At 35.5% G+C, this 72,089-nt stretch overlaps 1 protein-coding gene and 1 long non-coding RNA gene across 2 annotated transcripts in view; both read right to left on the bottom strand.

The window, feature by feature from the left end:
• Nucleotides 1-13,206: 13,206 nt before the first annotated feature.
• LOC142606737 (protein FLX-like 3) lies at nt 13,207-69,058 on the bottom strand. Its single transcript, XM_075778073.1, has 5 exons — nt 69,055-69,058; nt 16,170-16,235; nt 14,079-14,615; nt 13,740-13,885; nt 13,207-13,632 (listed from the first exon to the last, which is right to left on the bottom strand). The coding sequence occupies exons 3-5, from the start codon at nt 14,603-14,605 to the stop codon at nt 13,505-13,507; spliced, it is 801 nt and encodes a 266-aa protein (XP_075634188.1). The 5' UTR covers nt 14,606-14,615; nt 16,170-16,235; nt 69,055-69,058; the 3' UTR covers nt 13,207-13,504.
• A 2,235-nt stretch (nt 69,059-71,293) lies between these two features.
• LOC142606976 (uncharacterized) overlaps nt 71,294-72,089 on the bottom strand; it is a 7,942-nt gene continuing 7,146 nt past the window's right edge. Inside the window, exon 4 of the long non-coding RNA XR_012839213.1 lies at nt 71,294-71,323. This is a non-coding gene — a long non-coding RNA (uncharacterized LOC142606976). The remainder of the gene's footprint in view (nt 71,324-72,089) is intronic.

The raw sequence follows: 72,089 nt of genomic DNA, 5'->3' as shown, positions 1-72,089 counted from the left end.
CGTTTCCTTAAAAGAAATTTGGACATATTTGCATGGAGTCACGAAGATATGCTGGGTATACCATGCCAGGTAATCCAGCACGAGTTAAAGACAGATCCCAAGAAAAAACCCGTCCAGCAGAAACGACGGGTCTTTGCCCCCGAACGAAACCAAGCAATCACGGAAGAAGTTAACAGATTGTTGCAGGTAGACTTCATCCGAGAAGTTTACTATCCCGAATGGCTGGCCAACGTCGTGCTAGTGAAGAAAGCAAATGGAAAGTGGAGAATGTGTGTGGACTTCACGGACCTGAACAAGGCCTGCCCGAAGGATAGTTTTCCCCTGCCGAGGATAGATCAGTTGGTAGACTCTACGGCTGGACATAAATTACTAACATTCATGGATGCATTTTCAGGTTACAACCAGATAAAGATGGCTGAGGAAGATCAGGAAAAAACTGCTTTCATCACAAGCCAGGGACTCTACTGCTATAAGGTAATGCCCTTCGGACTAAGAATGCAGGAGCAACGTACCAAAGACTGGTAAACAAGATGTTCAGCAAGCAAATTGGGAGAAATATGGAGGTATATGTGGACGATATGCTCGTCAAGAGCAAAGAAGAGTTGACTCACCTGGACGACCTGGGAGAGACATTTAACACCCTCCGAAGATACCAAATGAAGCTCAATCCTAGTAAGTGTGTGTTTGGAGTAGCTTCAGGAAAGTTCTTAGGGTTTATGGTATCCCAGAGAGGAATAGAAGCAAACCTAGAGAAGGTGCAAGCAATACTCAACATGGCATCACCCAAGACCATCAAGGAAGTCCAAAAGCTCACAGGAAGGATAGCTGCACTCAATAGGTTCGTCTCTAAAGCGACGGACAAATGTCTCCCATTTTTCAAAACATTGAAGCAAGCCTTCGCCTGGACTGACGAATGTGAGGCAGCTTTTCAAGAGCTCAAGCGTTACCTCGGTAGCCACTCATCTTGAGTCCCTCAAAAGCAGGGGAAAGCCTTTATCTATACCGGCAAGACATCGCTTACGCGCCGCGTGCGGCCTTAATTCGAGAGGAAGATAAGAAGCAGCTCCCAGTTTACTATGTCAGCCAAGCCTTCCAAGGAGCAGAGGCCAGGTATCCCAGGATTGAGAAGATTGTTTTCGCCCTAATAGTGGCTTCACGAAAGCTATGACCATACTTCGAAGCACACCCTATCCTTGTAATGACGGATCAACCCATCAGGAAATCCATGAACAAGCCTGAAGCAGCTGGGAGAATGGTCCAATGGGCAATCGAACTCAGCCAGTTCGACATCGAATACCATCCTAGAACGGCCATCAAGGCGCAAGCTCTAGCAGACTTCATAGCGGAGTTCACCCTTCCAGACGATGACGACGACAAAAATGAGGTGGAACGGTGGATGATTCAGACTGACGGATCGTCAACCCAAAAGAGGGGAGGAGTAGGGGTCATTATAAACACCCCCGATGGAGAAAAACTCCAATATGGAGTCCAATTAAAATTCCCGGCAACCAACAACGAGGCTGAGTACGAAGGCATACTGATAGGACTGAGACTTGGCAAAGCCCTCGAGATTAAGAACCTGCTTATTCAGAGCGACTCGAAACTGGTAATAGGGCAGATCAGGGAAGAGTATGAGGCGAAGGAAGAGAGGATGCAGAAGTACCTCAAGCTGATTAAACATTTAGCTCGTGGGTTCGACAAGTTGAATTTCGTCTGGATCCCAAGAAACCAGAATGCAGCGACGGACGAGGTCGCAAAAATGGCCTCGTCCGAAGAAGAACCAACGAACAATGAGATTCTCATGGAGATTCAGAAATACCCTAGCATCGAGGAAGTCCCAGTATTCCCCATCCAGAACATAGGTGGTTGGATGGCACCGATCGTCTCATACCTTCAAGACGGGCATCTCCCTCATGACTCAATGGAGGCCAGGAAGATTAAAGCAAGGGTGGCCAGATTTACAATTTTGAATGATACCTTATACAAAAGAGGGTTCTCCTTGCCTTATTTGAAGTGTATCGACGAGGAAGAAGCTAAGTACGTCCTCCACGAAATCCACGAAGGGATTTGCGGAGACCACGCCGGGCCCAGATCCTTGGTAAGCAAAGTTATTAGAGCAGGATATTTCTAGCCAACTATGAGTGCAGGTTGCGCTATGGAGCTCGTCAAGAGGTGCGATAAGTGCCGAGGTTCGGAACGTCCAGGCCGCCAAGAAAAGATGACAACGATTACCTCCCCCTGGCCATTCGCACAATAGGGGATCGATATCGTCGGCCCATTACCCCTTGGAAAAGGACAGGTACGATTCTTGCTCGTCGCTATCGACTACTTCACTAAATGGGTCGAAGCAGAAGCAATAGCAACGATCACAGAGGCGAGAACCCGTAGCTTCGTGTGGAGAAATATAATTTTGGAGGTGTTCGGATTCCGCAAACGATCATTTCGTATAATGGTCGACAGTTCAGACAACAGGATTTAGAGACTTTTGCTCAGGGCTAGGTATCAAGAATAAGTTCTCGTCACACGGGCACCCAGAACGGCAAACGGAAGTAACTAATCGAACGCCTGCTCAATCATCAAAGCACGTACTCAGACGAAGCTGGGTGGCGCGTGGCCGAAGAATTGCCCAATGTCTTGTGGGCCCATGCACGCAAGAACCCCACGGGAGAGACGCCTTTCAGGCTCACTTATGGCACTGAAGCAGTAATCCCAGTCGAGGTGGGTATGGCAAGCACCAGGTGAGAAGTATTCCGCGAGGAGAACAACAACGACCAGCTTCGAATCAATCTGGATTGCTTAGACGAGGTAAGGGACAAAGCCTCGAACATGACGATGAAGTACCAGCAGAAGATGATTGAATACTATAACAAAAGGGTCAGGCTCAAAAGACTAGAAATTGGCGACCTCGTCTTACGTAAGGTGACGACTGCAACTAGAAACTCCGCCCACAGGAAACTCAGTCCCACATGGGAAGGACCTTACAAAGTCGTGCACTACTCCCGACGAGGTAGCTATCATTTGGAGACCCTAGACGGACAGAAACTCCCGCGACCTTGGAACATAGAACACTTGAAGAAGTACCACCCACAGATGTAAATCGAGAATGTACCAATTCGTCAAAATTAATGAAATGATGGTTCAAATAATGTGTTCATACAGGTACCAAGTCCCGGAGACCCAAAAAACAAAAAAATGCCTCAGTAATAAGATTCCGCATTGACGGATGTACATTACTGACGAAGGCAAAAAAAAAATGCCTAAGTAATAAGATTCCGCATCGACGGATGTACATTACTGACGAAGGCAAAAACAAAAAAAATAATGCCTAAGTAATAAGATTCCGCATCGACGGATGTACATTACTGACGAAGGCAAAAACAAAAAAAATGCCTGAGTAATAAGATTCCCCATTGACGGATGTACATTACTGACGAAGGCAAAAACAAAAAAAAATGCCTAAGTAATAAGATTCCGCATCGACGGATGTACATTACTGATGAAGGCAAAAACAAAAAAATGCCTAAGTAATAAGATTCCGCATCGACGGATGTACATTACTGACGAAGGCAAAAACAAAAAATGCCTAAGTAATAAGATTCCGCATCGACGGATGCACATTACTGACGAATGCAAAAAATTGACATACAGGAGAACATGTCCAAGTAGATACGATATTATAAAAGCCTAAAAACCAAAGGCCATTGTTCATAGAAAACAACCCATAAACACTGGGCTAAAAATACACATGAAAATTTTTTAGTTGTCCTGGAAATTGAACCTTAAAAACATGTCAGGCACCTCAAAAAAAAAAAAAAGAAAGAAAGAAACTTCTTAATAACAGGTTCAAACATCCAGATCGGCATCGTCTTCAGCTGGGGCATCGAGGGCAGGGGCATCGATGACGCGAGCATCAGGAACGTCCCTAGGAGCTTCGGTGGCGGCGGCTTGGGCGGCCTCGTCAGCAGAGATCTCCTTGTCGACCTCCTCCATATCCAGCACCTCCAAATCTACCCCGGAAGGATGCTTGATGCAATACCTCCTCAAGAGCTCAAACCCCTTAAAATACCAGCTGAAGAGCACGAAGTTGTACTCCTCGGTCTGCTGGAAGCCCCCGATGGCCCTAGAGGCGACGACCTTAATTTTCTCCTTCGCGGTTGCGAGCTACTCGTCCTTTTCCAGAACCAGCTGCTGCTCAACCTTAAGATCGTCACCTAGCTTTTTGACCTCGTCCTTGTATTGGTGAACGTCCTCCATCGCGGCTATCAAGTCCCTCTTCAGCTTCGAGTTCTCCATCTCCAGGACTTTGATCCGAGAAAGCGAGGACTCGACCTTGGCTTCCTGAGCTAGATACTCCGCTGAAAAATGGATGGCTTCCCCCAACACCTAAAAAAAAAAAGAGACATGCGAAGGAATAAATAAGAAGGGGGGCATATATGTAGATGCGTCATGTAAAACAAACAGGTTACCTGGACGAGCTTATGGATGTGACGACCCATCAACTCACTTGGGGTCGAACCTGGGAGCACCTTTAGGTCCTCAGCATTCACGACCCCGTGAGCCCGATCCGTCGCCAACCTCTCGTCGTCCCAAATAGTGGACGAGCAGGCGACCTCCTTTCCTCTGTCCGATGTACGAGGCCTCTTGGAAGCAGGTGTCGGGATTTCCTCTACCGAGGTGGCTGGAGAAGCCGTCCTCGTCGTCTCGGCACCCGAAACCACGGGTGTGGTCGAGGTCGTCGGAGTAATGGAAGAGACTTTGCCTTTCACACGAACCACCTTCTTCGCGAGGTTCGACAAGGGTTCGTCTTTCTTAGACCTCATTTTCTCATACATACCCTTGTTGAATTTCGTCATCATCTCTGCGAAAGGGAAAAATTTTATAAGAAAAAGAGCAAGTCAAACAAGTACAGCCACAGGGTCGAGTCTGACGAACTCAGAAGCTTACTCTTCTTTCCCTCGATATCAAGGCTCCGCAAGACGTAGGGAGACGAATCGGGGCCGAGGTTGTAGAAAGCGAGTGTCCTCGGGTCTACCAAGTCGTCCCAGTTTTCAATGGACTGGGAATACGTGATGGCCGCCTCGACGCGCTCCTTGTACCTACTTTTCAACTTTGGTCTTCGTTTAACTGCACAAGAACGAAGAAAATTAGTAACAATAACCTCAAAAAAAAAAAAAAAAAAAACCGAGAAAGGAGACTGACGCACCTAAGGTCGGGGTTCCCCACCGACGAAGCAACCTGGGGATCTCACCCCAGTCCTGGCTAGAGGGAGTCTCAAAATCGTCCCCAGACACAAACACAAATCTGGACTTCCAGTACCTGAAGGACGAAGGTAATCCCTTGACGATCCTGGTTCTTCTCTCCCAAGGTACTAGTTCGTAATACCCGTACTCTTTGGACTCTTTTAGACGGTATAAATAGACGAGCTCGTTTACCTTAATCATATCCCCGTTAGCGGCTAACCATATTTCCATACAGTTGACCACTATTCTCCACGAATTGGGCATAAGCTGCCCAGGGGCAATCCCCAGATATGCCAGGAGCTCCATCACAAACGGGTGGACAGGAAGCCTAAGTCCACAAGTGAAAGCGGCCTCATAGAAGCACACTTCACCGGGGAAAAACTGGCAAGCCCTATCATCGTCAGTGGGGCGACGAACACGGACCCGCTCTGGAAACTGAAACCTATCCCTAAACCAACTGACGGCGTCGGAATCTAACCCGCACGGCTCCACGAAGGCATGAAAAGCCCTAACCTCTCTAAAAGTCGAGACGGCTGTATCTCCCTCCATAAGGTCGTCGCTAGACGACAACCCAGTATCGAGGTCACTAGACCTAACCTCAGACATCAACTGCAACTCCTTCACCAAGCCTTCGAACCAATCGACCGACTCTCGGAGCAATGGAAACAAGTCACCTAAAACAACACCTAAGCTGCTACCCTAAAAAACAAAACCCCTCAAATTGGGAAAAGCACCTAAAGACCCCCCCTAAGCGAGCAAAGAGAAAAGAAATTGAAGGACAAGCTTCCCTAACCTCTAAATTACTGACCATGAACTCCCAGTCTAAAAAGAAAAATACTAAAATTCCCACAAAAAAGAGGGGGAGAAACAAACAAAAACACAGAAAGAACCAAGAAAAAAAAAAAAAAACCAAAAATCAGATACTTGCGAAGAAGGAAAAAAGAAGAAGGGAGAGGAAGAAAAAGCTTACCTCGAAAAAGCGAGAAGCCCAACAGCCAAGCAAACAACCAAACTCGGAAAGAAGCAAAGAAATATACGAAGAGGGTGCTTAGAGGAGAAGAACTGAAGTTTGAAAGAAAATGAAAAGTAAAGTACAAAGAAAGGAGTTTAAAAACCAAATAGAGGTGAAAACCGAAAATCGGCGGGAAACCCAAGGGTCAGTCCCTTTCCAACCACATCATGCCACGTGGCCACAACCCACGTAACGCCGCCATAACGCATTCAATGCGGCACAAAATCCCAAAGGGCAAAAAAAAAAAAAAAACTGTTCGGCTTCCACGATCGTCACCGACGACCATGAAGCCCGGGGGGCATCTAATGGGACTGACGAAGATAAGCATAGACGAAGCTGCCTTCACGGACGAACATGACCAGTATCCGTGTCATCAAAAAGAGTTAATGCCATTCAATGCTGCCAATAAAGCCCCAACCGTTACAAGACCAGCTGGACGAACCGATGGGAACGCATTAAAGTCCATAACTCCACCAGAGACGTTATCAGGGAGTCATTAACACTCCAACGGCTATAATCCCTAAGGGTATATAAAACCCTTACAACACCAATACAAGGTACAAAAAAACGACATCACAACCTGAACTAATTTTATTCTTGATATTTCGGCTATTGCCTTCTTTCGTACTGACTTTTCCATCGGAGGCGTTGTGGCAAACACCACACCGGTGACCACTCAAATAAGTTCTTGCTCCCTAAAGGTTGTCAGAGTACTGTCAGGAACCATCTGGACGAATCCCAGAGGAACTGACGAGATACTACTTCATCAATAAACAAGTTACACAACAAGTTGTGAGAAAACTTATGAAAAGCTACCTTGAACAAGTTGTGTACAGTAGATCTCTCAAATTCCTCAACAGATAGCTGAAAGAAATTCTCAATATCAGAGTCGTCAACCACCTCCTTGGCCATGCGCCAAGCCAAATCAAAACCCGATAGTAAAGAGGGAGGTTTAACAACATTAGCCTTGTCTAATTGACAAGTAAACGAGGGCCCAGGAGACGTGAATCGGGCTAGAGAAGTAGTACAAGTCTTAGAAGCCTTGGGCTCAACAATTGGAGGGTTAACAAGGATAGTAAAATCACTTGGAACCTCATCAAGAGTAGACGACTTTGGGGCTGATGATCAACCTTCTACTTCTTGAAGCCTTAGACGACTGGGAAGATTCCCCATGTCAACTATCTTGCTCAAAACCTTCCTATTCCTTGGAACGATAGGGGGGACAAGGTTCAATGTCTTCTGGACGATAAGACGAGCCTCAATTTGAGTAACCTCCTCGGGCTGGACGACATCGTCGCTACTCAATAACTTCTTGTGTCTATTCATGGTCACCATCCCTGACAAGTTAAATGACATATTAGACGAACAAGAGAACAAGACAAAGCAAAGTTGAAAGAAATTATGAAGTACTCCTCTGAGTGGTAACTTTGTAACCAAGTGCAACTTCACTAGGTTCAGGTCCTAAGCCCCAATGAGCTAGACGATGAAGGGTCACCAAAGAACGAAAATCTCTTTTCATGAAAAGGGATGCCCTATGAACTCTAGCCTCAAAGAAGTCATCCAAGACAGGACGAACTAAAGCTGGAAAGGAACAGAACAACATGTCAGACGAGAATATAATATGTATACATATACATGAAAAGAAGAAATGCATACCCTTAGGATGAGGATAACCCCACACACCATCAAAAGAAGGGAATGTGTCTCTTCCTACCACAATGGGATCACCAATCCAAAAACCATATACAAAGAAAAACTCTGACTTCCATTCTCTATCAGAAAAGGACACTGACATGATTAGCTTAAAAGTTTTACACCGGGAGAAAATTGGAAGACATCAAGCGACTTGGAGATTTCAGCAGGCTTGTAACAGAAGAGAAATTTGTCCACAGTCAGTAGACAATTACCTTCACTAAACTCCCTCCATAGGAGTTCCATCGCAACTATAATCCTCCAACCATTGGGATTAAGTTGGCCAGGGGCAATGCCCAGTCTATGGAAGAGCTCTCTGGTAAAGGCATCCCAAGGAAATTTAAGGCTAGCTAAAAGATATGATTCATATATGTCTATGCCAAGAGACCTTGGGGAACAACACCACTCATCTGGAGTAGCAAGACGAGTTCCTACATCATCGAAAAATTGTTACCTATCCCTGAGGATAGACAACCTATCAGCATCTATGGAACTTGAGACCCCTACAGCAAACACACCATTTCATCATCTACCCTTTGAGAAGTAGACAAAACAATAGGAGGAACAGCTGAAGCTGTGGACAGACCAGTAGACGATCCAAACACCACTTTTGCCCTCAATTCCTCATAGATGATGTCCATATCAACTCTTGGAACGTCCAAAGGAGGACTATCATCTCTACTACTGCTAACACCATCATAACCACTACTCCTATCACTAGACAAAGAAAGTAATTTCTTGATCATAGTGCAAAGTTCTTCGAAAACTTAAAAAATACCAAAGGAGGAGATTGTACCTGGAGCTAGATGAAGAAGACTAAGGACGAGTAACGGAGCCTAGATGAAGTGCGATGGAATAGCTCAAAAGCAGAGTGTCAAGAAGGAGAACATGAGGAATGGAGAGGTCAAGTAAGGAATTGGCCTATTTATAGGCAACCAGGTGGGGAACTAAAGCGACACCAACAAATTAGAGAGTACCACATGTTAGCCGGTCCAAGCAACAAAGTGACATGACCTCTAGACCACGTTGATCAAGCCATGTGGCAACACCTACGCCAGACAACTCCAAAGAATCCCAGGAAGCCATATGTATGGTCCACATGTCATCCCAACATGAATCACAACATGCCCTATGTTAAAACAAAGGGAGAAGAAACACACTTCAACACAAACCCAATGAGAAATGGCACAAGGTATCTTCGATGAAGACATGGACGACCCCTGGACCAGGGGCCAATAGATGGGTAATTAAAAAGTGTGTTATTTTTCATATGAGTCGTCCACAAGAACAAGGTTCGTCTAAGATGATGGTCTGGAAGGAAGAGGTAAAAATAGTAACACCAAGGAGAAATTTTTTCTAAAGAAAGAAAGATCATCTACACCAACATTAGTCATATACACCAACATCACTCGTCTACAAATAAATAGTTTGTCCGTACCATAAAAAGATATAGACGATCAATAAACACTTAATAAATTTTTAAGTGTTCTCCACTGATCACAAATGGTTAGACCACGATCCCTCATCTTAGAACATGGGATGAATCTCCTGAAATTCGCTACCTCCCCACTAAGTCCACACATCTCCCATGATGTTAGTGGCACCTAACAAGTAGACCCACTCCAAACTCTCCATAAAAATGACTGAATCTCACAAACCTAAGGTATGTTTTACTATTCACCCACTTACTATACTTTAGTCCTAGAGAGAAAACTGACTTAACCGTCAGAAAGTCTATAGCCGATTCACCCCGGTCACCTGTGATAACCCCTTTCTTATTTTCCAAGTCATTCAACCATCATTAGAGTTTGGAGTATTCAACCTATTGATTTTCGAGCATCATCAGTATTTATTGACATAAGTTTATACATAAGTTATGTTAGAAAATTGACAAATTTTCTTAATACCCAAACTTTCTCTATCTAATATCAAAAGCATTGAAAACGTATATAAAAAATGGAAAAGCCAAAGAAAAAAAATGAAACAACTACTTTCAGGACCTAAATTACAATAAATCCATATTTTTGGAGGAAAAAAAAAGGTTATTTTTAATACCTAAAATATATAAAAACGTATCTCAAAATTTTATAATTAAGAAAACACAAAAATGTGAAAAAGTTTCCCAAACCAAACCCCTGCAAAACTATGATTCAAAACCTAAAAGAAATATATATATATATATATATATATATATATATATATATCCAAATTTTATCACCCTTATATCAGACAGAAAAAAATGTATACAAACACTTTTAGGACCCAAACCCAAAGCCCATCAAAACCATGATTCAAAAGTTTAAAAATCAATAAATAACATCTCATAAAAATACAAGTTTTCTCTCCTTAATATTGAAAACACAAAAATCTTATCTCAAAATTTTATAAATCAAATATATATATATATATATATATATCCAAATTTTATCACCCTTATATCAGACAGAAAAAAATGTATACAAACACTTTTAGGACCCAAACCCAAAGCCCATCAAAACCATGATTCAAAAGTTTAAAAATCAATAAATAACATCTCATAAAAATACAAGTTTTCTCTCCTTAATATTGAAAACACAAAAATCTTATCTCAAAATTTTATAAATCAAAGAGAAAAAAAATGAAAGAAATAAATTATCTACAAATTTAGCAAACTTCAGCTTCACAATCACATGCTACCTCGGATAGGCCATACCTAACTAGAAAAAAAGAAAGGAATAAATTAGGTACCAAATAAACTAAAATATCACAAATCCTAATATGTAAGGTGATTCTCTACTTCTATTCCATGAGGAACAAATTTTTTCTACAATACCTATAGTGCAACAATTCTCGAAGTGTCAATGCTCATCATATTTGCCATAAAAAGAATTCAATTTGATCAATAGTGATAAAATTGAAAGAGAAATGAACGTTGGTATTGGATATCCAAGTGTATAACACTTATTGGGCATGTCATAGATTACCGATTGAACCTTTTTGCCTTCTCCTAAATTTATTTTCTTCTTCTATCACCCACCTTATTATCTTGTGATAAGTAGCATACATAGATTTAGTATAAAATGAACCACTTCTTGTTAGAGATTTTTAATGGTCATTGGATATTGACATATGCCAAAACCTTTAAATTTCTTAGTGATAATGATTTAGGGAAAACTATCACTTCAGCGAAAATTCTAGCAAGAAGATTCTTAAAAAATTACCAACAATGACATTTCAATGTAACACATAAGGAAAAGTACATTTCTTTGGTGGAATTAAAGTAGCATTGTAAGAAAAATTTGTAGCAGTGGAAACAACAACTGCAATGAAGCTTACTCAGACGTAACTCATAAGTATCAATGTCAACTCTGTTATTGCTTCTGCAACTGCATTTTGTTTCCAATCATGAGCTCCAAAAGAGTGAAACTTATATAAACTATAATAGCCAGATCCCACTGCAAATCTTTTATTGTATTCTTCACCACGGCTTTGAGAGTATTTTTGTTGGTTTATGGGAATCAATTTTGTTGCTACCTGAGATCTTCGATGGTACATCACCAACAAAATTAACTGAGAAACCCGAAAGAATATTGGGGATAAAAAAAGAAAAGAAAAAAAGAACTCACTTAAGAGGGACTTTCCAAATTTGCATAAGTGGGGAAGAACAATTGCATAAGCAACAAATAAGTAGATTTTAAAAAATTATAATAGGGTGGCAATTGAACAGTCTTCCTAATTGCTTGAGAGAGAGAGAGAGAGAGAGAGAGAGTTGAAGGAAGTTTGAATTAAAGGTCAATTGAATTTATGTTAAAAAAAGTTATAATAGGGTGGCAGTTGAAGGGTTTTCATAACTGCTTGATCGGGGAGAAGGAGAATCATACTGTTGAAAAACGTTTGAATTAAAGGTCACTTGAATTTATGGGACAAAAATTAGGGAAACATAAATAAGAGAGAGAGAGAGAGAGAGTAATATATATATATATATATCTAAAAATTGAAACATAACATTTATTGTTGTTACGTTCAAGTTAAGCCGCATTAGCGGCCACGTCACTGGTCCCACTAGCTTTTTTTCTCCCCTCTCTTTTGCAATTAACAAATTGATTAACGTATTCATGCTTATTTTTCATGCATATACAAAGAACTTTTCTTATGTTCTCTTTGGTCATTTCATTTATCTACAATCTTTTATCAATTTGAAACCAAACAAAAGTAAAGACTTCATGTTTTTTGGAAAGCAAACAGAAGTAAAGAATTAAAAATACTTTATCAGTGTAATATGTCAAATTCTCTAATTGTTTGTTTGGATTGGGTATTTCTAGCTAGGATTTGCGTCAAAGGTTAAACTCTATACGGAGTTAATTCTGAATTTAACAATGACAGAGAGTAGAAATCCAAAATTCTTTAGAATTCTTAGAAGGAATTTGTACAACAAAAATTATCCATCAACAAGTTTCACCAAAATATGTGTTATTTTTACAAATTCCCATAGAACTTGATTTAAAAAAAAAAAAAAAAAAAAATCAAGTTTTAGGTAAGTTTTTGCCACGCTGGAGCACCCATCAGATGATTGAAACTTACTTAGAACTTGGTTTTCTAAATATCGAGTTTCAAGACAAGGACACAGTGCATAATGGTTTCAAAACAAGGACATTGTGCTAAATATTATAAATAAATAAAAAAAGAAAAAAAAGAAAAAAAGAAAAAGAGAAAAAGCCCATTTTCTCCAGTTATGCAGGGGTATGATCCACACATTTAAGCCTAAAATCCCAGCCGCTAGAGTTTAGAACTTATTGACTCTCATTGAAAATCATTGAAGATAATTAGAGCACAAAGCTCTCACTTTTACGGAGTTTGAGAGAGGTTATGGTAGACAATCTTAACCCCCCCTCCTCTCCCCACTTTTTTTTGGGAGAGGCTAACTCCTGGACTTTAACCACCCATGCAGCTCTTTTTTTTTTTTTTCCTCTGCAAATTGTTGAGCAGCACAGATGCTAGAAGACTAGGCAGTAATGCCACAAGGTGGTAACTTTAACAAGGGGCAAAGGGCAGGAATGAACAAGACATGTAGTGATAAATCCAACAAATACATGGCTAAAACCCCATGGATGTGTTTTGGACATTCACATAAACCTAAATCGATCTACACAGAATAAGGTATACATCTGCCACTAACTAGAAAAAAAATTAACATGCTTCTAAAAAATGACTTTCACCTTTCTCATTTTTGGAAGAAAATTGATGTTAGAGGTATAAGATAACACAATATTCATCCAGGCTATATAATCCGAATTTAAGCTTTTTTGGACCAATATCTAAAAATAAATTTGTGTACAAATCTGCAATCATAATAATAAGTATCATGTCAACTCAATTCCAGTGGGTAAAGAAAAATGTTGCTTGAGACCAAAAAGGCTGCAGTGACCATCTAAACTAGTGAGTGGAAAGATATCATTCTACTTGAGCCTAATATTGTTTTCTTCCTCTCACGTAGAAGACCTCTATATGTCCAATCACCAAGAAGCTAAGACCATTACATGCAAACCCAAAATAAGCATCTCAAGATGTCTTTGGGAAAAAATCATCGACGAGGAGGGTCACGCTTATCGTAATGTCCCCAACCACTGCCATAGCCATAGCCATAGCCAAACGCATCACTTTGGTATCTCATTTCAGGGCTTCCATTCAACATTCCATAACCCCCGCCACCTATACAAAATTATGAGAGCTTAAAACCAATTTTCTTTCTAGAGTTTAGCACATTAAATACTCTCACAAGCTAATGACAATATAAGAGAGAGAGAGAGAGAGTTCACCTAGTTCTCGTGCTCTCCTCTCTGTATTTAGCTGCTCTATTTTTAGCTTCTCTATTTCACGAGCCATAGAAATGAGGTTTTTTTCCATTGATTGCTTCATTTCAAGTTGTTCCTCTTTGGCTTTTTTCTCATACTCATAAGCCCTCCTAAAAATATGTCGCATGATAAATTCAACCATGTTGAAAAGCAAAGCATTTGGCATCGTATATGATAATACATCTTTTAATGGTCCTAGCATCTGTTATCAGTCCCCTTCATAAGAATGAATAACAAGGGAGCTGAAACAGAGGGTAAGGACTAGACAGGAAAAGTATTAATATCAGAAATTCTATTTCAAACCTGGCCTCAATAAGTTCCTTGCGCATCCCATCCATATCAGCTGACATGGCAATTAGTTGCTGATTCTCAGCTTGTGCGCGATTAACATCTTGTGTGAGTCTTTGGACTTGGGTAGACAAATCCTGTCTTAATGCATTCAAGTTCTGAACTTCAGCTCTTAACTGCATAACCTCTGATCTCAAAGGCTCAGAAGCACGGAGATCAGCTTCCAGCTTTAATCCTCTCTCGATTAACTCCCTGGTTTGTACCTCTTTCTCAGCCCGGAGTTTGGGAATGACCTGCCCCAATATGTGAATCTCATCTTTTGCAGCTGTTAATTCCCTTTGAAGATGTGTATTGTCATCAATAACAAGCCGGTTCTCTGCAATTATCCTCTGCATTTCCCTATGTTGCATTTCAAGTTCCTCTTCCCAAGCAGCAGGGTGAATGGGAAGCGGTCCTGGTCCACGGTTCATAACAGACCGAGGGACATCACGTAAACCACGGAAATTTTCAGGATGACGAGGCATACGGTTTCTCCCTGACATACTCAAGCTCCTGCAGAAATGACATAAGCGTCATCTACAGGGCAAGGAATATTTTCCACAAGGTCCAAGCTATTATCAAATAAAGGCAAAAGATGAAATCTGGTCCCATGCACAAGGAACAAAGCTGTTCAAATACAATTTTACATAGAAGGTTTCACAACATCCATTCTTGTCACTTTATTCCATGCTTACTTGACTATGCCCATAATGTAATTCAATCTTCAACAAACATAAGAATGACTTCCAATTTTCATAGAACACCATATTCATAAGATTATCACATTAATGGATCACTATCGTTTTATCCCCAAAGAAAACATCAATCTGTAGTCTGTTCAAATATAAGGTTCACAAAAGAGGATAATATATGACCAACCGAATTAACCTTCCAACTAACATCGAAGAAATACAATCTTTCATCATTTTGAATATTCCACCACTGAGTACCTGAAGGATTAATTTATCATTCAACACCTCACTAAAGATGACACATACTTTCTAGTATCCAAGGATGATACAACAATTCGAACAAACCTGCATCAACTTACATAAAAAGAAAGGACTGTAAATTCCACCAAATGGTCGTGGTGTACAATAAAAGGCAAGAACAAAAAGGGAAATTACAAACTACTCTTGCTTGGGAACCATTGAAACAGTCCTGGTTAGATATACCAGTAGAGTCTCTTATTGTTGAATAAGGGACCTGAGTCCAAATCCCACCTTCATAAAAAAAGAATTGGCATATTGGCCAAATGATAAAGAGCAATCATTATGGATTACATGATCCCACCCACAAGAACTGGTACTGGGTATATGCACATATCTAAACCTAGCAACCTGATTAGACTCTTTAGCAAATGAACAAAATGAGCTTTATTGCTATACAACTCTAAGCAATGATCTTAGCTCTCCACACGCCTCAAATTTATGTGAAACAACAAATTGCTAATCCTTGTCTCAACAATTTCAATATGACCAAAATGAATTGCATTTCCATGAACACGTTCATCTCTCCTCAAATCCATCAATATTCATATCTATAAATTCCAATTTACAATATTGATCACACAATTATCGAATCAATTTCATTCCCTAAGCTTATCACAATTATAGCATGATTCCAATCCACATTCCACGCTTCCTTCCTCTAATTTGTTTCCCAAAAACATAACTAATGCGTTATACAAAGACATCATAAAACTTGCATAATAATAATAATAATAATAATAATAATAATACAAATCATACCCCTTCATATAGATTTAATTAATAATAATAAATAAAAAAGAATATGCAAAAATAAAAAAATAAAAAAGAAAAAAGAAAAAAAAGGAGGCCATAAAGAGCAAACTTATTTAATTGAGGAAGACCAAAATATATATATTTATTTTTAAGGATAGTATAAGAGTTGAAAGGAGAACAAAAATGAAGCTAAAAATTGATAGAAAGAAAAAAGATAGATGGGTTTATTTCAACAAAGGAATTTTTGAAAACAGCGAGGAACGAACGAATCTGTTTTATGGTGCTTGTGTGTCTTGAATTTGATTGAAGGAATAGAACTTACAAGGAAGGAGGAATCAGAGTTGAGAGTTCTTGGACGGGAGCAGTGTCTGTGTCTGTGTCTGTGTCTCACTTCGCCCTACACCCTACTCGCCGATTTGCACAATCACCAATTTACTCCTTTCCGTTTTTTTTTTTTTTTTTTTTTTTTGCATATATTAATGCTAAGTTCACAACAATTTCATAGTAATTTTTTTTAAAGAAAAATTTTCTAACAAAGTTTAGATAGCAAGTTGTTACTAAAATGTTGTGAAAATATTGTAGACTTAGCACATCTCTTTTAATTTAAGCCTACTATTAAAATTACTTATTTACCTACTAGTAATAATTAGTAACATCTTGTCATTTATAATCAAATTAACTTCTGCATAACCTTTGATTTATTACATGACATGGCCAAATTGAGAATTGTTCCCCAAAATTTAGGTAGTGATTTTTTTCTTTCTAAAATTTAAAATGATTAATTTTAAATTTAAATTACTTTCTGATGGTTAAATAAGATATTTGAAATTTAATCTCTACCTATACCAAAACCAATTGGTGTTTTGAATTAATAATAAAGAGCATCATCAAAAGTGGATGTCATAAGTTGAAACTCTCTAAAAAAGTTGAAAAAATATTTAATAATTTTATTCCGAAAGAGAACTGTTATACTCACAATTTTTTCACAATTTTTTTAAAACAAATTATAAGTGGTAAATCATTATTGGTTCTAATTTAAATCTACAACTTAAATAACTTTGTTGTTCATCCATAATAGTCCATAACAACTTGTCATTTAGAATTTGCTGGAAAAATATTGAAAGAAAATTTAAAATGATTGCTTTTAAATTTAAATTACTTTCTGATGATTAAATAAGAGATTTGAAATTTAACTTCTTCCTACATCAAAAATCAATTGGTGTTTTGAACTAATAATAAAGAGCATCATCAAAAGTGGATGTCAAAAGTTGAAACACTCTACAAAAAAGTTGGGAAAATATTTAATAATTTTATTCCGAAAGAGAACTGTTATACTCACAACATTTTCACAATTTTTTTAAAACAAATTATAAGTGGTAAATCATTATTGGTTCTAATTTAAATCTACAACTTAAATTACTTTTTTATTCATCCATAACAGTCCATAGCGACTTGTCACTTAGAATTTGTTGGAAAAATATTGTAACAATAGTTTACTCATTCTGAAAATACTCAATGTTGATATCTTTAACGATGGAGTTGGGAAAGGTTTTTATAGAATTTAAGTTGAATGGGAAATCTCAAAGCATTTATTAAGGAGAAAATGTTCAAGCGGGGTAGGTCCAAATCCATCAGAATTTATTTTCAATTTTTGTGGTCAACTATAACATAGTGATAGGCATAATTTTCTAAACATGAACTGTGAATCGATTTTAAATTTTTCTGTATAGTATATTATAATAACACTTAATAAAATCTATTTTTAAAAAAATATATAAATATACATATATAAGGGTATATATATTATAAATTCACAATATATTTTACTAATAACTAATTTAATTATTAATTATGTAATTATAATTAACAAACAAACAAACAAAATAAATCAAATTAACATGTGATTACAACAGACACATTCAAATTTATTAAAATTAAAAAGATAATATATGAAAAATGAAAAAAATTTATTTTCACCACATTCATCATCTTGTCTAATCAACTTTATCTAAGTCAATTATCATTATATTCATCATTTTGAAAATTTATTTCTTCATTAAAATTTTCTTTATTGTCATCAACATTTACTATCTCTTATTGTTCTTTTATTTTAATAATTTTTTTCTCCTTTTTTTCTCAACATTCTAGCTCATTTGACTTATAACAATAATGATAAAAATAAAAAATAATTATATTTTCAATTAATTGTTATGGTTTGTGCCATAAAATCTAATTTATTGTCATGTTATGAATAATTAAAATTTTCAATTCTATGAGACTATTTGTAAATGAACTAACTGGACATGATCATAATCCTTGAGATGCATTGTATGTGATTTTTGTGATTTAATTACACAAGATATAAATCACAAGTTCATTGTAAACTCAAAATGTAGTTCGTAGTCGGTGATGAAATGGAGCGTTTCATTTGCGAAGACTATACATATCAACTAAGATGGTTTGTCTTGATTATGAAAGTGGGGACTTCTAGTTGATGTGTTTGAAGTGTGTAAGACATATTGAATTAGACTGCTGTGAGATTAATTATTCAATTAACAATTGTCACTTGAATAATAAATCTCACGACTTCTAATTTCATAGACTCTCAATCTTGAGAGGATAGTGACTCCGATCATGAAATGTAGGTTACTTTGATATAGCAGGAGTGAGATCTAATTTAATGGTCAAATCCTCAATATGTTGAGTAACCACACGTAGTATTGAGGGAACGCATATTCTCAAGATGGAATTCATAATCTCTTTCATAGAGACTCGAAATATCCACTTGAGATAAATTTAGTGGTAACTGATTATTCAAGGTTAGCCACTTTAGTAAAGAGTTACTAAAGTTTATATTTATTGAAATTATATTTCATAAATATGAATAACTAAAAGATTAAACCAGGGACTAAAGGAATAAAATAGTTGTTACAAAGTGACAGTTTATTATGACTTTATTCACTATGGATATTTCATGGAAGAGTCAAATGATCTCATATTAGAGTCATGAGATATAATTTATTAATAAGAGCTAGAGTCCAATTATATTTCCATGGTGATATTTATTATATAATTAATGGTAATTTTGAGCTTGTCAAGAGTTGACATATAAGTCTAAAGCACATTGGAGCTAGAGCCTTGTTAGTCCCCTTGGTCCCATCCCAACCTACACACTTAAGCCCAAAAGGATAACCCAATTAGATAATTAGTTATTCTATTTAATAAGAGTTATTAAATAAAGTTTTTGTCAAGGCAGTTAAGATGTACATATGATTAAAAGAAGAGAAAACAATTTTTCTATGCAGTATCTTTTGAATACACTTTTCTTTTGGAAAATCAACATTCTTAAGAACTGGTTGAGAGAGCACTCATCTTGGGCACCGTGTGCAATTGTGATGAAGATTGAAGGTACTCAAGTCTTGTTTTTGAATTTCACTGCATCAAGGTACGCTTTCTGTTCTTTGTTCTAGATTTCAAGGTTACATGTTATCTCTTATGAATAAAGTAGATCCTTGTGTTATTTCCACTGCGTGTTTTGTATGAGATGCAAAACCAGTTTTTCCAACAATTGATATCAGAGTAAACTTCAATATCATGCTTGTATAACATGTGATTGAGTTTTAGAATTAAAGAAAACTTTTTTCTTGGTGTTTCGAAATTTTGCAGTGTTTTTTCTGCATAATGTTTTTTTTTCAATAAACTTTAAATCCATGTGCCGTGATTAATATATGAGATATATTAATTGTTGCTTGAGGCCATGGTTGTAGCTTTTGTCTTGTACTTTGTGTTTTTTGGTGTTTTTATTAGAGTTGGACACCATCTACAAATCTTGCAAGCGGATTTATTGAAATAGTGTATAAACAATATCTGATGGGTATTACTTTTTAAGGATGACATCTACGTGCAATGTACTAATACTTCCCATGATATCATACAAACAGTTTATGTTAATGCTAGAATTAAAGTATTTTGTTTACTAGTTAAAATCTTGAAATTAATTTATTCCTAATGAGATTAGGATTTTATTTTCAAGGGTTTCTAGCATATTAGGGTTCTTGATCTGGATCTTGAAAACCTTAATGTTTGATCTAGAAATCTTCATTTATAAAATCAAAAGGTGTTTTTGATGGAAAATAATAAAAACGTAAAAAACGGTTACCATAAAATTCTAAAAAAAAAATCAAATTTTACGAGTCTTGATCGATTTCATTTTGATCAATCGAATGATATTTTCGATTGATCGAACAAGAATCGAGAATTGATCGAATGAGGTAGTGACTTTGAGATCAATTTCTTCACTTCTTCGATCGATCGAGAAAAAGCTTCGACTGATCAAAGGTACTGAATTTTGAATTTTCACTTACTTTTGACTAAGTGTTAAAACTTTGATAAAAAGCAAGGCTGTGTGTGATTAGATTACACATAATTCTATATAAAGTGATTAATTTTATAGTCCTTAAAAGTTAAGGACATTTATTAATCATTATCTAACTAAGAGGGCTAATGAGATTAAGGGATATTAGTTAAATAGAACTCTTAGTCCTAAATTGTTTAGGACTTATCTTTTAAGAAACATTCTAATGAGATTGGAATTGTTGTATGATTAAAAATCCTTGATTTATTTTAATTAGAAGTTTTTAATGAGATTAAAGTTCTAATTAAAGGGAATATAGTTTTTGAAAGCTCAATTAGTGTGTAAAACACTAGTGAATGTTTAGACCCTCATTTTCAAAATAACCAAAGCAAGCTTATATTCAAACAATATATGTGCGGAATATGAACTATAGGCAATACTCAAATTGACAAACTACTTTAACACATAATTAATCACAAACACAGCAGCAATTAAAGGTTAATGAGTAAGGGAAGAGAGATGTAAACACAAGGATAACACCACCACGTGTTATCAAAGAGGAAACCAAAGAACTCGGCGAAAAACCTCTCCGCCGCCCTCCAAGAGGTAAAATGATCCATTAGAGAATAAAGTTGGAGTACACGAATAACAAAAGACCCTCTAAGCCTAGTCTACCCAATGTACTTGAGCCCTCCAAGCTCCTGCTACCAATGGACTTCTCAGAGTCAAGTCTTCTCTAGCTTTCCGAATCTCGCAATACACCCAATTGCATCTACTAAGCCTCACCAGCTTCTTTTGGCGAATCCCCAAAGCTTCTTAAGCTCCAAAACACTCTCTACACTCTCAATAGGTATAACAATGGAAGAGGGAAGGAGAAGAGACTACATAGATTTTTCCTCTAAGAATGAGTAGCACTCTCTCTAATGAGGTGGGTGTATTGTAGAAACCTCTCTTAAAGTTTTTCTCTCAATAACCACACCTACATTTTGTGAGTTTAAGGATATTTATAGTAGGATATAAGATGGAATGTGAAAAGTCATTTTTCTGCAAAATAGGGTGTTCTGGCGACTTGACTCTCAACTAAGACTAGTCGGGAGTTTTAGTCGCGAAATAACTGCCTGGCCAAACTGCACATTTTGTCTTGTAGTGCTCCAACTATCATGACCCTTTAGCTTCCTGCATGCTTCACACATGTGGCATTTCTGGCGAGTCACCACTCGCGAGCCACTCAAGAGATCTAGTCGCAAGAAACTTCTTGATTGCACACACACTTGAATTCTTCACACTCTCTCACACATAACTCTTACATGATTCCCACCTTAAAACAGGGTTTCTAAATGCTGAATTACCAGAAAATTTGGCACAGAATAAAGCCAATACATGGTTGAATAAATTCAACCTTACAATCTTCCCCTTTGGCTATTTTGTGACAAAACCTTAAAACAAACTCTAGACTTAAATGTGAATTTGGGAACAATGGTGAAACTCACTCACACCTAAATCTAGAAGTTGTGATGAAAGAACCAAACACTTGCACAGAACACATTAAACTCTCAAGGCAAAGCAAGTAATGAAAGGACAAGTATAATGTAACAAGTAAATTGCGATCAAGTAAACATGATGTGAAACATAAGAGCAACTTGATCATACACCAAAATATTCATATAGAAATGACTACAATGATCACAAAGTTAAGCAAATGATCATCCGAATATACATTCAAAGAAGCACAATAGCATAAGGATGTATGCATGTCCAACACACAACCGATGTAAAAACACTAAGGAAATTGCATCAAGGATACAAGATCCAACAATGGCACAAGTGTACTAAAGAAAATGCAAAAAAAAAACTAAAAGTACTATAAAGCAACAAGAAAATAGACATAAAGAAAAGCAAACAAAAAAAAGTTTTCTTATTTACATAATGTCTTCTCCCCCTTGGTATATGTATCTGCCCTATGGGAAAAAACTCTCCCCCTACAAATGTGCACAAGAAATATAATTTCTCCCCTAAGAATATGCACAAGAGTCATATAGAAATGATAAAACTCTTCGGTATACTACTCTAGAGTATACTCTCCCCCCTTTTTGACACGAATAGACAAAGGGTTAAAGAGTAAAAAGGGAAAGAGATGAAGGTATGAAGAAGGATAATGATTCATGAAGGGTACAACATGAATGAGAAAATGTAGCTCAAACAAAAGAAAAAACAAAATGCTACAAAATATAGGGTAAACATGACATGCTAAGATGAGGCAACAAGGTATAGACCAATGCATGACAAGGGTAGCAAAGGTATGTGCAAGAGGTGGCTATGTGCAATGCATGACCAAAGCATGGAAAATGCACATGTGGGCAAGGTGTGTTAAATACACAACCAATGAACCAAACATGTTCCTAATGAGGAAACATGAGAAACCTCAAAGTTTGTGCACTTTATGTGTTTGATAAAATGCCCAAATGGCATTTTCTCGTTGTTTTGGACTCCGATGAGTGCCAAATTTTGGGGATCACCATAATTATTCATGTTTATCATGTTTCGATCATTGTTGGTGTGTTTTATACACTTTGCCCCATGAGTGCTTTTTCATGCTTTGGTCATGCATCTCACATGCACACTAGATGCACCTTTGCTGCACACACTCCAACACTTAACATGTTTTACATTCACTCATGCTATTTAAGTCTTTTTAGACATTTTAGCACATATAACATGTTCCTGTGTCTATGTCATGCTTAGGTTTGTATCAAGTTCCATCATCCTTAGCATGTCATGTTTACTTTATGCTTTGTAGCATTATCTTCTTAAGATGTTTTATCTTTTGTTTGAGCTTCATTTTCTCATTCATCTTGCACCCTTCATGCATCTTATCCTTGTTCATATCTTCTTTTCTTTCCCTCCTTCCTCTTGATTCACTTGTCTATTTGTGACAAAAAGGGGGAGAGTATACTAAAGAGTATACCAATGTGTTTTGTCATTTTTATATGACTCATATGCACATTCTTAGGGGGAGAAATTTTACCTCATGCACATTCGTAGGAGGAGAAAGCCATAGGAGAGATGCATATACCAAGGGGGAGAAGACACAACTTTTATGAAAAAACCTTGTTTTTGCTTTGTTTTATATTATGCTTGTTTTCTCGTTACTTTATAGTACTTTGAGTTACTTTTAGTATCTATGCTTTGTTGCTCTCATTGCATCGTGTTTGTGTTGGAACACACTTGTACCCTTGTTGGATCTTGTATCCTCAATGCAAATACCTTTTGTGTTTTGCATTGGTTGTGTGTTCTTGTAACCTTGTTGATCTTGTATCCTTGATGCAATTCCTTTTGCGTTTTGCATTGGTTGTGTTGGACATGCATATATCCTTATGTCTTTGTGCTTTAATGATTGCATGTTCAGATGATCATTTACTTTGCTATATGATCATTGTAGTCATTTCCATATGACTATTTTGGTGTATGATCAAGTTGCTCACATGTTTCACATCTTGTTTACTTGATCGCAATTTACTTGTTACATTATACTTGTCCTTTTATTACTTGCTTTACCTTGAGGGTCTAATGTGTTTTGTGCAAGTGTTTCAGGTTATAGGTATATATGTTCCAAGTTCATCATAGCTCCTATAATTCATGATAGAGGGAGTGATATGATAGGGGGAGAAAGAGAGAAAGAGCTTTGTGTTATATTAACTATGTTTTTGCTTTGCTTATAGTTCATGATTATGTTTAGCTATTTAAACTATATTTTATTTGTACCTTTGCTTTGTAGCTTAGTACTTTTAGTTAATGTTATACATTTTCTTTAGTACTTCACTCTTGTGCCCTTGTTGGATTGTATATCCTTGATGCAACTTCCTTGTGTTTTTGTATTGGTTGAGTGTTGGACATGCAAATGATACTTTACATTGAGCTTATTAGCTTACATGTCCGGATGTTCATTCCTTGTGTGAATGTTCATTGTGATCTCCGTTTATAGTGATTGTTCATGTTTGGTCAAGTCATGCTTTATTGCTTTAATCTTTACTACTTGATCACATTGTGTTTGCTCCATATGCACTTAAAGAATTCTGCTTACAATGATCTTCTTGTGTTATTGTTTTCAGGAAAAACTTGTTTGTATGGTTCAAGAGCTTCACAGTTTCTAGAGTTAGGTGTGAGTGAGTTTTGGCAACTGTTCCCAACGCACATGTTAAGTCTAGAGTTTGTTTTAGGGTTTTTTTAAGGAATAGCTAAAGGGGGAGATTGTAAGATTGAATTTATTCAATCAAGTGTTGGCTTTATTCCGTCCTAAATTTGCTTGTAATTTAGCAATTAGTTACTCTGTGTTTAGGTGAGAATTATGTGAGGGTAGTGTGTGAGAGAGTGTGAAGAAACCTCATATGTGTGCACTCAAGAAGAGCCTCGCGATTGGATCTCGCGATTGGCAAGTCGCCAAAGGTGACACATGTGTGGAGCATACAGGGGAGTTGAAGGGTCATGACAGCTGGAGCACTACAAGACAAAAATTCTAGTCTGGCCAAGTAGTTAGCTCGCGACTCAAACTCAAACTCGTGACTCGTTCCAATCGCGAGGTCGGGTTGCCAGAATGCCCTGTTTGGATGAAAACTGACGTTTCACATTCCCCATACACCCTACTATAAATACCCTTATACCCATGAAATGTAGAGAGGTTCTGGCGAGAATTTAGAGAGAGAAACCTTAGAGAAAAACAAGATTGACTCATTAACAATCTTCATCCTTTGATTCTCCAAATTTCTCTACTCTTACCCTCTCCATTGTCATATCCTTGAGAGGTACATTTAGCCAAATCCTTATCTCACCATACCTATATTAGTGAAGAGGTATTTTGGTACTTAGAAAGCAATTTAGAAGGGACTGATTCATTTTGGTTGATGCAATGGGTGATTGCGGGATCCGGTAAGCTAGAGAAGACAAGGTTTGGCGTAGCCCTGTTGGAGCAAGAAGCTTGGAGGTCTTAGGTGCACTAGTTAGATTAGGCTTGGAGGGTCTTCTGCTATTCATGTATCCCAACTTCATTCTCTAGTGGATTATTGACCGCTTGGAGGGCGGCAGAAAGGTTTTTTGCCGAGTTCTTCGGTTTCCTCTTCGATAACACATTGCCGTGTTATTTTTGTGTTTGCATCTCTCTTCCCTTACTCTTTACCTTTTAATTATTGCTGTGTTTGTGATTAATTTTGGTTTAGAGTGTTTTACCAATTTGGGTTTAGCTTATATTCATCATTCCACACATATATTGTTTGTGTATAAGCTTGAGTTAGTAATTTTGTATTTGGAGGTCTAAACGTTCATTGGTGTTTTACACACTAATTGAACTTTCAGAAAGAATTAGATCAAGGACCAAAAGAGCAAAAGCTTAACCATAGGAACCCTTCCTCATCCAAATGGAACAATTGTTTCGAATGAGTGTCTCATGAGAAGAGTGACGAGGGTTGGAAGAATGAGAACTAGAGATGCACATAGACAATGAGTTAAGAGCATTAAACACTTTCTTTAACAACATGCTATTTTCACTCAATTCTAGTTGACCCTTTTTAGCATAACTTCCAAGAAGCTCAAGTTTTTTTTTTTTTTTTTTAAATTCTTGTAAGAGCATGAAACTTAGAGCAACTAGTCACTAACTCATGTGATGCATGGAAAGCTATTGTGTATAAAGATATAAACTATTCCTTTTCCTTTTTTCATTGATTGTACATTCGGATTCCAGTTCCATAGTTTCCTATCTTTGATATGAAACAATAAATTATATAATGAAAAATAGAAATCAAACTTAAGTTTAAATTGATGATGCCAAGAAAATCAGTAGGTTGGATGCTTCGGACTTGAAAGGACTACTGGTTCTTTCTACGGCCTGAAAAAGAAAGAAAAGCGTATCCAAGGCGACCGGGGCTGCCAGCCAAAAATCCTCCTATGGTAAAGTTAGTTTTTCCCTCTAAGTAATCTGAGTTCCAACTTTTCTTGAGTAAAAACTGAACATACCTTTGCCTTGTCTGAATCAGTCTTTATATAGTGCCTTCATAGACGGTTATCGAAATGGGAACCTCTCCTAGATTCGAGGCTCAAACGTAACTGCCATAACCGTCCAGGAGTTACATTTCTATTTCACAACGGATACATGACCGTTATGCGTGGGATAAGGGATTGTCACATTATATTCGGAGATTCTCCCAAGTGTGGTACCCTCATCCTGAATTTCCTTCGTCGAGTGCACCTGCTGATTCCAAGTGTAAAATCCTAGTCCATGGATCTTCATGTGGACGAGTCCTCTTCAGGGTAAGCTGTGCGCACCCCACGGACGAGGGATGTAGCTTCGCTATCACCCTCTGGACGTCCTTGTTCGTTACCCTCGTCCTGAGGATAACTTCTGGACGGCTGCCGAGGTGATGACCGTCCACGGACGGTTTGGGTGGTTTGAGTGTTTTCATCCCACATCATAAATTAAAATGAAGAATCAAATCCTTTGCATCCTCAATTATCCATTAAATGAATGAAACACAAATTTAAAGAACTACTTAATCAATATTTGAAATAAATTGAAAGAAAACTTTAATGTGTTTTTTGTATCTTCTTCCTTTGTTGCTTCGTAGTAGTTACTGAATATGTCCTTTTGTTTTCCTTGATTACAGATGTTGGTATGAGTTGCACAACACTTGATAAGTTGCTGTTTCATTCATTTGAAGTATCACTAATGTAAGCCTGGCAATATAACATGTTGAGAAATGTATTACAACATATAGAAGTTATAAATCAAATTTGTAATATTGCTATATTAAAGAATAAGTACTTTTGTCGTTTTATCAAGCTGAATTGCTTTGTCAGTTTTTTCAAAATATTCAAAACCTTTCTTCACAGTGAAGAATTCCCATCCATACTTGAGATTATAGTCATTTAGTTGTATTTGGAAAACAAATTCTTTTCCACTTAGATTTTCCATTTAATTAATGAATAACAATAAATTCACAATTTTATAGTTAAATTTTGTAAAAGTAGGTCTATAGTACATAAAGCAATGTTAAGGACACAGTGTGATTGTTCAAGGTTTTCTTTCTTCTTTCCTCATTATCAGAGTCGCACATAATTTTGATTATTTCACTTATGGTTCTTTTGTTGATGTTCATCTCTTCTTGAATTGTCACTTGTGATTTAAATTGTTTTGGCAGTTGTACTATTGGTTGGTTACTTTCCACCAGCCCGTTATATTACATAAATATATTAGACATAGGATTGTAGAGACTATAAATACTGAAATACATAAAAAGCGTGAATCTAAAACAAAGCACTTACTAATCTTTGAAATTAGCAGTCTTAGGAATTTCCAAATCAATATGAACTCTTGTTCCACTTGTTGACGATAAGCTATACTCTCCTGTATTTAATATATAAAATTTTATTGCCTTCTGATTTCATAGTGTGGGATGGTCAATTCAACTTATTAACATTTGAATAAACCTGCAACTTTCTATTAACATGATGCAAGCAAACACAACCTGTTTTAATATTTCTCATTATTTACTAAGTCCTTTTTTAAGAATTTGCCAAATATCTACCAAAACATCCTAAACTTTGCATCAATTCCTAGTACAATGCCAATAGCTACCAATTATCACAATACAACTAACAATAAGTTTCCGCATTATCTACTTTAATCAAACATAAATGCAATTACTTCCTTAATAGATAAAGATTGAACCTCCTGAAGAATTCCCATCCATACTTGAGATTATAGACATTATTCTGTAAGTAAAGTGCATCAGTTTTATATAGATAGAGTACATAAGTTATATAATGATCAAACAATATTAAAAGCTATAAAAGAAAAACAAGCTTGCTCATCAATTAAAATCATATCTAAACTAATAATTTCATTATTTTTTGAGTTGATTGCATCCCATATCCTTGATACTCTAATCTAGACTTTCTAATTTTCTTTCCGTTTGTCTATATAATGATTCAAACTTTCATTTAGATACTTCATAGAATAAATAATACTCTGCAAATGTAACACAACAAAATTGAATCCAAACAAAATAAAGTAGTATAACAAAGATACAAAAAAGTAATTAGCTTGTCAAAGAGGAAAAAAAGTAAATGATGAGAATATCCTTGGAGGCAATTTGGTAGAGAATCATGGTTGTAGTCAGTTCCATGTTCTTTGTTTTAATACTTCTTCATCTAAAGAGTAAAGAAGTTTAGATATCAAATTTAGCACTAACTTTAATAAGACAATAACAACTATAACAATCATAGCCCCATCGTCAAGAAAATTTCCTCTGGAGTAAAATTGTTTAAAAACCACTTTAAAGAAAATATAGAGAGCTTTAATTTTTTTCTTAAATATTCAAGAATGGTGTGACAATCCGATCAAATTAAAGATTTATTTGCAAACATACAAGAAATTATATAACTTAATCATAATAGGCGATCAGAGATGGCATCACAAAATTATCTCTAACAACTATATATGAAATAAAAGCCAATAGACAATAACAAAATGCTATTCTAAAAGAGAACCAAGTAGTAGCACCGTTAAATATTATGTAGCATGTCACCATAAAAGTGTTTTTTAGAGCATCAAAATCTATAGTTGATCATGTCTATAAGCCCACCAAACTCCGAAATTGAAGCAAAAAATATATATTGATAATTTAAAAAATATATTTAGGCAAAGATTCCTTCAGAAAAAAATCATTACAACCCAACACAAAAATTTTTAAAAGAAAGCTAGAACCTTTTAAAGGAATTGAAAAGTCTTTCCTCCACAGAGATTCACGTTACTACTTGTATAGATTAAGGGAAATGCCTAATTTACTTTTTCATTCCCGCCTGATTTGAATTGCTTATAGCTTTGTCTAAAATAAACTCATGCTTTATTTCAATATTCAAAGTGCTCGAAAGAGACTAAGACTCTCTTTAGTTCTTTAAATCCGCTCCTCTGTGTTTCAATCCAGTCACCATTGATAGGCCAAAAACTTATTGACCCCTTGTGATGGATTAATTAATTAATTAGCCAAGTTAATATGCAAACGCGTGGTAGCACAAACAAATCACCAATAAACTAAAATGCAGCAGAAAATAAATTTGACACGGTGATTTGTTTAGGAATGGGGAAAACCTCCAAGGCAAAAACCCCATTGGGTGATTTTAAGATTACCACTCTTGAGAATCCACTATTATCACAACAAGCGGTTACAAGTAAAGAAATCCTAGTACCTTATACCAACCTACAGTTGAACCCTTACCCCAATACCCAATTGGACTTGTTCTGTAGTGACAATCTCTCCTTTTCAATGCACGGCTCCCAGCACGTGACTAACCAATTGCACGGATCCTAGTACACGACTTCAATCACCAACTTCAGAAAGATGTTGGCTGTAAAAGTCTTTAGTTCATCCTCACAATGAAGAATGAGAAGATGCTTGGTTATAAAGCCCTATGGTGCAAAGACACAGCAGCTTCTTCACAAAGAAATGAACTAGGGCAAACTTTGTCTCTGGTCACAAATTGCTTGAACAGACTTTGCTCAATACTTGTGCAACTTGTGTTTACTTTGACGGCCCTTAAAAATAATCGTTTTATATGTCTAGGGTTATGAGAAAAGAAGGCCCAAAGACATGTCCATGGATTAGAATTAAAACAGTATTGAAAAACTATTTTTCTTAAATCTCGACAGCTAGAGGTGTCGAGATGCTGTCGAGCAGCTATCGAGCTTTAATGAAGAGCACTTCTCAACTTGTTTCTTGAACAGACTTGCATGGCTTTAACACCTGATCTTGAAACCTTGTTTCTTGAAGTATCAAAAACATCCTAGATCTACCCAATTACAAGTAAAGTGCGTTTTGTCAAAGGATTAGCCAATTACATAAAAGAATGACATATGTTCTTATTAAGTGAACCACATATGTCCTAACAATCTCTCATTTTGGAAATCCGTGACAAAACCACAACAAACAAATGAACATATGAGAGAAGTCATAAATCACTCAACTCATACTCACTTGTTGAATACAATAAAATCTATCCTAACATAAACTCTTGAAAAACTTTGCAAGAAGAGAGTACATGACAAGTAGACTTTGACTAGTATTTCTAAAACACTTTAAACAAAACACATCAAGGCATCTTTGTGTGAAGCACAAATAAGAGATTGCATACAAAATAAAGAAACATGTGTATAAAAAAAATAAAAGAAACAACACATGTAGAGGTAGGTGAATAAAGCATACATCATCATATATATATATATATATATATATATATATATATATATATATATATATATACCACTTGAGAAACATCATGTATATGAAAAAAATTGGTCACAAGACCTAGGTACAAGAACAATGTATCTCTAACAAGAAAGAAAAGAAAAGATACATGTAATCCTTACTACATCCCTCAAAAACAAACTCTCCCCCTAACAAAAATCTCCCAACTCTCCCCCTAAGAGTGACTGCTCTCCCTTTTTGTCACGAGTGACAAAGGGTAAGAGTGTCAAGTAGACATCTCGTCAGAACTGGAAGAGCTAGCATCTCCATCCTCATCATCCTCATCACCGGAACCATCATTAAGTGTCTCGGATGCCTCAAGAGGAGGAGAGGGAGACTCCACAAAACCACCAAGGCAAGCCTGACGTCTAGCAATGCGGCCAACACGGGTGTTCACCTAATGCAACTCTGTAGAAAGTGTATCAAGACGAGCATCCATGCGCTGAAGTTGCGCCATGATCGCATCCAAAGTCATACCTTCCGCTGAAGAAGAGGGAGCGGAGGTAGAAGGAGCCGAAGGAGTGGAAGGAGCTGTTGAACCAGACCGCCTCGCACGAAACTGCGCCTCACTCCGTTTAACGGCAGCGTAGTGAATGGCACACATAAAGGAGAAGTGGTCAGATGAGGGAAAAGGAATAGAAAAATGGCATAAGATCCGCGTGATAGCAGAAGGAAAGATGAGCTTATCACGGGTAGCCGTATCCCTATAAACATCAATGATAGAAAGGATAAAATGTGAAGGAAAATCAATGGAAAGATCCTCAAGAAGGGACAACAGAAAATGAGAACGAGACTCTGTAATGGAGTTGTAGTGAGATAGAGGATACAACACAAAAGTCATCACCATGTTCAAGAATTTAAGACCTTTAGCAAAAGGTGTACAAGATGTAAACTGATGCTCACCCTAATCAGCTGGATGCTCATAGAAAGCAGAGATCATCTCGTCTTTGGACACAGTCCGTAGACGCTCACAACTAGGGTAGTCAGGATGCGCAACCCTCGAAACACGAAGCACATCGGATACCAACTCCGGTGTGACGACAATACGCGTACCTCGAATTTGAGTATGAAAGAGAGGTACTAAAGGATCAGTTCCATGCATGTTGGAGTAAAACTCCTGAATTAGCACGGAAGGACATGTGACCAGGACGTCACACAATGACTCCCATTCCCGTCTGTGAATGACATTGGGAAGGTCAGTGTCGACAAAATCCGACAAGACAACTTGGCGTTCTGAATGAACACCTCATTTAGAGAAGTTCTCTGAGAAGTCCTTTTGGGCTTTCTCATCACGGAACTGGACAGAGGAGGGAGTAGGATCAGAAGATGAAGAGGCCCTCGAACGCATAGGGTTCTGGACAAGAGCAGACTTACGTTTTGGTGCCATTGACGCACTAACGTAAACAAGAGAGAGAGGGGGAAGAAAGAAACACTCAGAAAAGTTCCAACACAACTCAAATATATCAAGTATATTTGAAAAGATAGAACATATGCATGAAAAATGCATGAACATGTGACATGCCATATAAAAGACATCATGGGTTCCGCCCAATCCAATCCTACCAGCACACAATCAAATTGCACACATTTAAAAGCATGATAATACAGTTATTATTCTTATGAGATGCAATGTATGAGATTTGAAACTCATTTAGGCAAAAACCCATCCCAAATTTTCACAAAAACTCAACAATTTTGAAAAACCCCAAAAATTTTCAAAACTCAAAATCCTAGGTTTCAAAACATGAAATGCATGTATAATGAAATATAAGAGGCTTACCAAGAGAAGAAAATCTTGAAAAAGCTTAAAGAAACCTTGAGGAGAGTGTATGAGTGAGAGAAAGTGAAAAAGGGAGGTGAGAAAATGAAGCTATCAAGAGAGAGGTCGAGAGAAATGAAGTCTGGATCGCACAGAACCTATTTAAAGAACCTTAGTAAATCTCGACAGATAGAGGTGTCGAGGTAGGTGTCGAGAAAAGGATGTCGACAGATGCAGCTATTGAGGAGGTGTCAAGGAACAAAACATCAGACATGAGTAAGAGGCTCGATTGATCCACCAGCTGTTGGGAATCTATCGAGAGGTCAGGAGGTTTCTCGATCGATCTAGAAGCTATCGAGGAGCTATCGAGATTGCGATAAGATGCAACTGAAAAGCTTGATAGATAAGCCAGGTATCGAGAGGTGTCGAGAAGGTATCGAGAAGGCTTAAAAATAGTTTTTCAAAGAGAAGAAAAACATAGATATGAAGGCAATCAAATATGCAACTTAGCCAATGACCTAACCAACATATTAACCTCTCAAAACATCTCTCAATTAACAAAGAGTTAAGCATCTAGCTCCCAAAAAAACCACACACACACTAAACAAGTCTAACCAATTTTATATCTCAAAAACAAGTTAAGACAGTTTAGTGAGCATACATCAACACATGTAAACCTTGTGATGGCCAAATCACATTGTACCTGCACATGTATCAAGAGTAGCAAAGAATATTGCGTGTTGTGTGTGAAAAACATCGCAAGATTGCATGAGTGTCTCAAGGTTATGATGATTTGAGATATGAGAAAATCACTTTAACTCACACACAATCAAAACTGTTTGATGGAGACTATCACCTTTGAGGTACATCCTATAACTCCCACATCTCCTAGAAAACACGCTTGCAATTATATTTTGAGCATTTTGTTCTTTTTGCTTTTATTTTCTTTGCATATTTTCTTTTTATTAAGTAAACCATGCATGAGTATACAAAGGAGAGAGAAGAAATACCCAATTATGTTAACTTTTAGACATTGCACTTTCGCTATGCCAAAGCATACAGATGTCATATCATGATTGGCGGGTAATAGTGGTGAGATGATTATTTATGCCTTTCTCTTAGGATTTTCTAGTCCTTCCTGTCAAAAAGAGTGATATGAGTATTAAGTACAAGAGATCACTTAACGTTACTCATCACAAACAAAGAGCCACAAAACTCACTTGCTTACTTGTGCATAAGAATGCTCATCTAAGCTACAAGAGATACAAAGTTTAGAAAACTCTGTTTCAAAGGCCATTTTATGGTTCACAAGAACCGATGTACACATACACACACTAGCTAACCACTTATAGCAATTTGGTCGAGTGTGACCAATTGCTCCACAGTGATGACAAAGATTCTGCTTCTTTTGTTAAGGCCTTTGAGAGATAGCCTTCTTAGCCCTAGGGTTTTTAACTTCCTTTTTATCCTGCTTGAGGGTGCTCCTAAGATAGATTTACCCTTGTCTATGTTCTCACCAGCTAATTCAGTTTTAACATTAGTGTTCTTAATTTCAACATCATTGCTAGGGGGAACAAAAACAGTAGTACTAGCGGAAGCAATATTAGAGGAAGAGAAGTCATACCCTAAACCTGTTAGATCTAAAGCAGATTTTTGAAAGCCGAGCATCTCATCAAGCTTAGCACTTGAAGTCCTTTCTAGCTGAGCTCTAGCTTGGAATAGTTCTGCCTCAAGCTCCTTAGTCTTCTCAGCCAAGAAGTTATTTTCAAACCTCAGTGCTCCAATAGTTTGATTTGCTTCATCAAACTTTGTAGAAAGCTCTTCACGTTCAAGCTCCACATCACTAAGCTTCTTGGTGGTCAACCTATACAGCTTCTCGTGCTTTTCTAAGACCTTATATAATTTTGCATAGGCTATGTGAATGTCATCTTGATCATCCATCTTCTTAAACTTAGCTTCCACCAATTCCTCTTCTTCATGCACATCTTCAACAATCCCCTCAGTAGGATTAATTGCGGTAGTGAAGGCATTCAAGATTCCATCATCCTCATTGTTGGAATCATGTTCAGGCTCGGTGTCGCCTAGCGTAACAACAAGTGCCTTACTTTTCCTAATCATCTTGAGATACGTTGGGCATTCCTGTTTCATGTGTCCAAAGCCTTGACACCCAAAGCACTTAGGCCCTATAGGAACAGTGTACTGATCGCCATCCCTTGCATCCTTCTTCCCTTTGTCTTGACCCTTGAATTGAGAAGAACTGGATTGCCTATGGTCCTTGTTGAAACCTTTTCCATTGGCATTCTTCATGAACTTCTTGAATTGCCTGATGATGTAGGACTTCATCTTAGCATCTTCATCGTCTGAAGACTCTTCCATCTCACTGCTCTTGGCCTTCAGTGCCATATTCTTCCTTTTACTCGGTTTTTTGATTCTAGACAAACCCAACTCGTAGGTCTGTAGATTTCCAACCAGCTCTGTCAAAGGAATTTTATCAATATCCTTTGATTCCTCAATCGTGGTGATCTTAGCATGAAATCTTTCGGGCAGAGATCTGAGCACTTTTCTCACAATCTTGGGTTCTGAGATAGTTTCTCCAAGATTAAAGGCAGAGTTCACTATGTCTTTGAGTTTTGCATAGAACTCATCAAATGTCTCATCCTTCTCCATCTTTATCTCTTCGAAGCTTGTAGTGAGCCTCTGCAGCTTCGAATCCTTGACAGCCTTAGTTCCTTCATAGGTTGTCTGGAGGATGGTCCATGCTTCCTTTTTCGTTTCAGTGGAGGATATCTTCTTGAATTCCGCATTTGTGACTACACAGAAAAACACATTTAATGCCCTGCTGTTGAAGTTTGCTGCCTTGATCTTTGCCTCATCCAATCAGCCAGTGCTTCCTTTGGCTTGGTCCAACCAATCTCTACAGCTTGCCACACCTTCTCATCTAGAGATTGCAAAAAAACTCTCATGCATACTTTCCAGTATGCATAGTTAGTCCCATCAAATAAAGGAAGGATAATAAGAGATTGTCCTCTATCCATGACAACAGGGGTTAATGGATCACACACAAGGTTTAAACCCTAATCAGAGTGTGCCTGCTCTGATACCACTTGATAGGCCAAAAACTTATTGACCCCTTGTGATGAATTAATTAATTAAGTAGCCAAGTTAACATGCAAATGCGTGGTAGCACAAACAAATCACCAATAAACTAAAGTGCAGTGGAAAATAAATTTGACATGATGATTTGTTTACGAATGGGAAAAACCTCCAAGGCAAAAACCCCATCGGGTGATTTTGAGGTCACCACTCCCGAGAATCCACTATTATCATAACAAGCGGTTACAAGTAAAGGAATCCTAGTACTTTATACCAACCTACAGTTGAACCCTTACCCCAATACCCAATTGGACTTGTTCGGTAGTGACAATCTCTCATTTTCAATGCATGGCTCCCAGTACGTGACTAACCAATTGCGCGGATCCTAGTACATGACTTCAATCACCAACTTCAGAAAGATGTTGGCTAAAAAGTTCTTCAGTTCATCCTCACAATGAAGAACGAGAAGATGCTTGGTTACAAAACCTTATGGTGCAAAGACATAACAGCTTCTTCACAAAGAGATAAACTAGGGCAAACTTTGTCTCCGATCACAAATTTCTTGAACTGACTTTGCTCAATGCTTGTGCAACTTGTGCTTACTTTGATAGCCCTTAAAATAATCCTTTTATATGTCTAGGGTTATGAGAAAAGAAGGCCCAAAGATATATCCACGGATTAGAATCAAAATAGTATTGAAAAACTGTTTTTCTCAAATCTCGACAACTAGAGGTGTTGAGGTGCTGTCAAGCAGCTGTCGAGCCATGGGGCTAGAACAGCTTCTTAAAGCTCGATAGATGCAGTTGTCGAGCTTTAATGAAGTGCACTTCTCAGCTTGTTTCTTGTACAGACTTGCATGGCTTTAACACTTGATCTTGAAACCTTGTTTCTTGAAGTATCAAAAACATCCTAGATCTACCCAATTACAAGTAAAGTGCGTTTTGTCAAAGGATTAGCCAATTACATAAAAGAATGGCATATGTTCTTATTAAGTAAACCACATATGTCCTAACAACCATAGGTAGATAAATACGAACAAATTAACAAAAATAACTAAACTAAAACCAGTTTTACTCAAATACCTTAGTCAAAACCAAATATAACCTAAAAACCTAAATTGAAACCAATCCATACAAATATCAAAAAACTTGATCATATTTAATGCACAAACCAAAAAGCAAAGAGAAAAACATAACTTAAAGACCTAAATAGAAACTACTCCAAACAAACTAGCTAAATCAATTTGGAGAAGGAGATGAACACAAAAATAAATAATATAAATGCAAAGTAATTATGACTGAATTTTACAATATAAATTATGTTACCTCTATTAGTTGGTTCCTTGACTCAGAGATTGGCAAAAACTTCTTTATACACAATATTTTTTGTTTTAGAAATTTTAGTCCATTTTTGCTTGTAACCCTAGCCACTGCAACATACAATTACCCATGACTAAAAAAAGGTTTTGGCAAATACACAATATAGCATCCACGACCACGTACTAACTTCAGAATAAAAAATGTGCAATATAGAAATTAAAAAAACATGATTCTTCGATAAAATACAAATTGTACATAGAGGTAATAAAAACAATGGCAATCTTGAAATGAAACAATAAACCAAACATAAAACCAAGTTTGAGATAACCAAGAAACTTAAATATGAAACCACATTCCAATTTCAAATTATTTCTAGAAACATATTACCAATAAATATGCAAGAAACAGTACAGAATAAAGGAGAGACTGGTAAATACCTGACTGTCCTTGTCTTGTAGTTGTATTACCAAATAACCCAGATAACAAAATGCCAAATCCCTACCTGCAAAACAATAAGAATCCAATTTTCAGCCAACTATCAAGAAAAATTTAATAGAAAAGAAATAGTGCAGTGTAGAAAGTTTGAAACAGTGCAGTGTAGTGCAGATTTTTATGAAACTCATTGCATTAATTAGCTGACAAACCACCAAGCACTGTTGAACCACTAAGCTATCCTTAGCAATGGGTTTGAAATTATGACCATCATACCTAGGAGTCTTCTAATATATATTAAAAAGACAGTTTTATTTATGATCACAATTAAGCTCTTTAAGATACATGATGCACAAATTATTCTGGATAGTGACAATAATAAGTTCTTAATTTTTTTTGTTCACAATAATAATAATAAAAGTATGTGTAATATGTTTACCTTGATGAAAAGGTTGTATCTTTGACCCCAACTCTGCTATTCCTAATGCAGCCTAGTATGCAATTCCCAAGGTCTCAGCCCTCTGTAAGCCAGGAAAACATGATGTGAAATTAGCTATAATGCAGATAAGGTCACATACACCTTAATATCAGCACTATATAAAATTGTAACAAAAGAAACAAATATATGATTTAAAAAAAATAAAAAAAAATAAAAAATAAAAACAGAATAAAGCAATACAAAGGTAGGACTAATATAACCAAAGAGAAGAACATTAAATTCTGCATCAGTATGATAAGGAAAATCAAGAGAGCCCCATTAAAACTATATATATGATAGTGTTAGTACAACCTCGCATGTGGAGCCTTTTCATACATAATTATAAACGTTCATTTAAGAAATCTTCAATTGTTTTGTAGAAGATTTACATATTGACATATTTATTTATTTAATTTTTATGTAAGCATGTTACCATGTGATTCTGTCAGCAAATCTCCATGGCAATATAAAATCTATGAATATTAATCTATTGACAAACTATGGAAAATATATTAATCTGTTGAGACCATTATCAATAGTAGCTGCTTCACTACGTAAACAATTGACATACAATCTTGATCAAAATTAAGAGGGTTTTATGAACTTGATCTCATGGGTTCCATCAAATTTAAGAGGGAATCCTCTTTTTAAATAAAATAATAAAACTTTCTAAAAGCTTTGATTCCTTTGAAGTTATTAAGGGTAAAAAAACTCTAAACTTAATGCACAAACACACCATGAAATAAATAATTAAAAAAATCAAACCTACTTCTCAAATGGAATCATATCAAAATCTCTTCCAAGACTCCACCAAACCCACATATCTGTCATGCTCAGAATTGGGACCATAGGCACCTGGATCACCGACTTGTATTGATCATCAACACATCCAAACTTACATAAACTGAATAATTTCCCACAGTCCCATCAAATTGCCCAACTATTCTTCTAATCCACAACAATAGCAGCCCAACAGAGGCCCCTAAAGCTCCAAAGTGACAACAATCCACAGACAAATAATCAATATGGTAAATCATTGTTACAATAATGTAGCAAAAAAAAAAAATCTATATAATACTAACAACTATTACCAAAACTATCTAAATGTTGTTTTCTACAATATAAACCTATCTCTCCATCAATACCAATCCCAATATCTAACATATGAATCATAAAAAATTCAAACCCATAACCCGTGCAATATACAAGAACATTACTAATTATAAAAATAAATAAATAAATAAAAATGATATCTGGTGGTGAACTGAAAATGGAGCAACTCTAATTCGTCCATGGGTGTCATCCAGGGCTAAACAACAAGAATGACTATACCCTGCGAGACGGTCGTCCATGAACAAGTGGGTTGTCCATAAGGAAGGCACATGGATGACCCCCCCAACACTTGGGAAAATTCCAGGGAAGTTTATCCATACAAACTAGTAAATTAAACCACGTGTTATTATTCCAAGGCATAAGTAAGACCTCGGCTCATCACTATATCTTCCAAATGAGTACTTAACTTCCAATGACAGTTATAGAAGAAAAAGATGAAATATAACTCCCGTAGCAGTTGTGGAAGTTATTCTTGAACCCTCTGACCTCCTCAAATATAGGGGAAGTTACAAATCAAATAACCGCTTCGAAAGCACACTATATAAACACCCATTCAGACTAGATAAAGGTAAGTTTCTGAACAACCTCTGAAAAGTAGGAATTCTAGAATAAAAGAAAGAAACTAACTTTGGCATTGGAGGGTCCTTGGCCGGTCTACCCCGGTCCCCTTTGATTGTGTTTTCCTTTTTCAGGCCTTCCAATCAATCGCTAGCCCTTTGAAACCCGAAGCATCCAGCCTACTGATTTTCCTTGCATCATCAATATCCATAGAAATATCACAAGTTTAATTAGTTAATATCTTTAATTATTTTGAGAAGAAAGTGGGTTTAGAAGAAAAAATTAAAAATATATTGTATATTAGAAATTTTCATGCAAAAATTAGAAATATATTGTATATTGGAATCAATAGTTGTGTGTTAAACACAATGATTGTTTTAAATGAATTTTTTCACAGCTTATTTTTTAGCCTATAATTTCTTGAATCACTTTTAGTTTTTCCATTAGTCATTCTCTAGCGTTTTTTATATGGATCACTTCTTTGCTAAATCTCTCTTAAAGAAAGAATTATTGAGAATTGGCTTTGCATAATAAAATAGCATAAGCAATGTGATCATCTAGAGAAAAAAATAAAGAATTAAGATTTCATTGTGAAATAAGGTAGTAAACTCTATAAAGACTCTTGTCCAACGGGAATGGGGGAAAATATTTTATAAATCGAGAAACATTAATCCTAATGAACACTCTTTGTTTTGAAAAAAAAAAAACTATGGCTCATAAATGACCAAGAACAGTTTTGTAGATTTGGATTCAGCATGGTTCTTAAACCAAATAGAAGACCAATTTGTTTAGGAAAATTAGGCCATCTCACATTGAGCACAACCATGCATGATGCATAAATAAAACAATGAAAGAAACATACACAAAACACACAAATACAACTGAATAAAGATGCATAGTTAGAAGAGTAATTTTTTCAAATAGTTGAACTGCAACTAAAAAATGCATAAACCAATGTTCCTCCAAAGCAAATCCTCCCACTTTTCAAAGGCAAAAATACAAGGACAAATGATCCACTACCTATTAGATTCAATAATCAATATACCAACTTGGATCATGGTGAAGTCCCACATAATATGTTTCAAAAATAGATATGAAAGATGAAAAAGCACAGCCTTCTACCTTTTTCCTTCACTTCCAAATCATGCACTTTTTTGTTGTTGGGATTTTCAAACAGCTTCTAAACTCTATATATTCGGTCCTTAGTTGGGCATGGAAGCAATCTGGAAAAAAAAAAAAGAAGTTCAGTAGTAGCTAGTAGCAAGCCCTAATTTTTTTACTATGAATCTTAAGCTTCCATGGCTCTATCGAAATTAAATATACAAACTTTACCATCACTAACAAATAAATTTGGTAGAGGGTGAAGCCAAGGTTGTTGAAGGAGGACATTGGAAAAGAAGCTTAGGTCTACAACCAAACAAAGAATCAAACAAAACCCCTCAAAAAAATCTATTTGGGTTCCTCATAAATGACCCTAAAAGCCCAATCTTTATGACCAATCTTGAATCTACAACAATACTCCACGACTCATGGCTTCTTTGCTTAGTTTGTGGTTTTTTAGGATTGTGAGAAACCAATCAGCAAAGGGAAAAAAATACACTTACAATTATGAAGCGAAATTAAGAACCAAGGGAGTTATACACAGTAGCCATACCCTCTGCCACGACTGGGACGGTGGTAGAATTGGTTTGTTTTTCTAATCCAGCGTTTGTGATATAGTTCACTTCTTTGTTAAATCTCTCTTAAAGAAAGAATTATTGAGAATTGGCTTTGCATAATAAAATAGCATAAGCAATGTGATCATAGAATTTAAATTTCATTGTGAAATAAGGTAGTAAAGTCTATAAAGAATCTTGTCCAATGGGAATGAGGGAAAATATTTTATAAACAAAGAAATATATATATCCTAACGAACTCTCTGTTTTGAAAAAAAAAAAAAAAAACCTTTGGCTCTTAAATGACCAAGACCAGTTTTCTAGATTTGATTCAGCTTGGTTCTTAATATCTAACATATCAATCATAAGAGAATTTCAAATACACAATCTCAAAGAATTAGAATTTAAAATTCCTTATGAATTTCGAATTTATATCCCCAAACTATACACTAAAATCAAGTTTTTAAGCGGTAGCCATATGAAGCCAGATAAAAATTCACAAAATTAGATCCAAAAAGACTAAATAGAAAATCAGAATTATAAAGAGAGAAATAAAAATTTAGAATTATAAAGCTAGCAAAAAAATTTCAGAAGAGAGGAATGAAAAATACAAATTTTCAGCCGTGAGTTGCATTGTAACAAATAATCCAACAACTATTTATGATATAATATAGGGTTATGGATTCCTAATCAAATTTGGTTAAGGTTATGGATTCCTAATCAAAATATAATATAGGGTTATGAATTCGTAATCAATTTTGGTTACCTTTGTCGACCGACATAATTGAAATATACAATGGTTTGAATAAATTCGGCCGTTGTATAATGGGCCAATTTCGATGGTTGTCGTCAGTGATCGCAACATGGAAAGATCGATGATGCCTTCTTTCTATCTTGGACCTGACAGTCTGGGGATGGCTTCTTGGCAGGATTGATTTTCAGTGTTGGGTTTTGGGGAATGGGAAGGTAGAGAATAGAGAAGAGAAAGGAATGGCAGACTGGTTTGTGTTTTGAAGTAAGGATAAGGCAGAGGGCTAGGTTTGCTTTTATCGGGTTTTAGAAAAGTTTTTTTTTTTTTTTTTTTTTTGCATTTATGTTTTTTTTTAAATACTGTGTTGAAAAGTTTTTTTCTTTTACGCTTATGTTTTTTTTTTTTAAAAATATTGTGCTGATGTAAAAAATTGTGGGAGTTTCAGAGGTTTCAGTTATATATATATATATATATATATATATATATATATATATATATATATATATATATATATATATATATATTGATGAGGTCTTTGATGACCAAAAGCACCACAATGGTGACAAACAATGTGTTTAGGTCCACTAGACTTTTTGGGAGGGGATCTAGCAACATGGTTTTGTTCTCTCTTCAACATAGGACATTGAGGTCTTATATGACTAATCACACCACAATGGTGGCAAGTTGGAACAAACTTACATCCATCCAAAACCTTAAGTTGAGACCTAAATGGAGGCTTTGGCTTAAGAGACTTTCTCTCCACCTTTTGATTTCTTTTGTGTGGAGGAATGTATACCGATTTGTCCTTTGAGGTAGAACACACAATAGGCACAAAATCGGGTACCACAACATGATTGCAACAAATTTTTTCATCATTTTTAGCAATAGGTTCAGCAATCAAACACTTGGTATGTATCTTAAGAGATTCATTTTCACATTTTAGCTCATCAACAAGTTTGTTTGACCAAACAAGTTTAGCATACAAGTCCATATTCAAAAATTCAAACTCTTTTAGCTTTCAAGAGAATTTTTAGCAAGTTTCTTATATTTTTCAACGAATTTGCTGGATTCATTGAGCTTAGCAATCAAATCATCCTTCTCACAAAATAACTTGCTCAAATTCTTATGAAACTTCTTAGCCTTTTTCTTCAAGAGTTTGACGTTAGGAATATCAACAACACCCAAAAATTCATGTAACATAGCATCATAATCATGAGGATTATCACTCATAGAGGCATTTGCACAAACACATGGCATGTCATCAACATCCAAAACATGCATAGAAGCATACAAAGCACTATCTATGGCAAACAAGCACAAGGGGTCTAGGATCACACTTAAGTATTTAAACCACAACAAGTGTACCCGCTCTGATACCAATTTAAAGCTCAATTAGTGTGTAAAATACTAGTGAATGTTTAGACCCCCAATTTCAAAATAACCAAAGCAAGCTTATATTCAAACAATATATGTGCGGAATATGAAATATAAGCAATACTAAAATTGGCAAACTACTTTAACACATAATTGATCACAAACACAGTAGCAATTAAAGGTTAAAGAGTATGGGAAGATAGATACAAACACAAGGATAACACCGGCACATGTTATCGAAGAGGAAACCAAAGAACTTAGCAAAAAACCTCTCCGCCGCCCTCCAAGCGATAAAATGATCCACTAGAGGATAAAGTTGGAGTACACAAATAACAAAAGACCCTTCAAGCCTAGTCTACCCAATGTACTTGAGCCCTCCTCAGAGTCATGTCTTCTCTAACTTTTTGGATCCTGCAATACTCCCAATTGTATCCGCCAAGCCTCACCGGCTTCTTTTGGCATATCCCTAAAGCTTCCCAAACTCCAAAACACTCTACACTTTGAATAGTTGTGGGTTGTATTTGGGTAAAAATCTCCTCTCAATGGGTATAACAATAGGAGAGGGAAGGAGAAGAGACTACAAAGATTTCTCTCTAAGAATGAGTAGCTCTCTGGGTGTGTTGTAGAAACCTCTCTTAGGGTTTTTCTCTCAAGAGCCACACCTACATTTCGTGGGTATAAGGGTATTTATAGTAGGGTATGAGATGGAATGCGAAAAGTCAATTTTTTGCAAAACAGTGTGTTTTGGCTACTTGACTTATGACTGGGACTTGTTGCGAGTTTCAGTCGCGAAATAACTGCCTGGCCAAAATGTAAATTTTGTCCTGTACTGCTCCATTTGTCATAACGCTTCAGTTGCTTTCATGCTTCACACATGTGGCATTTCTGGCAAGCCACCATTCGAGAGCCACTCGCGAGATCTAGACGTAAGAAACTTGTTGAATAAATTCAACCTTACAATTTCTAATGAGATTAGAATCTTTTATCAAGTAAGTTAAGGATAGAGTTCTTTATAACTAATTTTTGATCCATTAGATTATATGGAATCCTAAATAGTTTAGGACTTCCATTTTAGTTAGTGACTTTAAAGAGATTAGAGTCTTTAACAAGAGCAAGGTTATAAATTGTGATGAGATCACAATAATCTAAAGAAAACCCAAATAACAGGTGGGAGTGTTTGATTCAAAACAACCCTTTTATTGTAATGTGAGTAGGTACCTTGTCTTGGCCTTGAGCTTTGCATTCCATGCAGAGGGTATTTACTTCACAGACTACATGATTAAACTTCTTTGTGATTATGTGAATGTTTGTTACGCTATTGTGACATGACTTAGTCAGATCACATCAAATTTAAACAATTAAACACATTTGATATGTAGGGTTAAAATTGTGATAAGATCATAATGATTTCATGACAATCCACTTGTTTTAAAATTTCTAGTGGGAGAAAGATTCAAGGGTTGAGTCTCACGGCCTCTATTGTCTGTTTATAGTAGTGTGATTAGGCACCTCGCCTTGGCATATATGCCTTGCTCCCTACAGAGGGTGCTTAATTTATGGTACTATATGTTAAACTTCTTAATGAGGGATGAAATGTGTTTTTACATTGAAAACGACCACACTACTGTGGAGTTACTTGGTGACTCACATAGAGTCTAGGCAATGGTGTATACTAGACTAAGTGTAATGTTAACCTCCCAACAGTGCTATGTCATTATTACTTAGGCTAAAGGAAGAGTCACAAATTGTTTCTTTTTTTTTCTTTTTTTGGTAAGAGTTACCATGATAGCATTAATAATGAGAATTGTAATACCAGAAAAAAAAAAAAAAAAAAAGGATTTAAAAGGAGGGGTATTTAAGTAAATTTATTTTATGGGGCCAATTTTATAATTTATAATTATAAGGGAGTTTTTAAAAAATAAGGTTGAAACCCTAGTTATATATAAGTTTATTAAGTCACCGTATATGGAGAGATATTTTGAGAGAGGAGATTACCCAAAGGACTGAAGTAGAGAAAGTTTGACTGCACAATTGAGGTAAGAGCCTAAGAATCTCTTTCTTGTCAAATCTAAGATTTATTTGGAATTAGAGTATTTCTTTTTTTAGTAGATATTTTGGCCAATAGTAAGATTGTTTATATATATATATGAGATTAACGATGTAAACGAAGAAGGAATTTGATTTATTTTCTCTGTGTCCGTGTAGGCTTGATTTTGTATGACATAGAATATAGTACTTTTTATTTTCCTAGTTTTGTCCTAATCTCAAAGAGAACTAGGGGTGAATGGAGATTAAAAAAAAAAAAATTATAAGAGCACACATATAGAAGATTAGGTGGTGTACTTTTGACCCTATATGGCTATACCTATGGTGTATCTATAGGCTTTATCCCTAGGTACTATTAGTGGCCGAAAGTGGAGGAAATATATATATATATATATATATATATATATATATATATATATATATATATATTTATATATATATATATATACCAAAAGGGGGGTAAGTTATAAGCTAAGGCCGGATGTGGCCATGTGCGGAAAATACAAATAAAGGCCGGCTGAGGCCATGATATTACAAATATGAAAATATGATAGTGCCATCTGATTACAATGCTAAGGGTTGTAAAGAGGAGGCAAAGCTGAGAAAGATAAACTCTTGGCTGGAAGAGGAGGGAATTTTGGAGTTGCTGAAGTTGCTCCTAAAATTGGACCTCTGAGGTTGCTAACACAATTGTTGCTAATATAATTGGACCTGCTGAAGACTGGAGTCTTGGCTTCCTTATATAGGCTGGATGGAGCCTTGGATGCTAGCTGAAGACTGCTGAAATTACGGAGAGTAAATTACTTTTATTGAGGTGAAAGCTGTTTCCACTGAAAGCAATAGTAATTCTGAATGATTGTGAACAGTAACTTTTACTGTTCATGAATAGTGCTTTGTCCCCTTGCTTTTCCGGATTTGGTCACTGTCGAAATAGTAACCTGTCGGGGAATCTGCTGGGTGCGGGTACTGTTCATATCAGTGGCTGGTGCTGATTCTAAATAGTAATCGGATTGTGATCTTATCCTGAGTTGCTGGGTCAGGATGCTTTAGTCAGTACTAGGAGCATCTGATGGATATCCATCATTAGGATCCCATGGGGAATTTTCATTACAATCGTGCTCGTGATATTTGGCATAGTGATTGCAGAGTCCACAGTAGAGAAGAGGTTCAGGCTTCTTTTCTGTAAGGAACTCTCTAGAGTTATCAGTACCATGCTTCTTGAGATTTCTGATGGCAGAGTCATATGGTCGTCTTCCAAAAACATAGATCCTATCCGTAGAACCTATAAAATGGTAATCCTTCCATAGATCTTGGCTGATGTCAATAATTTGGTTGTTGAAGTAGTTCCTCCAGTGTTCTGCTAGGGCATCAGGGTATCTGTATGAAACATATGTGTACCCTTCAAACCATGGGTCCTGATAAGTAAAACCATTAATGAGGACAAGATGCTTTGAGGGATGGACTTCCATCCAGTTTTCTTTGTCCCATCTTGGTAATGTACTCCAACATCTGATAGAAATAATACGGTTTGTTTGCTTTTTGAGGTGTGAGTGCGGTTTTTTGAAATTTTTGTAATAGTGTACTGTTTGTTATTATTTCTACTATTTGGGTTTTTGATTTTTTTGATTTTGATTTTTGTTATTGCAGTGACAGTGGTGGGAGAGAGTTTTTGTTTCTGATTCCATGCCCTCTCGTCAAGGTTTGTCCTTGCTTTTTCCCGGTTTTTCCCTCCTTTACGGGTTCGTTATCCACGTCATTCTTTTGTCTTTTTATTTCATTTTGTTTATTACTTCTTTTACTGTGATCATGCCCATGTAACACGAATTGAATAATCTTTCTTGCTTTTTTTTTTTTTCTTCATACATAGAACTAGATCTTAATAGGAAAAATAATAGTAATAATAAAAAGCAATCAATATATATAAAATAATATTCTATAGGGTGCTCTTGCTTTTTTTTTTTTTTTTTTTTTCAGGTAGTGTTCTAAATTCCTAGAGCTGTTGAAGGGGTCAGGGGTGCAAATTGGTTGGGTTGGTCTTAGTCATTCCTCAATTTCTAGCTTCTTTAATCCTTTTGGTAAAGCATGTTCTGCATTAATTTTATAGTTTGGTTTAGACTCTAGCCTATTGGTCACGTTCCGTATTTATATTGTAATTTGATTGAGTGTTTGAGAAAATCAATATTCAGTTAGAAAAAGATTGACATGTGTCATTTGCCCTCAACTCCTCACCTCATCTATGATACGGAATGCATTAAGGATTTTGGGCTGACATGCCATTTCACATCCACTTCCTTTTACAATTGCTCGTCACACCATTCTACTAGTCTTTAAGCACGTGCTTAAAGACTCTTCTATTTTTTTTTTTTTGTAAGAGTTAATAGGTTTCACTCATCATAATTTTAATCAAATATGAATAATGTTCTAATTTTTAGTAACTTTAAAGTCCACAGCTTGGAAGTTAGCTTAGAAGCCTCCATATGGATAAAGTTTAGAGTTTAGTCTGTAATAATACTTGGGCCAATTTAAAGAAATGGGCTCTGAAAATTCTATACCAATCCATTTTGCACCTATTATTATCAAATTGTATAGGTAAATTTACCCTACTCCATTAAATGTCTCCTTGATTATGGAGCATACACAGACTTACCCTACTCCATTAAATGTCTCCTTGATAGCCTTCAATTTGCCTACACCAAATCAAATCAAGACCTTTTCCAAAAAACCCTCAAAGCACTAGAAATTCACTTAGTTAACCTTGAGGCTATGAATGAGGTCTTAGCCAGTCAACTCTCTGGCAAAGAGGATATCCATTCAATGGATAGAATGACAATCATGGGCACTGATTATGCTAGGCTCAGTCTTAAGACTCGGGCTACTCTAAGAAGTGCCACTGCCAACTTGCCTTCAGATTTACAATCTCGTATTCTGAAAAGCAAGGTTATGTACGAAAGCCTGAATCTTTGGTATGAACAATTCAAAATGCTGGTCACAACCACTATTCCTAATCCAGATGATATTGATAATATCCTAGTGCAAGCCGCATGGGAAGAATACTTTGGGAGCAGCTCCAGAGTATATGAGAACAGGCATCCCTTCCCGGGACTTTTGGTCAACTATGAAGATGAAACAGACGAAGATGAAAGAGATCCTACTTGGCTCTCATAAATGTTTGAATTCGTTTTCATCAGACTTATCAAGCTAACAAGTCATGACCAAATTAGCCAACTACCCCAGATCATCCAAAATGCTGTCAAGCAAGTCAACAGCCCTATTGTTTCTATCAGATGTTGGAGTACATTACCAAGATGGGACAAAGAAAACTGGATGGAAGTTCATCCCTCAAAGCATCTTGTCCTCATTAATGGTTTTACTTATCAGGACCCATGGTATGAAGGGTACACATATGTTTCATACAGATACCCTGATGCCCTAGCAGAACGCTGAAGGAACTACTTCAACAACCAAATTATTGACATCAGCTAGGATCTATGGAAGGATTACCGTTTTATAGGTTCTACGGATAGGATCTATGTTTTTGGAAGACGACCATATGACTCCGCCATCAGAAATCTCAAGAAGCTTGGTACTGATAACCCTAGAGAGTTCCTTACAGAAAAGAAGCCTGTGCATGAACCTTTTCTCTACTGTGGACTCTGCAACCACTATGCCAGATATCACGAGCACGATTGTGATGACGATCCCCCATGGATCCCTATGATGGATATCCATCAGATGCTCCTGATACTGACTAAAGCGTCCTGACCCAGCAACTCAGGATAAGATCACAATCTGGTTACTATTCAGAGTCAGCACCAGCCACTGATATGAACAGTACCCGCATCATAAACAGTACCAACACCCAGCAAATTCCCCGACAGGTTACTATTTCAACAGTGACCAAATCCGAAAAAGCAAGGGGACAAAGCACTATTCATTGGAACAGTAAAAGTTACTGTTCACCGACACAATCATCTAGAATTACTATTGCTTTCGGTGGAAACAGCTTTCACCTCAGTAAAAGCAATTCACTCTCCGTAATTTCAGCAGTCTTCAGCCAGCATCCAAGGCTCCATCCAGCCTATATAAGGAAGCCAAGACTCCAGTCTTCATCAGGTCCAATTGTATTAGCAACAATTGTGTTAGCAACCTCAGAGGTCCAATTTTAGGAGCAACTTCAGCAACTCCAAAATTCCCTCCTCTTCCAGCCAAGAGTTTAATTTCTCAGCTTTGCCTCCTCTTTACAACCCTTAGCCTTGTAATCAGATGGCACTATCATATTTCCATATTTGTAATATCATGGCCTTAGCCGGCCTTTATTTGTATTTTCCACACATGGCCACATCCGGCCTTAGCTTGTAACTTACCCCATATTGGTATCATAGCCGATTGAAGCTCTTTTTGAGCCTCTCTGTCGTAGTAGGAACTCTCATTACCCTATAGGGGTATGGTGAAGCTCTCCTCCTACTGGGCGTTGGCTGTCCCTTTTACGGGGTACACCCTCGTCGACTCTGATAGGTATCAAACCGACCCATTGGTTGGAGGTCCCCTCGTCGCCGACTGCTTCGCGTAAGTCCTTCTGGTAGGTCATCGTACCTGGTTGGCAAGGGTCAGATGAATATGAAAATTTTTAACTATGAGATAATAGTGGGCAATTATCAGATATTTTTAATAGTCTCTCTTCTAGCCAAACATTCATATAAGTTTTATTTTTAAAATATTGGATTATTAAGTAAATGATATTTGAAAAAAATTTTAGGTGATATCTAAGGATTTTAGAGGAAGTGTTAGGTAGAAGTTCCTTTTGATATGGTTTTTAGAGGTAAGTAACATTATCCTAATTGGTTTTAATTTGCATATTTCAACTACTGAAAATTGTTTACAGTTGTTACAATTTTATTTCTATTGTATTACTGATTTCAAGTAAAGAATTATCACAAATATATCTAATTACTGAATATATGATGTATTTTATTTAATTGTTTTTAGCTATACTGATGCAAAGTAAAGAATAAAGAATTTTCACAAATATATGTGAGCATTGAATATAAGATTTATTTTATTTAATTATTGTTTTAGCTATATTGATTTAAAGTAAGAATATAGAAATATCACAAAGAATATTGAATATATGATTATATATATATGTATTTGAATAAGATATATTTTTGTTAGAAACTATGATTTCATATATATGATTATGGACAATCTGACTATGAATTGATTCTGATACCCAGCCAATAGGGGTTATTCATTGGTACTCTGATACTCAGCCAATGAGGGTTATTCATTGGTATTCGGATACCCAAACCAATGGGGGTTATTCATTAGTACTCTAATACCCAGCCAATGTGGGTTATTCATTGGTACTTTGATGCCTAGTCATGAGGATATAGCGTGACCATAGTCATAAGATTGTTAAGAATATGAATTATGTTTGAATATTTGAACTATTTTGAATCCTTAGAACTACATATTTGATTTTGGAAATGTTTGAGTATTTGAACTATTTTGAGTCATTAAAACTGCTTATGTATTTTTGGAACCTATTATAAGTTATAACTTTTGATATATGGAAAATTGACTACTTTTTAAACCATCTATGCTATATTTGTAAGATTATGGCCAAAATGGGCTTTTGCCCTTTTCGCAAAAAAAAATCAGTATGTTGCCCCCTTTCCCAAACTAATTAGGAAAATGCTCTTTTGAAGCTCAATTTTCTCAAAATCGAGTTAAGCCCTATAGCGACGTTTTAAGGAGCCTATAGTGATATTTTTAACGACCTATAACGGCGTTTTGTAACTCGAGCTCCATGAAGTCAAGTTATAGGTAAAAAAAAAAAACTTGTATGTAACTCGATTTCATGGAGGTCGAGTTACAAACGCCACTATAGGTCCTTAAAACATCACTATAGGCTCCTTAAAACGTCGATATAGGACTGTAGAATTTTTTTTTTTTGAAACTCGATTTTGAGAAAATCAAGTTTCAAAAGAGGGACATTTCCCTAATTAGTTTGGGAAACGGGGCATTTGCCCTTTTTTTTTCGTGCGAAATGGGCATTTGCCCATTTTCGCCGTAAGATTATAGTATGTGATCTATTTGCGACTTATTATTTTAAGACTACAAAACTTCTTTAGTAATTTTGAAAACCCATAGTATATTATAAGTTTTGAAGATTCATATTATATCTTATTACTTTTCAAATCTATTGCTTAATAGAACTTATTAGGATTTTGGTTACTTATTGAGTTGTCAGCTCACCCCTTTTCCCTCTCTAGTTTCAGATTGTGAAGAATAGCAAGTTTTGGGAACTTTGATATTGTGTTGTGAGCAGGAAAAGAAGCTTAGTGATTTTGGGATTGGATGATCTTCCAATAGTTTTATAATTTTTGGCCAATTGGAATTATGTACATGAATTTTGGATTTTGTTCCTATTAAATTATTAGAGATCTATTCATAAAGAAATTGTTGAGGTATTTTGGATTTATCTGATGTAATTTTTTAGGATAAATTGTAGTTGCTAAGAAAGTCTTGCACGGTTGTAAGGTGCTTACTTTATAAGCGTCGGCGGTTGTCACGTGCCTATCTTTATAGTTGGGTTCGGGGCGTGACAATTTTAATGGTATTAGAGCTTCGGTTATGATCTTGTAGACTTTATGCTAGGTTTTGATATAGAATGAAATCTGTGCCCTAAGCATTCCAATTCTAGTTATTGTTTATAAATGTTATTAGGTCATAGATAGTGTTCTTTTGATGACTTGATGAGAAGTGTAAGTGAGGTTCCATCATATGATGATTTGTTAGGTCATATTTGAAGGATTTGATATTTACGTCTCTTGGGTTATGCCTACATGACTCATAAAACAAAAAAGGAGGATTTTAATTGATATACTTCTATGTTCTTATACTAGTATTAAGTGGGTGTATTTTACTCTTAAAAATCTTGTAATTGATCAGATTGGTTACTAAAACTTCTTCTTCTTATTAAAAAGGAAAAGAGAGTGAGAAAAGAACAAGCAAAGGAAATCTTCCTGCTATTTTGTGACTAATCTTCTGTAAAGTCATTTGATAGTTTTGCCTAATATAGTTGACCTACCTAAGGTTAGTTTGATCTGTAGGAGATTCTCATAGGTCTAATTATTGAATGATAGTTTACTATATGTCCTATCCAGAATTTGGCGTGCTTGATCATTTTTAGTTAATTGGAAATTGCAGAACATTATTTAGGGGTTAAGGTTTGATGTTAGAGCTATGAAAATTTGTAGTGTGAGGGAAAAATCAATTTGTGGTTGTTGTAGTTCACATTATATTATATTTTATGAAATGAATTCTAAGGGTGTTTAAAGAATTCAATAATATATCAGTGGATTTCCTTGGATTCTAATGTTAAGGACTGACTTTCTTTTGGATCATTGTTCTTGTTAGGGTTGACCTACATGGACTACCATAGCCTAATTTATGTGTGAGGTAGTCCCTAAATGTTTTTGAGACATGTTTTGTTACTTAGAAGTTTGAGGCCCTAATTTTCTTTCTATGGACTTGGAGGATTGTTTAATATCATGGGGAATAAGTTTTGATGCTAGAAATGTAATTCTTTGAATTTTAATGGATAAGAGTTAATGGATTGGCTCAATTAAAAAAATAAGGTGGATACAACACAAGAACGTGGTAGTATTGAATTGGACTAGTGAACCATAATTTTGATTGGATATTGAAGGTTTTGGGTGGCAAGAGAGTTTGTTTTAAAATACTATTACAATTTGAATTATAGTCAATTCTGGTACCTTTTGTTTTATATTGGCAGATGGTTAATGATTATAAATTGCATTGTATTCTAAGTTCTAGGTTCCTTGCACAATATTATCGGCAAGTTAAAGAAGGAAAAAAAAAGAAAAAAAAAAAGAGGGTTTGAGATACTTCATGGACTATTCCCTTCTAGCCGATGTATACTTAAGGATTTTTTTTCATAGTAGGCAATGTAATTATAAGGAACCCAGCTCTTCAATGAGTTCCAGCCCAAGTATCATTTGGAGATTAAGGGTGAATAAATGTTGCTTATTTGAGAAGATAATTTATGGTTAAGATAGAGGTGTTGGGAAAATACATGTTTGTATCGCATACAAAACATACGCAGCGGAAAATTAACGGATTTACTTCATTCGCAATTGATAACATGTGCTATGTAAGTTTCAGAATTTGAGAACAAGAAAGCGTACCTTGGTATGGTGAACTTCAAAACAATCTGAATAGAAGTACTTGGGAAGACTCTCAATCTTCACTCCAATTCCACTTGATGCCCAAGAAGTGTGGTCTCTCAATTAGTTTCCAAGGAGAGAATAGGAGAGTGTCCAACACTCATATACAAACCATTTCATTCCTAGTATGTTCTAAATGAAAAACCCTTATGAATGGTCTTCTAAAATTCTGTATGTTTACTCTCCTTAAATATAACTGATTATCTAGTTAGGCTAGCCTTTTGGGTCATACCAATTGGGCTTTAGTATGTGGCTTGGAGTGGGACCAAAAGGGACCAATAAGACACTAGCTTCAACGGGTCTTGTGCTTTTCTGTCAACTCTTGACAAGTTCAAAATTACCATTTACTATATTTAATACCACTATATAAATATAGTTGCACTCTAGGCCTTAACTATAAATTATATCCCAAGACTTTATTATACATGCAACCCTTCATTAAAATATTCGTAGAAATACAAAGTCATGAATATAAACTGCCACTTTGAAGATTACTACATTTTAATCCTTGAGTACTCGGTTTAATCCTTTATGTTATTCATCATATATTTATAAAATCCAATTTCATAAATATATACTTTAGTAACTCCTTACTAAAGTGGTTGGGCCCAACACTCTGAATAACTAAACCCATTAAACTTATCTCAAGGGAATATTTTATATCTCTGTTAAGAGATTATGAATTTCATCTTGAGAATATATGTTCCATCAACACTAAATGCGACTACCCAACATACTGAGGTTTTGGCCGTGACTAATAGATCTCACTCCTGATATATCAAAGCAGCCTACATCTCATAATCAGGTCCATTATTCTCTTAGGATTTAGAGTTGACGTAAATAGAAGTCGTGAGTTTTATTATTCATTTGAAAGTCGTTAGAAGAATAATAAACCTCACAGCAGTCCAGTTCAATATGTCTTAACTCTTAAAGCATATCAACATACCAACTAGAAGTTTCCATTTCCATGATCAAGACAAATCATCTTAGTTGATATGTTACAGCCTTCGTAGATGAAACGCCCAATTTCATCACCGACTACGAACTACATTTTGAGTTTACAAGGAACTTGTGATTTACATTTTCTGTAACTAAATCACATACAATGCATCTCGTGGACTAAGATAATGTCCCATTAGTTCATTTATAGCCAGTCTCATATAATTAAACAATTTAATTATTTATGACATGCCAATAAATTGGATTTTAGGGCATAAATCCCAACAATCTCCCACTTGCCCGCAAAGACGACTTACCATATATCCGATATTTATCTCCCTTTAGAGTAATTCATAGTCACTCTAAGGCAAGGTTTGAAAACAAGTTTCAGCCAGATTTATTACATGAATTATCTTTTTTACTACTACTTCTCATGTACTCATATCTCTCTAATGAGATGATACTATTTACACTTAATGCGTATCTTCACCACCTAGGATGAACACATATCTTGAAGTCCAACTTCATGAATCACAATCAAACTACAAATCAGTATTTGTACATCCAGTGACCATCAAAACCTCACTCTGGTGGACAAGCACATAATCCCTCATTCTCCTAAGATATTTGAGTATATGTTTTACTCCCACTAAATTAAGTGAAATTTGATTCAATTGATATTTGCTTACCATGCCCACTGCAAAATAGATATTTAGTCTAGTATATAGCATAACATAAAGACTTCCTACTGATTTGATATAAGGAACCATCTGAATATGCTTATCCTTTTATATGTCTTAGGACTATAGTCCTATATAAAAGAACTTCAAACTTAAAAGGAAAGAATCCTTTCTTGAAGCATTACATGCTATACTTGGCTCGAATCTAATCTATTTAAGCAATTTGAGATAGACCCAACATCCCAATTTCTGAATTTTAACAAAGTTTAATTCTTAGGATGTGACTAGTCTTTCCCAAGTACTTTATATCAAACTGGATTAGACAACATAAAACTCCATTGATGACAATAACTCCACATCATTCTAAATGATTAGAATGTCATCAACATACATTAAGAAATTTATTATTCTATATAGCTTTTACACACATAAGGCCCTTTAATACTTCATTAAAATCAAACAATTTGATTTCTTGATCAAAGATGATATTTAATGATTTAGATGCTTGCTTTAGTCCATAAATGGAATTTAAGCAACTTGCATACTAAACACTACTGTTTCCTTTTGCTATGTACAAGTCTAGTTACATTATATAGATGTCTTCCTCAAGATTGCTATGCTACTAAAAGAAGCTTTGTTGATAGCCATTGCCATATTTCATCCAAATGAAATATAATGGATAAGAGAATCTAGATAGAGTCAAACTTTACTATTGGTGAAAAAATCTTTTCATAGTCGAACCATTTCTTTTTGAATAAATCTTTTCACCACTAGTCTTGACTTTGAAGGTTTGCACCTTCAATTATATCAATCTCACTTTTCTTGTAGACCTATTTGAGAACAATAGGCTTAATGCCATTAGGCGCCTCTACAAGTTCTAGACTTTAAATAGAGTCTAATTCTATTTACATAACCTTGATCTAGTAATCCATATTCATATCATCTATTGCCTCTACGTAGGACCGAGGATCAAATTCATATCCTTGTGGAATGACTTCAAAAGTTTATTCCAACAGTATGAATTTCTTTGATAATTGATAATCCTCCCACTACGATATTGTACTGGTGTACTAGCTATATATATAGAATAATGCTTTATGGTGTATCTAATACAACCATCTCATTTCTAAATGTATTTTATAGTTGTCTTACAACAAATTCTGACATTTGTCTTCTAGAATAAATCTACGTTTAGCTTTAAGATTATTCACATAGTCATCATCATCAATAACTTTGTAATTGTACTTTACAAACATCTTGTCATCTTCATGACTACCAAAATAACCTTTTGCAATTCCTTTTGGATAAACATCATAAACACACATTTTTCTACCTTTTGATTTCAATTTGTTAGACTTCCTATCTAGCACAAGTGCTGGACATTTCCAAAAGTGGAAGTATCAAATACTAGGTTTTCACCCAATCCACAATTTGATAAATGTCTTAGGAAAAAACTTTTGAAATCAATTTTAGAAAATGTATAGTAATACATAGTGTATATCTGCAAAAGAAATAAGCAAATGGAAATACTAATCATGTACTTTACTATTTCTAAAAGAGTCTTATTCCTCTTTCATGTATGCACTGACTTAAATAAGTTATTGAAAATATATTCCTTTACAATAAAGAAACCCTAGATCATATTATCCTCTAAACAGAATGTTAGGATGTGTGCGCTTAAATCCTATTGTATGATACTATTTATTTTATTATGTATGACATTATGTATGACTTAATGTTGTGTTTAATAAAGTTGATTTGCTATTATCTAAAATAATGGTAACATGAATATTGAGACATTATCATATAGTCCATGAGATGCATAGTATGCGATTTATGTGAAAAGTCACAGAAGATATAAATCACAAGTTCTTTGTAAACTCATAATTTTAGTTCATAGTCAATGATGAAATTGGACATTTCATCTGCGAAGACTATAATATATCAACTAAGATGATTTGTCTTGATCATGGAAATGGAGATTTCTAGTTGATATGTTGATATGTTTTAAGAGTTAAAACATATTGAACTAGACCGGTGTGAGATTTATTATTCTCCTAACGATTGTCAAATGAATAATAAACTCACAACTTATATTTGCATGAACTCTTAATCCTGAGAGAATAATGGACTTGATCATGAGGTGTAGGTTACTTTGATATATCAGGAGTGAGATCTAGAGTTACGGTCAAAACCTCAGTATGTTGGGCAACCACATTTAATGTTGATGGAACATATATTCTCAAGATGGAATTCATAGTCTCTTAACGAAGATACAAAATATTCCCTTGAGATAAGTTTAATGGGTTTGTTATTCAGAATGTTAGGCCTAACTACTTTAGTAAATAGTTACTAGAGTATATATTTATGAGATTGGATTTCATAAATATATGATGAATAAGTTAAAGGATTAAACCGAGTACTCAAGGATAAGATGTAGTAATTTACAAACTAGCAGTCTACATTTATGACTTTGTGTTACTACGAATATTTTATGAAGGGGTTGCATGTATAATAAAGTCTTGGGATATAATTTATAGATAAGGCCTAGAGTGCAACTATATTTATATAGTGATATTAAATATAGTTAATGGTAACTTTGGACTTGTCAAGAGTTGACAGAAAAGCCCAAGGCCCATTGGAGCTAGAGTCTTATTGGTCCCTTTTGGTCCCACTCCAAGCCACACACTTAAGCCCAATTGGAAAGGCCCAAAAGGCCAGCCCAATTAGATAATCAGTTAGACACAAAGGGAAAAATATACAGAATTTTCTATAGAGATTTTGTAAGAACACGATTGTGAAGTGTGTGAAGAAGTATTAGATACTTTGACATTCTCCCTTTGGAACTGATTGAGAGACCACACATCTTGAGCGTTAGTGGAATTGGAGTGAAGATTGAAAGTGTTCCCAAGCGATTTTAATCTTCAGTTTTGAAATTCACCACTCCAAGGTACACTCTCTCGTTCTCAAATTCTGAAACTTATATAGTACATGTTAACTTTTTTGAATGAAGTAGATCCGTCATTTTTCCACTGCGCACATGCATACTTCCATCACAGAATTTGTAGATTGAGAATATAACAAAACAATGGTTCTAAAAGCCCATCTTTCACAAATATTGAAAACCATTTAGATTAATAAGATCTAGATAAGTGTCAAAACATACAATACCAAAGGATGGAAACTTTCTCTTTAAAAAGTAAAACATGCAAATTTTCCATCCAGAAAACAATCATGGAAAAAGCTTAGCATTACCAAACCAGAAACACTTTCCTTTTGGTCATACTTATGTGTCTAATTTCCTTTTGGCAACTATTAGGGCAACTATCTTGTCCAATTGTTTGGTATTTTAATTCCTTTTCTTACCACCTTTTCATTTCAGTCTAGGCTAAGAATTTGAATTAAATCATATTGATTCTAGCCTTAGCTTTAAGAATGTCTTCCTTTGCGTAGAACCCAGTCATCAATTCAAATAAAATAATAAATAAAAATTTATTTTCAAAATAGTCTGAATTGATCAAATGATTCTATCAAGGACTTGTGGATCATATCCATATGAGATTAACATCTAATCTCTACATCCAAGAATTCCAATTCATTTTAAAATCAAAATATTTTCATAAAATGATATAGAATTGGAACTCCTTAAGCTTTTCTTGGCACTCAATATGACTTATATTGAATATCATCTAGTAGCATGATATTTATACCAAACATCTCATTTAGACTTAATACAAAGTCTAAATCTAGTACTAACTCTTGCATCTCATGCTGTAGCACAATTGATATAGAAGCCAATGTAACATATTAGCATTTCAATGGAGACTATGATCATATCATAAGCCATCATCCATCAATGCATTATGGATAGGAAATTATGACAATGCTGAATCGAAACATAAATATGTACTTCAGCTCCTTTAAGCACCATGTCCAAAATTATTTCTTAGTTAATGTGATTCATTTAAAATAGTAGCTAGAGAACAAAATTATGACAACTTTATTTTGAGACTATGAACATAATTACAAGGACATTATATTTTGCATCCATAACCATATAGTATGGAACCCGAAAAACATACTATACTAGGTGCAATGACAACCTAATCCCGCAATTAATATTCCTCGAAAGCGAGATCATACCAATCACTATGATCAGGCGAGAATTATTCTCATTATTAATGCTATCATGGTAAGTCTTACCAAACACAAATAATTTTTCGCTTTTCCTTTAGCCTCTAAGTAATAATGACATAACTCCGTAGGGAGGTTAACATTAAACTTAGTCTAGTGTACACCATTGCCTAGAATCTATGTGAGTCACCAAGTAACTCCACGGAAGCGTGATCGTTCTCAATGTAAAAACACACTCCATCCATCATTAAGAAGTTTAACTTGTAGTACCATGAATTAAACACCCTCCAAAGGGAGCAAGGCATATACGCCAAGGTGAGGTGCCTAATCACATTACTATAAACTAGCAATGGAGGCCGTGAGAATCAACCCTTGAATCTCTCTCCCGCTAGAAATTTTAAAACAAGTGGATTGTTTTGAAAACATTGTGATCTAATCACAATTTTAACCCTACAAATCATATGTGTTTAATTGTTTAAATTCAATGTGATGTTACTAAGTCACATCACTTTAGCGTAATGAACATTTGCGCAATCACAAAGAAGTTTAACCTTGTAATCCGTGAAGCAAATACCCTCCGCATGAAATGCAAGACTCGAAGTCAAGACAATGTATCTATTCACATTACAATAAACTTAACAAAATGGTTATTTCAACACTCCCACTCATTAATAGGGTTTTTCTTAAATAATTGTGATCCCATCACAACTAATAACCTTGCACTTGTTGAAGATTCTAATCTCATTAGAATCACTAACTAAAATGGAAGTCCTAAACTATTTAGGATTCCTTAAATACTAATGAATCAAAAATTAGTTATATAGAACTCTATCCTAAATATACTAAATGAAAAGTTCTAATCTCATTAGAAACTATATAATTTTAATTAGAATTTTAATCTCATTAAAAAACCTCTAATTAAAATAAATTAAGGACTTTCAATCATACAACTATTCTAATCTCGTTAGAATGTTTCTTAAAAGACAAGTCCCAAACTATTTAGGACTAAGAGTTTCATTTAACTAATACAATTGATCTCATTAGGTTTTTTAGTTAGATACATGTGTAATCTAATCACACATAACCTTGCTCTTTATACATTTGAAAACACTTAGGAAAATTTCAAAATTCCTTTCAGTGGCATTTTCGCGAGTATCACGTGACTAAGCTCTTCCGGTGAAAATGAGTTTAAGGAAATAATGAAAACACAAAAATTAGACAGAAGCTTTCGCGACTGTCTCGTGACTATATCGCGAGTAAAGCTTACCCGCGAAAAATTTTGTGCTTCAGAGACGTTTTTCGCGAGTAACCTCACGGGAAGGTAACCCGCGAAAAACCCGTGTTTTCAGTTTTTAAAGAGCAGATACAGACAGTTTTCAACGGTTTTTCATGAACAAACAACCACTATATGAACATAATAGTCAGAGATTGATATCAAAACTGAATTCCATTGATGTTATAGCCTTAAAGATCAATTTAACATACTTAAATTCAAATTTAAATAACATCATAACATCAATATCAGTTTTTATCAAACCATAGTTTCAACAACCATGCAGAAAATTAAAAGCATATATAGTCTTCTAACATCATGAAACTATTATCTCTAATTCCAAAACTCACAAAACATGTTATACAAATTCGAATTGAAGACCGCTCTGATACCATTTGTTGGGAAAATAAATGTTTGTATTGCATACAAAACATACGCAACGGAAAATTAATGGATCTACTTCGTTTCCAATTGATAACATGTGCTATGTAAGTTTCAGAATTTGAGAACAAGAAAGCGTATCTTGGTATGGTGAAATTCAAAACAATCTGAATAGAAGTACTTGGGAAGACTCTTAATCTTCACTCCAATTCCACTTGATGTCCAAGAAGTGTGGTCTCTCAATCAGTTTCCAAGGAGAGAATAGGAGAGTGTCCAACACTCACATACAAACCATTTCATTCCTAGTATGTTCTTAATGAAAAACTCTTATGAAAGGTCTTAAGAAATTCTGTATGTTTACTCTCCTTATATATAACTGATTATCTAATTGGGCTAGCCTTTTGGGTCATACCAATTGAGGTCTAGTATGTGGCTTGAAGTGGGACCAAAAGGGACCAACAAGACACTAGCTCCAATGGGCCTTGGGCTTTTCTGTCATCTTCTAACAAGTCCAAAGTTACCATTAACTATATTTAATACCACTATATAAATATAGTTGCACTCTAGGCCTTAACTATAAATTATATCCCAAGACTTTATTATACATGCAACCTCTTCATTAAAATATTCGTAGTAATACAAAGTCATGAATATAGATTGCCACTATGAAGATTACTACATTTTAATCCTTGAGTACCCGGTTTAATCCTTTATGTTATTCATCATATATTTATAAAATCCAATTTCATAAATATATATTTTAGTAACTCCTTACTAAAGTGGTTGAGCCCAACACTCTGAATAACTAAACCCATTAAACTTATTTCAAGGGAATATTTTATATCTCCATTAAGAGATTATGAATTCCATCAACACTAAATGCGGCTGCCCAACATACTGAGTTTTGATCGTGACTAATAGATCTCACTCCTAATATATCAAAGCAGCCTACATCTCATGATCAGGTCCATTATTCTCTTAGGATTTAGAGTTGACGTAAATAGAAGTCGTGAGATTTATTATTCATTTGAAAGTCGTTAGGAGAATAATAAATCTCACAGCGGTCCAATTCAATATGTCTTAACTCTTAAAACATATCAACATACCAACTAGAAGTTTCCACTTCCATGATCAAGAGAAATCATCTTAGTTGATATGTTATAGTCTTCGTAGATGAAATGCCCAATTTCATCACCGACTACGAACTACATTTTGAGTGTACAAGGAACTTGTGATTTACATCTTCTATGACTAAATCAAAGAAATCACATACAATGCATCTCATGGACTAAGATAATGTCCCATTAGTTCATTTATAGATAGTCTCATATAATTAAACAATTTAATTATTTATGACATTCCAATAAATTGGATTTTAGGGCATAAACCCCAACAAGAGGTTCTATGAAAACCTCATATCAATTCTCAATTGATTATTTATGGAGATTTTGGAATTTCTTTTTCTTACAAATCATGAGGAAGAAAAGATATAGTGATATACGCATATGTTGTAAATTAGTTTTAAACTTAGGAAGGATTGGAACTTTGGATGCACTACATAATTTTGAGGTATAAAATTGAATGGATGCTAGCATTCAATGGTCTATGGTGAATCTCAAAATTGTGGATTTCCCTTGTTGTAATTTTGGAGACTACTTAAGCCTTGGAATTTTGTTGAAATTAATAATTGATGGAAAATCAGTTATTGTGGTTAATCTAAACAAATGGGCCTTGGAACTTTCATTCATATTGAAAGGAACTTAGAGAGCTATTTAGACTAGTGATATGTATATCTTTAAAGAATCTTATATTTTTTGTAATATGGTTGTTCTTAAACTATGGGTAATTGAGTAAGAGATTTGATAGTGGTATTGTATTATGCGGTGGTGGAAGCATCATGGCTCCATTTGCTTTGGAAATTTTTATTTTACAAATTTTGAGGAAGGAAAAGTCTATGCATATGTTGTGAAATTTGTTTGAACTTATATTTAAGTGGAAGTAATATACAACTCAATGGGATGTTAGATCATAATGATTTATGGTAGACTTTGATTGTGGTTTTCTTTTATCACAACCTTGGAGGCTCCTTCACCATTTAGAATTATTGGAGATTACTTATTGAAGAAACTATCATTTTTACTGGGTTTAATTCCTCTTACTGTGGTGATGGGAGATAAATTTGTATAGACCAATACGATTGTGGCTTTAGAGTAGCGCAACAGAAGTGTGATAAATTGGTTCAATGTGTGATGAATTCAGAGGACTGAATTCTTATAAGTTGTAATACCCAAAAAAAAAAAAAGAATTTAAAAGGAGGGGTATTTAAGTAAATTTATTTTGTGGGGCCAATTTTATAATTTATAATTATAAGGGATTTTTTAGAAAATAAGGTTGAAACCCTAGTTATATATAAGCTTATTAAGTCACCGTATATGGAGAGATATTTTGAGAGAGGAGATTACCCAAAGGACTGAAGTAGAGAAGGTTTGACTGCACAATTGAGGTAAGAGCCTACGAATCTCTTTCTTGTCAAATTTAAGCTTTATTTGGAACTAGAGTATTTTTTTAGTAGATATTTTGGCCAATAGTGAGACTGTTTATATATATGAGATTAACGATGTAAACGAAGAAGGAATTTGATTTATTTTCTCTGTGTCCATGTAGCATAACCATAGTCATAAGATTGTTAAGAATATGAATTATGTTTGAATATTTGAACTATTTTGAGTCCTTAGAACTACATATTTGATTTTGGAATTGTTTGAGTATTTGAACTATTTTAAGTCATTAAAACTGCTTATGTATTTTTGGAACCTATTATAAGTTATAACTTTTGATATATGAAAAATTGACTACTTTTTAAACCATCTATGCTATATTTGTAAGATTATAGTATGTGATCTATTTGCAACTTATTATTTTAAAATTACGAAACTTCTTTAGTAATTTTTGAAAACCCATAGTATATTATACGTTTTGAAGATTCATATTCTATCTTATTACTTTTCAGATCTATTGCTTAACAAAACTTATTAGGATTTTGGTTACTTATTAAGTTGTTAGTGTTAGGATTAGTGCTCTCAAATCCTATTGTATGATGCTATCTATGTTATTATTTATGACATTATGTATGACTTAATGTTGTGTTTAATAAATTTGTTTTATTATTATCTAAAATCATGGTAACATGAATATTGGGGCATTATCATATAGTCCATGAGATACATTGTATGTGATTTATGTGATTTAGTCACAAAAGATGTAAATCACAAGTTCTTTGTAAACTCAAAATGAAGTTCGTAGTCGGTGATGAAATTGGGCATTTCATCTGTGAAGACTATAACATATCAACTAAGATGATTTGTCTTGATCATGAAAATGGTGATTTCTAGCTAATATGTTGATATGTTTTAAGAGTTAAAACATATTGAACTGGACCTGTGTGAGATTTATTATTCTCCTAACGACTGTCAAATGAATAATAAACTCACGACTTGTATTTACATGAACTCTTAATCCTAAGAGAATAATGGAATTGATCATGAGATGTAGGTTGCTTTGATATATCAGGAGTGACATATATTCTCAAGATGGAATTCATAGTTGGTCATATACTCTTAATCCTCAGTATGTTGGGCAACCACATTTAATGTTGATGGAACATATATTCTCAAGATGAAATTCATAGTCTCTTAACGGAGATATAAAATATTCCTTTGAGATAAGTTTAATGGGTTTGTTATTCAGAATGTTAGGCCTAACTACTCTAGTAAATTGTTGCTAGAGTATATATTTATGAAATTAGATTTCATAAATATATGATGAATAACTTAAAGGATTAAACCGGAAACTCAAGGATAAGATGTAGTAATTTACAAAGTGGCAGTCTACATTCATGACTTTATATTACTACGAATATTTTATGAAGGGGTTGCATGTACAATAAAGTCTTGGGATATAATTTATAAATAAGGCCTAGAGTGCAACTATATTTATATAGTGGTATTAAATATAGTTAATGGTAACTTTGGACTTGTCAAGAGTTGACAGAAAAGCCCAATGTCCATTAGAGCTAGTGTGTTATTGGTCCATTTTGATCCCACTTCAAGCCACACACTTAAGCCCAATTGGAAATGCCCAAAAGGCCAGCCTAATTAGATAATCAGTTAGATACAAATGGAGAAACATACAGAATTTTCTGTAGAGATTTGTAAGAACACATTTTTGTGAAAATGTGTGTATATGAGAGTGAGATACTCTATCATTCTCCCTTTGAAACTGATTGAGAGACCACACATCTTGGGCGTTAGTGGAATTGGAGTGAAGATTGAAAGTGTTCCCAAGTGCTTCTGATCTTCGGTTTTGAAATTCACCGCTCCAAGGTACACTCTCTTATTCTATATTATGAAACTTACATAGTACATGTTAATAATTACGTATAAAGTAGATCCGTTTATTTTCCGCTGCGTACATGCATTTTTCCATCAGTCAGCTCACCCCATTTTCCCCTCCAGTTTCAGATTGTGAAGAATAGCAAGTTTTGGGAACTTTGATGTTTTGTTGTGAGCAGGAAAAGAAGCTTAGTGATTTTGGGATTGGATGATCTTCCAATCGTTTTATAATTTTTGGTCAATTGGCATTATGTACATGAAGTTTGGATTTTGTTCCTATTAAATTATTGGAGATCTATTCATAAAGAAATTGTTGAGGCATTTTGTTTTTAATTGATGTAATTTTTGAGGATAAATTTTAGTTGCTAAGAAAGCCTTGCACGCTTGTAAGGTGCTTACTTTATAAGCGTGCGGCGGTTGTCACGTGCCTATCTTTATAGTTGGGTTCGGGGCGTGACAAGAATAGTCTCACCTGATCATAGTGATTGGTATGACCTTGCTATTGAGTAATATTAATTGCGGGATTGAGTTGTTGTTGTTGCACCTAATATAATATGTTTTTATGGATTCCATATTATATGGTTGTGGATGCAAAATTATAATGTCCTTGTAATTATGTTCATAGTCTTAAGTTAAAGTGGTCATAAATTTTTGTTCTCTAGCTACTATTTTTATTGAATCACATTGACTAAGAAACAATTTTGGACATTGTGCTTAAAGGAGCTGAACATAAATTTTTGATTCAGCATTGTCATAATTTTCCTATTCATGTTGCATTTTTGGAAGATAGCTTTTGATGTGATCCTAGTATTATTAAGATGCTAAAATGTTACATTGGCTTCTATCTCAATTGTACTACAACGTGAAATGTAAAAGTTAGCACTAGGCTTAGACTATATATTAAGTCTAAATGAGATGTTTGGTATGAATCATATTGAGTGCTAAGAAAGGCTTAAGGAGTTTCAATTCAATGTCATTTTATGAAAATATTTTCATCTTTAAATGAATTGGAATTCTTGGATGTAAAGATTAATTATTAATCTCATATGGATATGATCCACATTTCCTTATTAGAACCATCTGATCAATTCAGATTCTTTTGAAAATAAATAAATTCTTTTTATTTTATCTGTGTTGATAAATTGAGTTCTATGTAAGGAAAGACATCCTAAAAGCTAAGGCTAGGTTCAATATGAATTAAGTCAAATTCTAAGGCTGAACCGAAAGGTAAGGGTGAGAAGAAGAATGATAATACCAAACAGTTGGGCAAGCTAGTTGCCCTATGAGTTGCCAAAAGGAAATTAGACTCAAAAGCATGACCTAAAGGAATGTGTTTCCATTACAGTAAGCTAAGCATTGTCCATTATTGTAATCTAAATGGAAATTTACATGTTTTAATTTTAAAGAGAAAGCTTCCATCCTTAGTATTGTATGTTTTGCCACTTAGTCTAGGTCTTATTAATCTAAATGATATTCAAGACTGGTGAAAGATGGGCTTTTAGAATCATTATTTTTGTTATATTAGAAGGTGTAAACCTTCAAAGTCAAGACTAGTGGTGCAAAGATTTTTTTCAAAATGAAATGGATCAATTATGAAAAGATTTTTTCACCAAAAGTCATGTTTGACTCTATCCAGATTCTCTTATCCATTATATTTCATGTAGATGAAATATGGCAATGGATATCAAGAAAGCTTCTTTCAATGGCAATCACGAGGAAGAATATTGATAAGCTAAAAATGTATTGACGGCTTTGGTAAATTAACCAAGTGAATTAATTAGATTCAATTACATGCAATAAGCATGCTAGCACAAACAAATCACCAACTAAGTTAAATGTAGTAGAAAATGAATTTGACACAGGTAATTTGTTTACGAATGGGGAAAACCACCGAAGCAAAACTCCACCGGGTGAATTTAAGGTCACGACTCCTGAGACTCTACTATTATCAAAACAAGCGGTTACAAGTAAGAGGAATCCCAGTACCTAATACCAACCTACAATTGAACCCTTACCCCAATATCCAATTAGACTTGTAATGTAACGGCAATCTCTCCTTTCAATGCATGAATCCTAGTACATGACTAAACAATGATGCATGGATCCTAGTACGTGACTAATACACCAATCTTGAGTAAGATGTTGGCTGCAAAGTTCTTTAGTTCATCAACTTGAAGATTATGAAGCTACTTTGTTACAAAACCCTTGGCGCAAAAACGCAGTTGCTTCTATAGAGAGAATGATGAACTAGGGCAATTTTTGTCTTCGGTCACAATATGCATGTAGGGATTCAACAACACCTTTTGCAACATTAAGACGACCCTTAAAATAATCCTTCTATATGTCTAGAGTTGTGAGAAAAGAAACCCTACACAAATACACTTGGATATACGTGTAATTAGATCTGAAAAGTTCGATTTCGTAGCTCTTGATAGATACAGCCTTTGTCAAGTTGCTGTCGAGCTTCAACATTAAACCTCGATAGATATGTTTCTGTCGAGACATCTGTCGAGCTTTAATGCACACCACTTCTTCACTTGTTTCTTGAACAGATTTGCATGGCTTTAACACTTGACTTGAACAACATGTTTCTTGAAGTCTTAAACCATCCTAGATCTACCCAATTACAAGTAACGTGCGTTTTGTCAAAGGATTAGGCAACTACATCAATAATGTCCCTAACAATCTCCCCCTTAGGCAATGCGTGAGAAAAACACATCAAACAAATGAATCATGAGAGAAGTCTTAAATCACTAAACTTATAATCACTTGTTGAATTAAAAAAATAAGTCTAACCTTAACACAAATTCTTGAAAAACTTTGCAAGAAGAGAATTCATGGCAAGATAGACTTTCACAACTTGTCTTTCTGAAACACTTAAACAAAACTCATCAAGGCATCATATGTGAAACAGAAATAAAAGATTGCATACATAAAGAAACATGTGTATAAAGACAGAAAAGAAATAACACATGGAGAGAAAGGTGAAGAACAACATACATCATATATATATATATATATATATATCAAAAGATAAGTACAATGTATGTCATAAATTGTCACAAGACCAGTATATGTGAGGTAAAAGTAAATAAAGAAAAGAAATACATAAAATCCTCACTACATCCCTAAAAAATGTATAGACACCCCCCTAACAAAAATGTCCTAGACTAACTCTCCCCCTAAGTACAAGACTACTCTTATCCAAAACTACTACCCCTTTTTGTCATAAATGACAAAGGTCAAGTCACTGAGAGGACGTCATCTTGACATTACTGGAAGAGCTAGCATCCTTATCACCATCAGCATCACTATTAACATCAGCTAAAGCCTCTAGAGAAGGAGATGGAGAGGGAATGAAACCACCATGCTGAGCCTGTCGTCGCGCTATACGACTGACACAAGTGTTCACCTGACACAACTCATCAGAAAAAGTGTCAAGGCGAGCATCCATGTGCTGAAGTTGCGCCATGATGGCCTCCAGGGTAACACCATCGATTAAGGAAGGAGTAGAGGTGGAAGAACCAACGGAAGCTGCAGGATCGGGAGTCACCATATGTGGCCGCTTCGGTCGAAGCTAAGCCTCACTCCGTCGAACAGTACCAACGTTTATGGCACCCATAATGGGGAAGAGAGGAGGAGAATCAGGAATCTCGATGGAGAAGTGTTGAAGGATACACGTGAGAGCAGAATGAAATATAAGCTTATCACGTGTCGCTGTATCCTAATAGACATCTATGGCCGAAGTGATGAAGTGAAAGGGGAAGTCTATAAAGAGATCCTCTAAGAGGAACAAAAGAAAATGAGCACGAGTCTTTGTGATAGAGTTATAGTGAGACAATGGATTGAGAGTGAATGTCATCACCATGTTAAGGGACCTCGGACCTATTGCAAAGCTGGCGCATGGGGTGTTTAGCTTACCACCCCATGTGGAAGGTGTCTCACAAAAGTGAGACAGAAGCTCATCTCTAGACACAGTCCTAAGATGCTCACAACTAGGGTAATCAGGATACGCTACCCTAGGTATATGTAGTACCTCGAAAATAAGCTCCAGGGTAACTATGATATGTGTACCTTGAATGAACGTAGAAAACTGAGGCACAGAGGTATCAACACCATGTATATTGGAGTAAAACTCCTGTATAATCATGACTGGACACCTCAGTGGACTCTCCCAAAGAGAAGCCTAATCCCGGGTTAGAATGACGGTGGGGAGAAGAATGTCGAAAAAGTCCGACAGAATGACTTGGTGTTCCGAATGAACGCCACGTCTTTGAAAGTTCTCTAAGAAGTCCTTTTGGGCCTTCTCATCATGGAACCGAATGTGAAGAGAGGGAAGATCAAAAGAAGAAGAAGAAGACCCAGAACCTCGAAGAGGGTTCTAAGCTGGAGTGGATTTGTGCTGTTTAGGTGCCATGAAAATGTGAGGTGCAAAAATAAATATATCATGGGCATAGCCTAATCCAAACCTACTAGCATACATTTCACATTTTAATCAAACGCACATCTATAATGCATGAAACAGAGTTAAAATGCAATGATAATGCAATACATGAGCATATAACAACAAATCAACATGACCTAACCCAAAGATTTCACAAGAACTTCAGAAACGCCAAATTTTTTTTCAAAACCCCCAAAACCTAGGTCTAAAATGCAGGCAGATCTAAGCACCTCTCTTACAACCTTGGGTTCAAGAATAGTTTCCCCAAGATAAAAGGTAGAGTTAACTATGTCCTTCAACTTGGCATAGAACTTGTCAAATGACTCATCCTCCTTCATCTTAATCTCCTCAAACCTCGTAGTAAGCCTTTGAAGCTTTGAATCCTTGACATCGTTGGTCCCTTCATAGGTTGTCTGGAGGATAGTTCATGCTTTCTTAATAGTTTCAGTAGAGGATATCGTCTTGAAATCCTTATTGGTGACCGCACTGAATAAAGCATTCAATGCTCTGTTGAAGTTTACCGCTTTGATCTTGGCATCATTGTAATCAGTCGGCACTTCCTTTGGCTTAGTCCAGCCAATCTCCATAGCTTGCCATAACTTTCCATCTAAAGACCGCAAGAAAGCTCTCATGCTTACTTTCCAGTATGCATAGTTAGTGCCATCAAATAAAGGAGGTATAATACGTGATTGTCCCCTATCCATGACAAACAGGGGTCAATGAATCACACAACAAAGATTAACCTTAATTAGAGTGTTCCCACTCTGATACCACTTGATAAGCCAAAAATGTATTCACCCCTTTGGTAAATTAACCAATTAATTAACCAAGTGAATTAATTAGATTCAACTACATGAAAATCATGGTAGGACAAACAAATCATCAACTAAGTTAAATGTAGAGGAAAATAAATTTAGCATAGGTGATTTGTTTACGAATGGGGAAGACTACTGAGGCAAAACCCCACCGGGTGAATTTAAGGACACCACTCCTGAGAATCCACTATTATCAAAACAAGCGGTTACAAGTAAAAGGAATCCTAGTACCTAATACCAACCTACAGTTGAACCCTTACCCTAATACCCAATTGGACTTGCAATGTAGCGGCAAACTCTCCTTTCAATGCACAAATCCCAGTACAGGACTAACCAATGATGAACGGATCCTAGTACGTGACTAACACACCAATCTTGAGTAAGATGTTGGCTGCAAAGTTCTTTAGTTCATCAACATGAAGATCAAGAAGCTCTTTTGTTACAAAACCCTTGGAGCATAGACGCAGTAGCTTCTATTGAGAGAATGGTGAACTAAGGCAATTTCTGTCTTCGGTCACAATATGCTGTAAGGATTCAACAACACCTTTTGCAACACTAAGACAGCCCTTAAAATAATCCTTATATATGTCTAGGGTTGTAAGAAAAGAAATCCTACATAAATACACTTGGATATGCGTGTAATCAAATCTGAAAAGTCTGATTTTGTAGTTCTTGATAGATACAACTTCTGTCAAGCTACTGTCGAGCTTCAACATTAACCCTCGATAAATATGCTTCCATCGAGACATCTGTCGAGCTTTAATGAACAACATTTCTTCACTTGTTTCTTGAATAGACTTGCATGGCTTTAACACTTGATTTGAACAACATGTTTCTTGAAGTCTTAAATCATCCTAGATCTACTCAATTACAAGTAAAGTTCATTTTGTCAAAGGATTAGCCAACTACATCAATAATGTCCCTAACAATCTCTCCCTTTGGCAATCTGTGGAAATACCACAACAAACAAGTGAATCATGAGAAAAGTCTTAAATCACTAAACTCATAATCACTTGTTGAATTACAAAATAAGTATAACCCTAACACAAATTTTTGAAAAATTTTGCAAGAAGGGAATTCATAGCAAGATAGACTTTCACAACCTATTTTTCTGAAAAACTTAAACAAAAATCATTAAAGCATCATATGTGAAACAGAAATAAAAGATTGCACACATAAAGAAACATGTGTATAAAGAGAGAAAAAGAAACAACACATGGAGAAATAGGTGAAAAACAACATACATCATCATATATATATATATATATATCAAAAGATAAGTACAATGTATGTCATAAATGATCACAAGACTAGTATACATTAGACATGAAAAGTCTGATTTCGTAGTTCTCGACAGATGCAGCTTCTGTCAAGCTGCTATCGAGCTTCAACATTAAACCTTAATAGATATGCTTTTGTCAGACATCTGTCGAGCTTCAATGAACATTACTTCTTCACTTGTTTCTTGAACAAACTTGCATGGCTTTAATACTTTACTTGAGCAACATGTTTCTTGAAGTCTTAAACCATCCTAGATCTACCCAATTACAAGTAAATTACGTTTTGTCAAAGGATTAGCCAACTACATCAATAATGTCCCTAACAAATATGATGTAGCTAGACTAGTTCATAGCAAAGAACCAGTTGTACTTAGGGTCCGTTTGGATAGAACTTATTGCTGAAAACTGAAAACACTGTAGCAAAATAATTTT

Source organism: Castanea sativa, chromosome 8 (assembly GCF_040712315.1).
Source record: "Castanea sativa cultivar Marrone di Chiusa Pesio chromosome 8, ASM4071231v1".
Classification (NCBI taxonomy): Eukaryota; Viridiplantae; Streptophyta; class Magnoliopsida; order Fagales; family Fagaceae; genus Castanea; species Castanea sativa.
The sequence above is the reverse complement of the archived record's forward strand: the minus strand, read 5'-3'. Positions and strand labels throughout refer to the sequence as shown.

What these genes read in the sequence shown, in the direction of transcription:
- LOC142606737 (XM_075778073.1), bottom strand. Translation starts at nt 14,605, where the DNA reads ATGTCAGGGAGAAACCGTATGCCTCGTCATCCTGAAAATTTCCGTGGT. An exon ending in AAGGAACTTATTGAGGCCAG is followed by an intron (nt 13,886 to 14,078) that starts GTTTGAAATAGA and finishes ACATATTTTTAG; the next exon opens with GAGGGCTTATGAGTATGAGA. An exon ending in GAGGAGAGCACGAGAACTAG is followed by an intron (nt 13,633 to 13,739) that starts GTGAACTCTCTC and finishes AATTTTGTATAG; the next exon opens with GTGGCGGGGGTTATGGAATG.